The 72,089-nt window shown below is 40.8% G+C and overlaps 1 long non-coding RNA gene across 1 annotated transcript; it reads right to left on the bottom strand.

Moving 5' to 3' along the window:
- Positions 1 to 32,130: 32,130 nt before the first annotated feature.
- LOC143856075 (uncharacterized) lies at positions 32,131 to 57,921 on the bottom strand. The gene is made up of 3 exons (XR_013238095.1): positions 57,518 to 57,921; positions 37,286 to 37,447; positions 32,131 to 32,425 (listed from the first exon to the last, which is right to left on the bottom strand). It is a non-coding gene; the product is annotated as an uncharacterized LOC143856075 (long non-coding RNA).
- Positions 57,922 to 72,089: the final 14,168 nt, after the last annotated feature.

Here is a 72,089-nt window from a genome sequence, read left to right as displayed (position 1 = left end):
TAAACGGAAGAGATGCCTCAGGGGTCTTGAAATGGAAGAGATGCCTCAGGGGTCTTGAAATGGAAAGATTGCCTCAGGGGTCTTGAAATGGAATGGATGCCTCAGGGGTCTTGAAATGGAATAGATGTGATGGGGCACAAATACGGCTACGCTCCCAGATATCGCCACGTGTCATCCATGCACGAGCAGAGCCCAACCATCATGAAGAAGGGTGTTGGAAAACGGCAAAGACCACACATTCATGACACATGTCGCCCTCTCACCACCCAGGCCTCATCATCACAAATTAGGGAAGGAAATGGCCGCCAAAGCCACGCGCGCCGGCGAGGCAGAGGGACGGCCCAATCCTGCAAAGGAAGTTTTTCCCTCCATAATGATGAAAAGGGCCGCACACCTCCCTTTAAAAGGGGAGGGAAAGGAAGAAGAAGGGGACCTTTTTTTCTTTTTGCCCCTGAAAGCAGGGAATTCACCCATCCTCCACCTCGCAATACCGGAAAAAGAGGCGAGGCAACAACAGAGGAGGCCAGGAATCCCATCCTGCCCTCCCTGCTAGTCCCCTCCGACTCACTCATTTATGCACCCAGAAATGTCCCCGCGCACCGGCCCTGGTAACCCTGATCAAAACCCCCTCCCTTTCTAGCTGTTCTTTATATTGACTGGTCGAAGGATCTGACTTGGGTGTCGAAGTGGTCGTCCGGGACCCACCCCGGACCCCCTGACCCCCTTTTGTTTGTGATTGCAGACCCCGCGGAGGCCCTCTACCGACCGCGCGATCGCAGACCCGGATCCAGACGCCATCATATTGGCGCCATCCGTGGGATTTCGTCGAGTAACTGAACGCCTTATGGCGATGAGAAACCACACCCAACAGCCAGAAACAGGGATAATAACCAGGAGTCAGGCCCAGCGCGCACAAGCCAGCTCCTCAAGCTCCTAAGAGCGAAACTCACCGCCTTCGGACCGACCCCGACCCTCCTCTAGCACGCCGCAGATGGTCCCCACCATGGAGATGTTCAACGAACTTCGCAACGAACTACTCCAGCGTTTGCCTCTTCCGACTTCGGAAAAGCCCCGGACGACACAGGACCGGACAGAAGCCTACGACGAAGGCAACGAGGAACAGTCAGGGGAACGACATCCCCGGGGAAAGCGAGCGCCGACTCGCAGAACGCCGTCCCCATCAACAAATAGCCCCTTGCCCCACGCAGCCGGGGGACACCAGCGAGGCAGCGGGAGACAGGTTACTAACAGCCGCGCCCCCCTGTCCAAGATACCCGTCTCCGAGAACCGCCCTTGGCTCGGGCAGAAGAAGTTGCAACCTCGGCACAACCGCCCAGCTTGGATCCAATAGCGGACCTGCAAAGGCAAATTCGAGAGGTAAAACTAGAAATGAAAAAACCCTACGCCCACGGCATCCTCGATGAGTGGGAAAGGGAAACGGCATCCCCGTTCACCTCAGAGGTCTTAAAGACCCCCGCAGAAGCAGGCATAGACCTCTCCCGCTTCGGTCTATACGACGGGAGCACGGACCCCCTCGAGTTCCTCCAGACTTTCAAGAGAGTAATGACGCTTCGAGGCGCGTCGGATGGATTCATGTGCAGAGCCTTTGCATCCCTACTAAGAAAAACCGCCAACGACTGGTACATGAGATTGGAGCCCGACTCCATCGCATCCTTCCACGAATTCGGGCGAAAGTTCAGCACAAGGTTCGCCAACAACCGCCTCCGCCATGATCCTGCGGACGTCCTCCTAGCCCTCCGCCAAGGCAGAAACGAGACCCTAAGAGACTTCATGTTGAAGTTCAACGCCGAATTGGCCCAACTCTCCAACATGGACGTCCAGATAGCGGTCGCCACACTAAAGCATGCCACCACCGACCTGAATCTTAAGCTCGCACCCAAATGGGAAGGACCGTACAAAGTCGTTCGAGCACTTCGACCCGGGGCCTACCAACTAGAACGCCTCGATGGGACCCCGGTCCCTCGCAGTTGGAGCATGGACAACCTCCGAAAGTTCTATCAGTAAAACGACAGGGTAAGTTCCGTGTCTTTCTTTTAAAAATATGACAAGTGTTTTGGTTTCCTTTTTTGTGTTCTAGAAGCAAAGATGTATTGTCGTCAACAAATTAATGGAAAAGCACTTCTACAAAAGCAGCGTACATCTCCACTTTCTGGCCCGCGATAAATGAGGGACCCGAAAGAAAACAGGGAGTGAGACAAAGGTAACATCGGGGCCGATCCCCCCGAGAATACCCTAAAACGCTCCCCATAAAAAAAAAAAAGACCTCCCCCTTTAAGGGCAGGCGGGACCCATTAACCCCGAACTGATCATTCGAGGGGAAGATAGTCCTCCCATAAACAGACGCCCTACGGGGTGCACTAAGAATACCCTCACCAACAAAATTCGCAAAAGCCTGATGAACATTCGAAAACCTTGCGGCGCATCGTATATATGCAGAGATGTCAATACGGTTACATACCAAACAAAAAAATAGGTAGTTCAAAAGTTATTACAGACCAAATAACCAGGAACATTAAAAGAAAAGAGCAAGCCCCCCGAGGCATTCACAACATCACTGGGCCCCCTCGGAAGTCTCGGCAACTACGCGATCCACCGGGGCGGCCACCTCCTCTCCTACCGGCTCCACCACTTCCGCCTGTACCGGCAAAGGATCAACCTCAGACTCATGCATCAGTTTATCGAGAGGGAAGGAAGGATCGACCTCTTGAACGCGCCGCCGGCATTCAGCAAACGCATCAATCTCAATATCCACGCTGAACGCAGCCGCAGCCTTAAAAAACTCCGCAGAGTCGCGCCATTCCTCCTGTGCCTTCGCCAATTCCCGGGCATGAGTTCGCCGAGCCAGCGCCAACTTGTCTGACGCATGGCTCCTCCCCTCCACAGTTACCCGGAGATCTTCCCGGAGTTGAGCAACGGTGTCATCAAAGGTCGCTCTCTCCGCCCGGGCTCTGTCCAATTCCTCGCGTAACTGCCGGTTTAGCTCCCCCGCAGCACTTATCTCAGCCTCATCCTTAAGAAGGCACTGCACCATCCTCCTGGCATAACTTTGGGACTGCAAAAGGTAAGTTATCAGAAAACTTCCAACAAACAATCCCGAAAACAGCGAGGAGAGAAAAAATACCATCAGAAAACCGGCCACCCGTTACTTACGCAGGAAGTTGATTGAAAATACTGAGCCCCCAGGGTCCTACGATCGTAGCCTTTCAGCTCAGCCTCGTCACAAGGAAGGGCAGTTGTCATCCCTAGCTCCACCCCAACCCGGGGATTCGCAAGAACGCTGTCCTCAACACCAATCCTCCAGCCAGGCTTAAACAGTTCCCCTCGCACCTGGAAACTCTGCGGGGGAAGCTCCGCCCGCTCCAGAAGAAGCTTGGTCATTACCGTCCCCTCCATCCGACTTGGCATGTCCTCCGCAAAGATTGAAGGACACGCCACGCGGCCGGCGACCCTCTTGGCAGGATGCTCAGACCCCGGGGGTGAGGAACTAACCGGCCCCTTCTCTCCAACCGCTCGACCAGAGGGGCTGGAAGGCATAGATGTTGCGAGCCTCGCTTGCGACCGACCTAGCCTGGCCGCGGCCATAAAGTCAGAAGGAATTTTCTTACGGCTCGACAAGCCCGTTGTCACCGCCGCAACCTCCTTCCCCTTACCAACGTCACCAGAAGAAGACATCTCTCCTGCAAAAAACAAGAAAATAACAATCGCTCAAAGCAAAGAAAAAAAAAAGAGAGAGGAAGAGGGGAGGGGCTCACCACGATAGCTGGCTGAACTCTCCCCCGTTCCCTCGCCCGTGCAACGGACCCTCCTCTCCACAGCTCCCACCAAGCCAAACCTCTTCAGGCTCCTCTCCCACCTAAACTCGGAGACGTCAATAGCCTCCCCAGAGGCGAGCTTCCCGAAGTCAAACTTGCTGTAGTCAGACTCGTCGGGAAGGGACTTCCTCCGCCACTCAACGGAGCGCCTCCAAGAACGAGGAAAATCCCAGCCAGCGCCCGATGGAGGGGTAACAAACACATACTCCTCCTTCCACTTCTTGATGGACGAAGGCAAGTTCGCTGCAATCTTCACCTGAGGACGCTGGGTCAGATAAAGCCAGCTGTCCTCCCCCTTCACCAACGGACTGAGGGCAACGCAGGCCCGGAGCAGCGGAAGGGTGGGCTGAACCTTATGAAGACCCGCCTTGGCCACAAAGGCCAGGAGTGTGCGCCAACTATTAGGCGCCAGTTGGGAAGGAGCCACTTGGTAAAACTCGAGGGCCTCTATTATAATGTCCAAGAGCGGAAACCTAACCCCCGCCCGGAAAGCTTCCACGTATAAAGCTACCTCTTCCTCCGTGGTACCCTCACACACCCCTTCTACAAAGGAGGGGACTCTAATCCCATAATCGTCGGGGATATGGAACTCCCTCCTAATTTTCTCCGCCGCCCCTTTTTCCAAAGTATTCCTGAAACACGCCACCCGGCCGAGACGAATAACGGCGCCAGGCCGAATGTCCCCAATCTCCGCCCCACGAGCATAAGAAACTCGAGCCGGAGATTCCGAAGTAGCGGCCCCCACCGACGACCCGGAGGCCAGGGAACTATCCCTCAACTCTGTGGGCTGCCGCACATCTTCAGCGACGCCGCCCCCACCCCCTGCAGACAACCGCCTCCTCTTTCTCACCGGAGCCCTCTCCACCACCTCTACCGACGCGGAAGAGGGGCTCTGAGGCACAGTCGCAACAGACATCGTAAGCTATGAAACAAAGACACAGAACTCACCGAACGAAGCGTGGACGACAAGCAACACGAAGAAGAATCGCCGCGGAGAAAAACCCATTCTAATCGAGGAAGACGAAGGAATACAGTAAAAAATGAAACCCTTAAAAAGGCTTTAAAAAGGGCTAGGGTTTTGACACCTGTCGTTCGATCTCCCGCCCTTTCTAAGTCGATGGGACGTGCACACGTGGCGCCGATTGAGAAACCCAAGGGAACCGCCGTAAGTCGAAGCACCATACGGAAAGGACGTCTCTACCCCTACCCACGACATAACTTCCCCAGCAAGCCATCCATACACCTCCACCAGATGGAAAAAACTGCGTTCATAAAGAAAGGGCTCGGACCCCGTCACAAGGGCCCGGCATACACCTCCACAAGGTGGAAAAAAACCACGTTCGATGGCAAAGAGCTTGGAACCCGTCATAAAGGTACGACTAGATACCCCATACAAAATACCACCGGGCCAAAAATATCGAACGCAGCGACAAGGGCTCAGAAACGCTCGAGAAAGCAAGCATGCAAAAGAAAAGCAAACACGTAAGGAGAAAACACACATCAGAAACAGGAAAAAGAAAGGCGCCATTCATAAACCACTTCCTCCTGGCCCAAAGGCCTGCAAAAAGGGGGAGTAAGGACAATAGGCACGCAGGCCCGAAGCCCCCAAGACCCCTAAGACAAAAAAAGAAAGCGCAAAGACAAGAGGCTTCCTCCAAAAATTCCGAAATCCCACCGCAATCAGCTCAGAGGGACTGGCCGCTGAAAGAGTTTTCCGCATCAGAAAGCTCCCTATCACTCTGTTCCCCGTCCGAAGAGCTTCCCCAACGCCGATTCCCAGCAAAACGGGCCTGGTCATTCAACCAACGCACCCGGTTCCTCAACAGATCCTTCTCCGCGCGCAAAGCAGCAATCTCCCGATCCATGTCCCTCATCCGGCTAAAAACCTCCATTCCCCTACGATGGACGCAGGAAAAGAAGGAACGGTTGCGGTGAATAAACGCTTCATGAGACTCCCTCTCGTGCGGGGGAGGAGGATGATCCATGTCCCCCTCCGGAACCCCTCGCTGAGGCCCCAGCCCGCTAGAGTTTGCCTCCGGGTTATTCGGACGACTCCCGTCGCGATCAGACCTACGATCGCCGCTCACAAAGAGACCCTAGAAAGGCGACGACATCTCGGTCAAGCCTGAAGAAAGGCCGGAAGAAATCAAAAAGGCAAAGAAGAAACAAAGGGCGATCTTCCTGACTTCAGGAAAGCTCACCCCTTATAGAACCCTTATAGGAAACCCCGGTGTGGAAAAATGAAGCACTTACTACCCGCGTGTTCGTTTCCTACTGAATAACCAAGCGGCGCCTCGGGAAGGAGCCGCCGGACGGAGCAGAATATCCGCTTGCACCCCAATGCTCCCATAAACGCCTCCACCACATTATCCTTTAACTATGCCAACGGGCCCGCTCCCCGAGGCCAATCAATGGACTAAAGGTCATATCACGATAGCATACAAAGACGGCGCTATCACCGAAGCACGCCACGCGTCGCCCCCAGATCTACATAAAGCCTAACCTTCATAAAGGAAGTAGAGGGTAAAGGGCAAGATCATACGAATTCGACACGCTTCGCTATCACCGAAGCACGCCACGCGTCGCCCCCATATCTACATAAAGCCTAACCTTCATAAAGGAAGTAGAGGGTAAAGGGCAAGATCATACGAATTCGACACGCTTCGCTATCCCGACCCCACGCAGGTTCGGGCCCAAAAAAAAAAAAAAAAAAAAGAAGAGAGCGCACGGAAGGGTCGGAGCATCGCAAATCCTTGCAAACACAGAGATTCTCCATCACAAGCCAAGAACAACATTAAGAGATACGGCCCAAATACACATAAACTACCCATTGACATCCTCCTGGCCCATAGGCCTACAAAAATAAAGGGAAACAAAAAAAAACAGCACAGGGCACGCAGGCCTCAGAAATCCCCGCCAGAGAAGGGGATAGACACGCAGGAAAACATAGAAAGCCAAAGCTTAATCGGAGAACGACTCCTCTCCAGAGGAGTTCCCCTCCTCCTCCCAAGAGGTCTCCAGCAGGGGGTCCACCTCGTATTCCAACAGCTGCTCGTTGAGAAGATGAACTTTCTTCTGCAGAACCTCGTTCTCCCGCTTCAAGTCCTCGATCTCCTGACCCATCTTCGAAACACGTCCACCCAGTTTCGTTCCCTGACGATAGGCTCGAGAGAAAAACGACCACTCCCGGGCAACGCGGGACCTGGACAATCTATCCTTCCTAGGCAGGGAAGAAAGGCGAAGGGGGGGAAGCCCGAGGAAGCGCCCGGGCCCCTCTTAGCCTTCTTCCGACGAGCCACGAGATCCTCCCCCGGATCGGAAGACAAGTCAGGGTCGCTCGACGACTCCTGGAGGAAACAGGCCTTGCCCCTAACTCGTGAAGAAGAGCCAGACATGTTGCTGAAGAATCTACGAAAAGAACCCCTACCGCAAAGGAAAGAAGAAGAGCGACGAAGAGCCACAAAAAGGCACCAGGGTAATTCCCCTCCTTTAAACTCGGGAAAGAAATCCTGGTGCCTCGAGACAACGCAGCCTTCCTAACGACGCTGCCGCTTCCCAAGGACAGCCGCCGGATAAAACGGCACGTCTCCTCGCACCCCGGAGCCCTCGTAAATATCCTCATCATGACTTAGCTCGAACAAAACATTACTCCCTTGGCCCATTCAATGGACCAAAGGAGTAAGGGGGAGTTATGATGGGGCAAAAATACGGCTACGCTCCCAGATATCGCCACGTGTCATCCATGCACGAGCAGAGCCCAACCATCATGAAGAAGGGTGTTGGAAAACGGCAAAGACCACACATTCATGACAAATGTCGCCCTCTCACCACCCAGGCCTCATCATCACAAATTAGGGAAGGAAATGGCCGCCAAAGCCACGTGCGCCGGCGAGGCAGAGGGACGGCCCAATCCTACAAAGGAAGTTTTTCCCTCCATAATGATGAAAAGGGCCGCACACCTCCCTTTAAAAGGGGAGGGAAAGGAAGAAGAAGGGGACCTTTTTTTCTTTTTGCCCCTGAAAGCAGGGAATTCACCCATCCTCCACCCCGCAATACCGGAAAAAGAGGCGAGGCAACAACAGAGGAGGCCAGGAATCCCATCCTGTCCTCCCTGCTAGTCCCCTCCGACTCACTCATTTATGCACCCAGAAATGTCCCCGCGCACCGGCCCTGGTAACCCTGATCAAAACCCCCTCCCTTTCTAGCTGTTCTTTATATTGACTGGTCGAAGGATCTGACTTGGGTGTCGAAGTGGTCGTCCGGGACCCACCCCGGACCCCCTGCCCCCTTTTGTTTGTGATTGCAGACCCCGCGGAGGCCCTCTACCGACCGCGCGATCGCAGACCCGGATCCAGACGCCATCAGGATGCCTCAGGGGTCTTGAAATGGAAAGGTTGCCTCAGGGGTCTTGAATGGAAAGAGATGCCTCAGGGGTCTTGAATGGAAAGGTTGCCTCAGGGGTCTTGATTTTTTCTGAGATAATTTGGTTTCTTCACTCAGGGTGTATACTCTCATGGAGAAAATTATCTTTTCACTTGAGGTGGATACTCTCAGGGAGAAAATTGTTTCTTCACTCGGGGTGGAATGCTCTCAGGGAGAAAATTGTTTCTTCACTCGGGGTGAAATGCTCTCAGGGAGAAATTTGTTTCTTCACTCGAGGTGAAATGCTTGATTTGATTACAAACTTCGTTTGCAAGAGGAAAACTCTGCTAGGGATAAAGAGGCAAACCCTCAACGAAATGATTGAGAATGACTCTCATTGGAATGATGATACAAACTATCAAAGGATTGTCGAGACAGGCTTTCAAAGGAATTTGATTGAGGAGTTGAATTCAAAGACTGTGTTCAAGCTCCTCTTATCTTCATTTGTTGAGAATAGCCATCTCAAACAATGCTCATTTGATATCTTTTATGACCTGATTGCTCAGGGCATAAAAGATGCCCCTAGTATTATTATACTTCCATGACAAATTCATAAAACAGCAAAACACAGGGAAAAGGTTAAAATGCTTTCATTTCTCGAATATTTGGGATTACAAAGCTTTCAGGTTTACAACAAACTGTATCTGCCTAACAATCGCTTGTCATTTCTGACGATCTTTGCCATTCCGGATGAACTTGAAAACTTGCCAGATGGACTTGGAAATCTACCATCTTTTGAACTTCGTTCTGCTGTATATCACCCTTGAGGAGACACAAATTCATCATTTTTCACATTCGCCTTCTGGCTTCTTGTTACCCCAGCTTTGGGAGGGTTATTAAACTACACAGGCTTCCCCACATATGACTCTGAAGCTTAACCTCAACATGACAGAGAAAAGACTTGGACTACCCACAAATGAAGACTTTGATGGACACAATGACTTAGACTCGAAGAGAGACTGAATCTGCTTCTTAGTCTGAGAAGTATTTTAAGATGGTATAGTCTACCACTCTTAGAATCTTTTGAAAACCGTATTTAAAGGTGTTTTATTCCTCTTTTTGGTATTTCCATCATGGTTATTATCCCTTTGGATTGCTTAGTCTTAACCCCCTAACTTAGAGAGTGTCAGAAGAATTTCTGCTGGCGCTTAACTCAGACTTTGGAGTTTATGAAGTCACTGCCATGACCAAATCGCCTTTTCAGGTTTTTCGATTTAGCGGACCGCATGCCTTAATTTTTGCCTGGACTGTCTGCCCTTGCAGATTTTCCATCCAGCAGGCTCAGCACCCTAATTTTTGCCTAAGTTGCCCTTTCGGGTTTTCAGCTTAGCGAGTGAATGACCCTAACTTTTGCCTAGACCGCCCTTACGGGTTTTCAGTCTAGCAGGTCTAAGACTCCATCATTTTTTTTTATTTTTTATTTTTGTTTCTCTACAAACCTGGGCTTAAGTACACCAGAAGGACTTTAGGTAGGCTTGGGTTCAAACAGGTTACACATTTGGTAAGTTTTCATGTATTTGACCGAATCTGGCCCTCCAGACTGCCTACGTATCCCCAAAGAAATGGGAATCAGGTCTACGTAGTTTGCCCATTTGGGGTTTCAAGGATGGTTTGTTTTGTTTCTTTCTTTTTTTGAAGATTTGAAGGATTTGACCGAACCCGAATTGATCAGGCTACCTACGTACCCTGTAGAGAGGGATCAGGTCATGACGTAGTTCAGGTTATTATCTTTTATGACGCAAGTCATAAAAGATGCCCCTGGTTTGAGTTTATCAAAGAATGAAGGGTTGTTTTTTTTTATTTAGGCCTAAAGTGTTTACAAATGGTTTTTGACTTTGAGGTTGTTGACGTTTGAGCTCTGATCGATCAAAGACGGCCTCCTGGTGTATCTAAGCATAATACTTTTTTAGTTGGTCCAGGTTTGTAGGTTCTGTTAATTTTTCTCCATTTTCATTGAGGAGTCTTATGGCTTTTCCAGGCAGGACTTCATCAACAATGTAAGGACCAGACCAGTTTGGTCTGAACTTTCCTCTGGGATCAAACACCGGTGCCCGGTAGGACTTCAAGACGAGATCTCCTGGCTTCAATTCTCGAACCTTGACTTTCTTGTTAAATGCCCTTTCGATTCTTCTCTGATACCCTTGGATGTGATACAAGGCTCTCAACCTCTTTTCATCAATCATCTGCAATTCCTGATGTCTGGCTTTGGCCCACTCAGACTCTGGCAAATTCGCTTCCATCATAACTCTTAGGGACAGGATTCTCACTTCAACAGGGAGGACTGCTTCCATTCCATACACTAGAGAGTATGGAGTTACACCTGTAGAGGATCTGATCGATGTTCTGTAAGCCCACAAAGCAAAAGGAAGCTTGTTCGACCAGTCTTTATAAGTCTCTGTCATCTTGTTGATTATGACCTTGATGTTTTTATTAGCTGCCTCTACAGCCCCGTTGGTCTGCGGTCTATAAGGAGATGACTTGTGATGCTTGATTTTGAATTTTTCGCACAGGTGCATGATGAACACATTTATGTGTGAATAGTAGTGATAGGAAACATGCATATTTTATCATTTAAAGCGGTACTACTAAGGTATTTTCTGTGTTTTTGGTGTTTCATGGATATTCTCGAATTTTACGGAATATGGAGCTAAGAAGATGAGAGCGCAACACATTTATCACAATGCCAATATTGGGGCCACAACTAATTTGCCCACAAGACGAATGGTTCGGATCATCCATTTGATGGCTCACCAAACGGACCGTTTAGATCATCTCAAGCCCCCCTATGGACATAATTTAATGTGCGCAACCCGTCTACGCCACGGCCCCAGTGAATGAAGGGCTGATATTAGCTTATGGAAATGATTTAGATGGAGCGGTCACTTGATATTGTGTCCCAACACATAAGCGGTTTAGATCAATCAGTGGATGGTTAGGAATCAGCCCATGTAAATGATTTGAGGGCCGTTATTAATTTACATTGCGACCACCAAATTGACGATTGGATTATCCAATGAATACCAATTTGGGGACTTTTAGATGAACGGTTTGGATGATCCCATAGGGAATTATTGGGGGTGCAATCACTGTATATGGTATATGATCGGTTGGATCATCACAGAAAGTATACGAATTGAATTTTTCTAGTCATGGCTATTCGTGGGACCCACCTTGATATATACAACTGCATGCATGCAAGTTGTTTTGGACGTTTTCAGCCTTGGTTTCCATCTCTATTCACAGCAGCCCTCAACTTTGGCAATTGCCATATGGTGTTATAATAATAGTGGGACCCACATGGAAGTGGACAAGCAAGCAAGTTTTATTTGGTGGGACCTACAATCGAAGAGAAGAAAAGAAGAAAGAATTGCCACAAACAAGAGTTGCCAAAAATTTTACGCACTTGGGGGTTTTGGTTTTATTCAATACAAGGGCTGATTATGGAAACTTGGGGTAAAAGGAAAGCACCAACCATTGATTTTTGCAATTGCCAATTCACACACAAGCAGCCCACGTTTCTGTTTTTATTGGATTAGAAAATGGTAGTTTCTAATACTATATTCCAAACACAGACAACACATGAGGGACCCACATGGGATTATAAAAGCATGCACTTGTTTTGGAAAGACAACAGCTCACGTTTTTCTTTAGAAATTAGCACTTTTTAATTGCTACTAGATGCAAATGTGGGGCCCACTTTAGGTGAACAAGTTTCATCTCTTAGATAAAAGATCAATGGTTAAGTAAAAGGTTTGCTTTTGGATCAATTTCTTTTAGGAAATCTGTGTTGGAGTTGGACAGATAAAAGCAATTAATATAAAGAAGGAAATTCTCAACGAGATATTTTTTTTGATAGTTCCTTACCGAATGACCGTTCATTGTCTCTCAGTGTTTGGGCAATTTTGTGTTGCACCCAATTTGGAATGTCTCTAACTATTTTTAGCATTTAAAAAGAAGAAAGAAAGAAAGGACACTAGCCAACGAAAAGGGATATGTGGCTGCATAAGAAAGGGATCTTAGGACGAGATATTTTTGGTATATTGATATCTCTTGAATTGGAATTTCGGCAACTTTTTCTTTGTGCTTATGAAATGGGAAGTTTCTCTCATCTATTCCTGACTTTTAGAAAGCAACTTTCGTGGGTTATTTTGTGGAAGGTGGGTGACATAATACATAGTCTCTTGCCCTTTATTCTTCCTGGCTCTCTGATCTCTTTTTCTTTTTCTTTTTTTATTCTCTCTTTGTCTCTAGCTCTCTCTCCCATACCCTTGCTTTCTCTCTCTATGCTTTTGCTTTTCTTTCTTTCTTACTCCTCTCTCTCCATCCTATATACAATTCTCTACTCATTCTCTCTACCACTCTCAAGCTCTCTCTCTTAGGATTCTTGTTCTCTTTTTCTTTTTCAAGTTTTTATCTCTTCAACCAAGGATCAACCATCCAAGGCTCCACTCCAAGGTGACATCAAGAGACGGAGAAGGACAAGTTGGCCGTTGCTCGAAGGAGAAAAAGACTAAGTGTTCTTTAATTTCTGTTATTTCTTTCAATCCTAGTTAACTGTATTTTTGTTTAATTTTAATTAAAAGAGAAAATACTTTGTGTTTGATTTTTCTTTTCAAGTTCTTAATGACAATTCTCTTCTCTATTCTCTCTATTTTCTTTGTTTCTTTCCCCTTCTCCATGAATAACTAAATCCATCTACTTGGGGTTTAGATGAAGCCATGGGGAAGGAGAAAGATGATTAATTAAATTCAGTGGCTTAGATAACAACTTATGTAAGGATTTGTATTTGTTGGATCCCAATCACGTATGCCACTGGCTTTCCCCAGTCGTATAAGTGATTGCCGATAAATAAATATAATTTCTTATATAATATCTTTAAATTGAGTAGTATATTTGATAAAACACTCATGGGCAATGACATCAATAGATCTTATTCCCCATAGACTAAATTTATCAAATACACTATCCAATACAGAAATTGGTTTGATTAATAATATAATTCCAAACCCGTGGTGGATTCCAGACCCTAAGTACGTTTTTAATCTATCTTTTATCTCTTAAACAAATCTTAGTTTTAGTGGTTTCTTTTAATTCTAGGTTTCAAGTTTGATTTCAAGTCCCACTATTTCCGTTTTAGTGCTGTTAGTTAATTTTCGAAGCCAATTTTGGACAGATAAACGACTGAATCAGTAAAAATCATAAACATAAAAGTTGTAGATCTTTCAAAATCCTTCGAAATGAGTACTCTTGGGTTAAAATGCGAATTTTGATGAGTGAGATACGACTGTTTTACTAAACGTTATTTTTAATTCCAGATTCTGAAATTCAGGTTTTAGTTTTTTTTACTTTCTAATTAGAATAGTTTTAATGTGTTTGTTAATTAGAACTGATTTCTCTCATTAATTAGAACTGATTATTCTTATTTCATAGATACTTAATAGAATCATTAAATCTTTGGTACACTTTGCCTAAATTAGGATTTTAAATCACAAAGATCTTAGTTGAATTTGATTCTTAGATTGAATAGAATATACGCTTATATATAGTGTTGGCTCCGAGGTCAAGTCCACGGAAATCCTGAGTCCATGCCATGCAACATTATATCATAGCTAGTATTCTAATCAGTACAAGAATAGGATTACAACTAGATTTCTCTTCCCTGAGTTCGACCCGTATCTACACGCGATCCGTGCACTTGCGGTTATTTAATTTCTCAATCAGTGCACTACCTCTTTCTTGAAATGAGATCCATTGTTAGAAATTAGCTCATGAGGTATTCCATATCTGCAAATGATATGTGCACGGATAAACTTTGCAACCGTATTGGAAGTTATGGAAGCATATGAAGCAGCTTCTATCCATTTCGTGAAATAGTCAATGGCCACCAAGATGTACTCGTGTCCACTTGACGATTTGGGATGGACTTTACCAATGATATCGATCCCCCATACTGAGAATAGCCATGGCGAGGTCATAGAGTGCAGCTCTGACGGAGGCACATGAATAAGGTTTGCATAGACTTGGCATTTACGACATTTCTTCACAAATGCGAAGCAGTCTGCTTCCATTGTGGGCCAATAGAAACCAAGTCTAAGGATTTTCCTTGACAGCATTTTACCGTTCATGTGAGGACCACAAATACCTTCATGTGTTTGCTCTATGAGCTCTGCAGCCCGATCTTCATCAACACACAAAAGCTGTATTCCGTCAAATGACCTTCTGTACAATTCTTCACCACAGATGATGAAGTTGGCAGCGAACCTCTGAAGAGTTTTCCTCTCTTTGCTGGAAGCCTCAGGTGGATGTCCCTTGCTTGAAATGAAATTTCTAATGTTTGTATACCACGGCTTTCCGTCCGGACATCTAGCAGATATCTCAATGGCATTCACATGCGTTGGAGCCCATTGCAATCTGACAGCTAAAGGCTGAACCTCCATTGTCGCAGAAATGTCTAACATTGACGCCAAAGTGGCTAAAGCATCAGCAAAATGATTCCTTGTTCTCGACAGATGAGTAAATGTGACATTCCTGAACTTCCCGACCAGAGATGCAAGATAAGTGTGATACGAGATCAACCTTGCCTCTTTTGTTTTCCAATCCCCATTTATTTGACAAATGATCAGGATTGAATCTCCGAACACATCGATGTCTTGAATTCGCAAAGCCAAAGCTGCCTCAAGTCCTGCGATGCATGCTTCATATTCGGCCATGTTATTGGTGCATTCAAACTGCAACTTGATGGATATCGGGATGTACTCCTTCTTTAGAGATACCAAAACTGCCCCTATTCCTTGACCATGATTATTGATAGCTCCGTCAAAGTACATAAGCCACTTGGAACTCGGAGTCTCTTCTTCAATGTCCATAATTTCTTCATCAGGAAAGTCAGCCTTCAGAAAAACATTCTCCTCAACAGGAACATCAGCCAACTGCTCAGCGATGACCCGTCCCTTAATTGATTTCTGAGTGACATAAGTGATGTCAAACTTAGACAACAATAGCAAGCATCTAGCTGTCCTTCCAGTAAGAGCGGGATTCTCTAACAAATACTTCAATGGATCCATCCGTGAGAGCAGAAATATTTTATTCGATAACAGGTAATGTCTAAGCCTTTGAGTCGCCCAAACCAATGCTAAACACGTCTTTTCCAAAACGGTGTATTTGATTTCATACTCTAGCATTTTCTTGCTAATGTAGTAAATGGGCTTCTCTTTCTTAGATCCTGCATCCTGCTGAGCAAGCATACAACCCATTGTTGTATCCGTGATGGACAAATACATCAATAATGGTTGACCAGGAATGACTGGGGACAGGACAGGAGGCGAGGACAAGCACTGCTTGACCTTTTCAAATGCTTCCTGACAATCTTCATTCCATTTTTTGGAGGAATTCTTTTTCAATAACTTGAAGATGGGTTCACACGTCATAGTTAAATGAGATATGAATCTTCTCAAGTATTGCACTTTGCCAAGGAATCCACGAATCTGCTTTTCTGTCTTTGGTGGTTGCATTTCTTGGATAGCCTTGATCTTCTGAGGGTCCACTTCGATTCCTCTCTCGCTGACCATAAATCCAAGCAACTTTCCTGATGTGACCCCAAATACACATTTATTAGGGTTCAAGCGAAGTTGAAACTTTCGGATTCGCTCGAAGAACTTTCTCAAAGCGATTGTATGCTCTGGCCGAGTCTTGCCCTTGACAATCATGTCATCTACATAGACCTCGACCTCCTTATGAATCATGTCATGAAGAAGAGTAGTCGCAGCTCTCTGATAAGTGGCTCCAGCATTCTTGAGACCAAACGGCATCACTCTGTACCAGTATGTCCCCCACTGAGTGATAAATGCCGTCTTCATCATATCCTCAGGCACCATTTTGATTTGGTTATACCCTGAGAAACCATCCATAAAGGATAAGAGTGCATGACCAGCTGTATTATCAACCAGGAGATTAATGTTCGGAAGCGGAAAATCATCTTTTGGACTTGCCTTGTTCATATCTCTGAAATCGACACACATCCTGACTTTCCCGTCCTTCTTAGGCACCGGTACAATATTTGCAAGCCATTCAGGGTACTCAACTACCTCGATGAATTTCACTTCAAGCAGTTTCTTAACCTCATCATGAACTTTCAACTCCCATTCTGTTTTAAGTTTTCGGAGTTTTTGCTTCTTCGGCTTGATGCCAGGGATTAGAGTTAATTTGTGTTGGACAATGTCCTCACTCAATCCTGGCATGTCGTCGTAAGACCAAGCAAAAACCTCCTTAAACTCTTTTAGTAAGGCGATTAATTCTTCGCACTCCTCAGGATATAAAATTTTGCCAATCCGTATCTCCCGAATTAAGGTTTCATCACCTATATTTACGGTTTCAATTTCCTCTTCGAGTGGTTTAGCTCGGCGACTCTCCTCTTGTTGAATCATATGTTTGATTTCAAGGGGAGTTTCGTCGGCTTCCTCATTAGAGGGGGAGTCTTGATTGTTATTATTAGTTACTTGATCAGGTTTAGAAGCAGAATCAGTAGAAGAGACAAGTACAGGAATATAAGCAAATGAGCCTTTTATTTCATTAGAATCAATGATTACATCAGTAAAATAGCCCACAGCAGGCTTTACAGACCCTGAAACAGAATGAAAAAATAAGTCGACATCAGTATCGACACAATAGGGAATATGTACAGACGAAACATCAATGGAGACATCCTCAGACTTGAACTTGACGCCACCAGGGACAGACTCGTCACCCACTCCAAGAGTAGAACCGACCTCTACAGTACCTGCATCAAAAGAAAAGTTAGAAACGACAGACTCTGGGACGGACTCAGAAACTGACACCAATTTTGAAATGACTGACTCTTTTGAAGGGACTGGACTATACTGAAAGAATACTTGGGGTATAACCTGTGAGGTCTAGTTATCCAGAGGTCCCTCAGCTGGGGTGATGGAGTTTCCGGGGTTAATGAAGGGCGTGTCTCTTCCAATCATCGCAATGACTGGTGCATCCACTTGGAACAAAGAGTCTAGGGGTTCTGATTCAAAACTCTCAATCCAGTCTGAGTCTTGCTTCTCTGATTCAGCTGCCTCTGCAATCTGTTCAAAAAAAAAGTTCTTCGGCAATTCATCTGCAAAGAAAATCTCTAGACCCGGCAGTTTCTTCCCAGTCTCATCATACCAAGGCTCAGAAAAACCGTAAAATGGACAATCAGCCCTTCCTTTCTGAATTTGCCATTCATGATCATGCTGAACGGACCCATAGGAAATTCTAAACCCCAGCGGCGGCAATCAGCCCATTTCAACATGTATGCTTTCATCTCTTGGACTTCTTTTCGAGTAGGCTGATACCCTAATCCGAATAATCCATTTATTGCCTTCATTAATGGCCACTCAGTCAGGCCTTGCAGGTTTCTTCCCAGGCCAGCTCCCGGAATATAACCAAACTGTCGCATCATCCTTGCGACACTAACATTGGTACTTGTTAAGAACATGATCTCCTCATTCATGGCCTCCCCCATAGTAATAGTAGAGACCTCTAGTGAGAATCCTGTCAAGCTGACATCTTTGGCACTTTCACCAACTGATTCGGCAGTCATCTGCCCAATTTCAGGCTCTGGATCTCCTCGTACTGTAATCACTCTGCTATTCCGGACAAACTTCAGTTTCTGATGCAACGTTGAAGGAATAACTCCGACCTTATGCAACCAAGGTCGGCCCAGGAGAAGAAAGAAAGAGGTCTTGATATCGAGCACTTGGAATTCGACTTCAAAAGTCTCTCCTCCAATTTCGATCTCAGTGGCCAATATCCCGAACACATCCCTTCTAGTGCCGTCGTACGCTAAGATACCCTGCTCAGATGGTATGAAATATGTTGGTTCAAACCCTAGGGTAGTGGCAGTATTTAATGGGCAAACGTTCAAAGCTGACCCATTATCTATCAAGACTTCCGGCACTCTCTTTTTGTTGCAAATTATGGTGATTCGGAGAGGGCGAACATGGTCTCTTCCTTCTGGAGGAAGGTCTTCGTCAGTAAAAGACATATCCTGGGAAGCTCTTGTCGCCGCCACTAAACTGACCAATTCGTCAGGAGTAATCTCAACTGATACTTGGGACGAATTCAGCTCACGAAGCACAACCTGTCTGTGTTTCGGCGATGCCATCAGTAAACCCCATATGGACACATTGGCTTGCGTCTTCTTCAACTGTTTCAACAAATTGTCCTCCTCAACATCTAAACTCTGTTTCTGCTTTTGGTTCTGATGGTCAACCCCTCTTGCAACCTCAGCGGGATTCTCGACCCTGAGCTCAGCTGGGTTGAAGACTCATCCACCACGTGTGACGTGACGGAGCTCATCACACTGGTCATTCAAGAGTGACAAATCCTCGTCCTCTAATCTTAGAACATAAGGGACTTCTTCTTTGCTCTCTTCCTCATATTTGAGGACATATGAACATTCGGCCGAGTTTGCAGATCCCCCATCTCGAGCAGATAGTACATAAGGCTTCTCATCTTCTGTATCACTGTCCCCTTCTTCCCACCTCAAAACATACGGCTCTTCAGAGATGACAGTACAAATACGAGAATGGTCCAAAATGATTTTCTCTGTAAGGATCGCATAAACATTTGGTGGAGGGGTTGCATGTGTCGGCAATGGATTGCGAGTAACATTAGGAGCTTCAACAGAAATTTTCTTTGCCTCGATCATGTCTTGTATCTTATGTTTCAAGGCCATACATCTATCAGTCAGATGTCCAACACTCTGATGATATTCACAAAAATAATCCTTCCTCCAATACCTCGGGAGAGGATTCAAAGCCTCCCTAGGCTCTAGCAGCTCGATCTTCTTGTCCCTCAACAGTTTCTTTACTGCCACTGACAAGGAATATGGCAAAGGGTCAAATCGTCTCGGCTCTTTTCTCTCCGGGCGATCTTCACCAAAATTTACTCTCCGTGCTGGCGGAGCAGTATTCATATTATGAACCTCCTTAGGTGTAACCATAGGTCTTTTTCCTTCTCTTGAATCAGAAGGAACTCTCGATCTCAAACCCTTAGACAATGCATCTTCTATTTGGTTTCCCGTCTTAATGAGATGATTGAAATCAAGAAAGTACTGGATGGCCATGTGATGATAGTATTGTGGAGACAAATTCTTCACAACAATTTTGATTTGCTCCTTATCTGGCAGACGATGAGTCATCTGCACGGCTTTCCTTCTCCATCTGCGGATGAAGGAAGTGAAGGTTTCATTGTGGCCCTGCTTCAATGCTTTCAAATCTCTTTTGGTTACGTCGATCCCCTCCTCCATGGAGAACTGCTCGACGAACCTATTGGCGATGTCTTCTAGGGTTCGGATCTCTTCAGATTTCAGGCTCAAGAACCATTTCTTAGCCACTCCGATCAAAGATCGGGGAAACAAGAGAGCGACCTACTCCGGAGATAGACTGTGCTGCTGTAAAAGCGGAAGCACTGACATCAGATGACTTCTAGGACACCCTGTCCCATCATACTTATCCATGTCCGGTACTTTAAATCTAGGAGGCAATGTGACTCCTGGATATATCAGGAAATCTGCCATGTTCAGCTTTTTCGGACCTTGGAATTTGATATTCTCCATCTCCTGGGCCAGCTTGTCCAGTCTGTCTGCAAACACCCTGCCTTTATCGGCTCTCTCCAGATGAGGGAGACAATTCTCTTCCTCATACTGCTCATCCTCAAGGTCATCCTCAACAGCGAACACTGCTGGTCGGCTCATCATAGGAGGCGGAGGAGGTATAACTGAAGGATGCTGGGGGGCATTCTCTCTAGAAGTAGAACTTCTATCAGCTTTCATGCGAGCAATCTCTTCATTGATGGTGCCCAATTGCGCCAGGATAACTTTCATCATTTCATTGGTGTCAAGGGCATTATTTCCATTTTCCACCACGGGTTTAGGTGCAAATTGGACGGGTGAAGGAATTTCCTGGAAATTAGAGAAAGGTAATGCAGAGGAGGTAAAAGAAATTGGTGAGGAAGAAAATCGACTCAGCCTGGAATCAGCGGACTGACGGGACCAGGTTGATTTTGAAACGAGGATTTTCTTAGGAGCAATGGCTACTCAATCAAGAATCCTGATATGAAAATATAAACACTAGATTAAATTTTTGATAATCGAGATAAACTATTCTGATCAAACAGTAACAAGAGAAATAGAAACACACTTTCATTATTAAAATTCAAATTGTGATTACAACTGATGAAAAATATTAATCTCTAATCACAACTGGATAAACAAACTGACAAAAACGGGAAATGCAGAAAGCAGAATAACAAAACATGATATGGATCTTCAAGGCTCCTCAATTCGAGCTCTTCTGCTTGCGGGCTCTTCCGATATTTCTCCACGTCGGACTTTGCGAGATAAACCGAACCTCTTTTCTATATTTTTGTTTCCCCAAGCAACCACAATGGATCGGACGAGATCAGGAGTGAGATCTTCACAAAGAGGAGGGACTATAATTCCGGGAGGACATGGAATTCCCGTAATCTGATGGAGAAATCGCATGGGTGCATAAAAAGAAGATTTCTCGGTACCCATAAGGTAAACAAACGGATGCGGGTAAGTGCTGGTAAAAATTTGAAAACACGAATGACTTACCCAACGAAACTGGCTCTCCTCTACATGTTGTAACCAATTGCGCCATTCATCAATGGACTGGGGTCGATCGGCTATTGGTTTCCATGTATGAAAATTCTTCAGGGTATACGGATTTTGGTTTTGTCGCTGAAGAATTTGAAGTTTTTCACCAAGCCAGACGTACAACAACTTGACACACCCACATAAATTGTCTTTGATCTCTTGGGAAGCAATGAGATCTAGTACCAAGAAGGTCTCTGCTAACATGGTAGGGATTGGGTTCCTCCCTTCGCTAATTTGGTCTACCACGGTTAACAAGGTTAACGGAGCAACACGAGGGTTTTTCCGAATGACATATCCCGCAAAGACACTAAAAATCAAAGCATTGCGTCGACAATTCTGAAAACGGGAGTTAGTAGGATCGACGTTTTCGAAAAAAAGGGTAATGAGGTTTTGGACTTGCACACATGTATCCGTTAAGCATGGAAGAGCATCAACGGTTTGATTTTTGAATAGCTTGCAAAAAAGAGAATGAGGGGAATCTATATTCGAAGATCGTATCCAAAATCCCTCTGTTGGGAGTTCTAATAGAGCACACCAATCCTCGAATATAGGACAAAGCTCGAAAGATCCAAACCGAAAAACATGAAGATTAGGATCCCAGAATCCAGCGGCTGCTTGGAGAAACTTTCAATTTATATCAGATACACTCAAATGATTGAAGGTACAGATGAACTTATCAGCCATATTCCTTTCCGAAGATTCTCGTGGAAGAGTCCTAATAGTCTCGCTTATCCAGCCTTTCAACATATTATTCGCCATGATTTGACCTAAATACAAAGAATAGAATGGGATAATTAGGGAATAGAGAATAACTTGGAATAGACAATGAATAAGGATGAACTTAACCATTAATCACAAGAATGATATAATTGGCGACATCAAATGTTCCATTAACGATCAAAGATGATCAGAAACTCAGGGAAGAGACCACGGTCATAAAATGACAAAAGTAGATCATAGACCGGATCTGAATCTGGAGGATGGACGACAAGAATGTACGATCAAGAAGATCAATAATGATAGACTATGGTCATAGAGACAGCAGAAGAGCTATCGACCATATCTAAGACAAAGCAAACAACCATTTGAGTAATACAAACGCAAAATGAGTCTACAACGAAAGAATGGATAAATGAGGTTTGAATCTGAAGGATAAAACAGGTAAGATTTATCATCACCGAGTCAGGGAATAAGCCATAGCTCTGAGTGTGACAAGTAGAAGCCACTAGCCAGGTTTAGATCTGAGAGATTAATATACACAATGGATTGATACAAGCCAGGAATCGTTACTAGAAAGTAGGTCCTGATCTTATAATCAAGAGATATATGGATAAAATCTTAATGAATAGATCAAAGGATAGGCCACGACCATGAGAGGGGCAAGTAAAAGCCACTGGTCGGGTCTAGATCCGAAGAACGGACTGATATGACTGATTTAATTAGATAAGGAAGCCTCACTAATGAGTAGGCTCTAATCTAATAATCAAAATATAGATATATACATATATATCCTAACCAAGGGCACCAGCCCTAAATATAATCCCGCAGAATCAAGACACTTGACTTAAGATAGACATGTGAGTGTACTAGGACTGCGTTGTAGCCACATACGGTGAGCTACAATAATCTATGGATAGGACATGGTTCCTAAATCTAGGCTCCAACATGTATAAGCAACACATGTTCGTCCTTATATGAATGTAATATATATATATATATAAGCACATGCAGATCCTAATTGGGTTTTACTAAATCAACAAATATATCCATGTACATAATATATGTAAAGTGAAAGTAGAGCTCCGGACTCAATATATCGGGTACTATGCATATGATCCATACTTTAAGTATACAACACAAGTACACCGAGTGTTATATACAGTATGCTTCATTGCTCACCGGCTGCTGTAAACACAAGTACACCGAGTGTTTACGACTGCAGCACTGGCGCATAGCTTGGAAATAAATACAACAGCACCAACAGGGTAATGACATCCCATGTGCCACCCATTGTATCTATCCCGTGGAGCCAATAATAATAAAAGAAAATAAAAGAAAATAAAAAACAAAATGATGTATGTTGTGCAGTGTGTGAATCCCTTGTTTTAAACACCTATTTGGTGCCCCTGGATTCTAAGCGATTAAATTCCCATTTATAATGATTTTAACCCAAAGTTCTTCAAAGTTAGTAACAAATGGCATTTTAACAGAGTTAGGCAATGTTCCAAGAAATCCCCAGCAGAGTCGCCAGCCTGTGGACCCCGATCCGAGAGAGGCGGCGGGGGACGTGCCCCACGCGCTAACAGTCTCAGGAATCATCCACATGAATGGAGAGCTCTACCAAGGAACTCTCGAAAGAAAATGCCTCTCACAGCATGAGTGGCGATACAAAGGGAGATACCTTTCGATTCGGGGACTAACCCAGATTCGAGGCGTACCTTAAACGAAGAAGAGTCGCCATCCAAGGAAGTGGGCCAAGGATCCCATACTATGCTCTGTTGCAACGGATAACCAGAGATAAAAAGGAGGGTTCGTGCCTGGTTACGAATTTGGAAGGTCCGAAGAGCACCTCGTCTGCCCAAGTGCTAGCACCTGGTCTCTTATGCCATTTGTTTATTAATTTTGAAGAGTCTTGGGCGAAAGTCATCTGAAATGGGAACGAATATCTGCGAGAAGACGTCTATCTAATCATGCATGTCTCCGAGATGAATAATAAGCACACATAAAAGAAATGAAAGAAGTGTCGCCTAAGAATAACTAGGTTATGAGTGTCATACCTAATTGGTGTCTGAATTCTGGTGTGCAAACACATGCATACTACAGGTGAAGGTATAGGATCTGTACATGAAAGTAAGAAAACACAGCAAAACACACAACACAATTCAATTCTATACATGACCGGACAAAAATGAGTCCTAACTCTAATGCGACCTGACTCGGACCAAGATGGACGTCCATCCCAGCTGCTCTACGTATCCCGGCCTCGGGAAGAATCGGAGTCAACGTAGTTCGATGCACTATTCTAAACTACGATGCCTAACCATCTAGAACCGCTATTCTAGAGTCGATTCCACTAGACTCGACTGATTTTTAAAGCTTTTTGTATGATTGCCTAACCATCTCAACGACTCAAGATTTTTGAGATTTTTAGTTTTTTCAGATGTTTTTGAATTTTTAAGGGTTTTTGAAATGTTTTGAGTTTTTGACACAAGAGGACTAAATCCTATCATCAAAAGGGGAGGACAAACTCCTGATATCCCACAAAGGTTGGACAGCATCCTATGCTTTGCGGGGGAAAAAAAAGAATAACAACTCTGCAAGGGTTGGACAGCATCCTATACCTTGCAGGAGCGGATAGAAAAACACATGATCTGATAAGAGGTTGGAAAGAATCCTAACCCCTATGATGATAAGACTGACTCCTGAAAGAAAGACTGACTCTCTAACTAAGGACAGACTCCTATGCTAATGACTCTGAGAAGGGCTCTAATGAGACATGACATGTTTCCTAAAACAAAATGATAAGCAGGGCCAATGAGACAAAGCCTGTCTCCAAAGGATTTGATTATGAGTTGTGAGACTTGTTAATGAGACAAAGCTTGTCTCCAAAAAGGTGTAACTCTTTCCTACACGAGAAATAGCTTTTCTCTTACAGGGGTGGGTTCTCTAATGAGACACAGCCTGTCTCTAAAGGATTTGAAATTCATGCTGAGACATAGCTTGTCTCCCTAAAAGGGCTCTAGATGACTCTTTCACTGCCCTGGCAATGAAAATGACTTTATGTTTTAAGGGATACAAGAGACTGGGCAAGTCTTAAAAAAAAATGAGAGGAGTGCTACTTAGACTAAGCGAGTCCCCTATGGATGGGCTTAGGCTAGCGCCTTCATCGCCCAAGAAGAAGATTTTCGAAAGTGTAATAACCATAAAAAGCTCTAAGATCTAGACACAAAACCCATACCTTGATCTAAAATCCAACAAGAATAGATGCTTCACTCTTGGTTCTCAATATAACAAAACAGATATAAAGCGAAAGCTTGGTCAGTAAATCAATCAATTAGATTATTTTCTCTCTTGTTACTCAAAGAACCCAAAGAAGGGAACCAAAACCTACAAGTAATGAAACAGACACCAACACTCTAATCATTACACATAGAAACTAAGCATGAAGGTATGCTCGGATCAAATATAAGACATCAAAGTGCTCGAACCAATGAATGATGCTTCGGTCATTACAAATTATAGAAATAAAATGCAGGAAATAATCGACAACAGCTATGCTGAAATTAGCATATTAAAATGAAAGAAAAAAATGAAACCCATATGATCATTTATGAGTGCCATCAAGTGCGTGAAATAATAGACAGCAACTAAGCTCTAAGTACTCAAAACCATACAACAGGCAGCAGTTATACACAATAATAGATAGCAATTAGTTAATCAACGATGAATATCAGCTATGTGTTTATGAACCATTCCAATGAGTAGCATTTTATACAAAATAATGACCATCAGTTATGTTTGTGAATCAACTAATGGGACAACAATTATACTTGAAAATGGACAGCAAAGAATGAGCAACAATGAATCAACTAATGGGACAACAATTATACTTGAAAATGGACAGCAAAGAATGAACAACAATTAATCAACTAATGGGACAACAATTATACTTGAAAATGGACAGCAAAGAATGAATCATCAGTGAACAACAACTATGTGCTTGTGAAATAAACCATTAGGCAGCAGCTTATATAAAATAGTGGGCAACAAACAGTGAATCATCAGTGGACAGCAGTTATATGTTTGTGAAAAGGACCAATAAGCAGCAGTTATGTGCAAGATTAGACATTAAGCAATGATCCACAATGGACAATAACAATGTGCTAAATCAGTGTCAGTACAAGGGGTAAACGTGCAGAAAATGAACCAAACTAATGCTAACACAGGGCAGCAATGTGAAGAAACATGCAGAAAATGAGCTGAGCTAGTGCCAACACAGACATGCAGAAAAGGAGCTGAGCTAGTGCCAACACGGCCATGCAGAAAAGGAGCTGAGCTAATGCTAACACGGTGCAGAAATGTGTATAAAAATAAATTGAACCAGTGCCAACACCAGGGAGAAATGTGCAGAAAATGAGCTGAGCTAATGCTAACACGGTGCAGAAATGTGTATAAAAATGAATTGAACCAGTGACAGCAACAGAGCAGAAATATGCATTGAAATGAGCCCTAACCATTGTTCAAACAGGGCAGATATATGTGCATTGAAATGAACTAAACCAATGTTCCAACATAGGGCAGATATGTAAATAAAGCCAATTTAATGAGCATTAATCACACTTAGAATGAAAGAAACTATGAATAAGGTTCAATTTAACCAATGAAACAAGATTACACTAACCAAAGTAACGAATATATTCATGTTGCAACTGTCATTATATTATGCCAAGTAAACTAAGTATCATGTCCATATTGCATGTCTGTGCTCATAATTAGACTCTATAACTATGATTAACACCATTATGAAAAGATAGTTTTAACTACTACAAGACTGACTTTGTTAAAATATATACTACAACCTCAGTGCATAATTCAAGGAAGATTAGCTACTGTACAATGAAGCCATGTGTTTGCCAAGATGTTGTCAAACAATCTGAATAAAAAAAATACCCCACAATGCGCCAAGAAAGATGTTTTGGAAGGTGGTCATATTTTTCTTGTCGGCATAAAGCCATATAAACCAAAATGACTCCAATGAGAGAAATACAAGGTACCTCTGTTATATTGATAACATGATGTCTAATAAAAGATCCCTACAAAACTTTATACGAAGCTATCAGCATTACAGAACCAATATCATTTAAGAATCCTAATCTAACTTCAAACTATGACCCACGTTACAGTAAAAAATGATAACATTATTACACTAAATTCAATAATAATAATAATAAATTGACTGAGCCTCTTACAAGTCCACAACAGAAATTTATTTCCTAACAATTAATTTTAAAATCATTTAGGTGAAGAAATTTGATTTTCAAACATCAAAATATTAAAAAAAAAATATAGTTTAAAATCTGATCCAGAAACCACTCTCATAAAATAATTTAACACTCTATATGTACTATTCTAAAACATTCAAGATAAATTGAATGAAATAATACTAAATATATGCCATCTCAACATTTTTATAATATGAGCTTCCTTTTCTAAAGAAAAATGAAAAGCAGAGAATAAGAAAGACATGAAATAATGTATCTATCCATTTGTAAATAGAATTGAATGAATCATGATCAGGAAATGAGGTATTCTTGGTAAAGGACTCAAGAATAGAGTGGGCTGTTACATGATAAGAATGACCTTGGACTATCTTTAGAAGAAAAACAGGTTAAACTGGCGAAGTGATCTATTAGAACAATGAAGTGTAAATATCAAGGTGCCTAAAAACAAATGTAACAATTTCATAGAATCAAAATAAAATAAAATAAAATAAAATAAAAAATACTGAATTAAAGATCAATGTAATTACATCATCAAAGAAATTGTATTTAACAATCAAACTTAATATTCCTATAATTTTCCAGAGAAAATCTCGACATAAAAAATAAAACAGAGACACAAATCAAAAAAAATAAAATTTTAACAGGATCTATAGATCTTAGTCATTGCCAGATCTATGAGTTTAAGAAGAAAAGGAACCAAACTCATTCTATTTTAAATCTAATTGACAATTTTCAGATAGATAATATGAATCAACTAATAAAAAAAAAAAAGTATCCTGAGGATCAAATTAACCATAAGAACTAGAGAAATACCACTTTCAATGAAATTTATAAAAGGAAAATGAATCGCCTCCTCCTTAACTTGTCTCGTCTCATCAAAAGTGAAAGAAAAGACTAGATCTGCGGCAGATAAGTATAGATCTGAACCTTTCACACCTTTATTCTGCTTCTTCCTTTTTAAAAAAAAATTTAGCTATGATTCTTCAATCAAAACTAACAGAGATCCAATTTATTCTCCTTTCTTTTCACATATTAGGTCAGATCTAAGGCAAAACACAACCAATTCGATGTGACTTGATCGGAATAAATGAAGAAGAAAGATCTGCAACAAAATGACCGGATCTAGATAGATTTAAGGCACGAGATGAGGAGATGAGTTTTTTTTTTAGCAAAAGATTAAGGATTCTAAGGCTGAATGGAAGATCAAGACAACAAGATTATTACGCAGAAGAAGTTGATCGAAGGCTTGCCGGAAGAATCACCGGAGAAATCAAAGATCGTCGGAGAAGAAAAGGTTTCAAAAGTAGATCTAAGATTTCTAGAAGTAGAGGATGAAGTTAAGGTTTGAACGGAGATATAGCTAAAGAAGAAGAAGAAGAAGACGAAGAAGAAGAAGAAATAGAAAAGAAAAAATAAATCGGCCGGAGCTCACCGTAGCTTGCCGGAGAAGATGAGATTGATCGGAGGAAAAAAAATCGAATTTAAGAAAACGAGAGCTGTTTTCTCTCTCTTCCTCTACCCATTTTTTCTTTTTTTTTTAAATAAGAAAAACCCGATATTTATAAGAGAAAATGAGTGCGGATATTGGCACCCCCAGATTTGATGAGCGCGCGGTTGCGCGGAAATTGATAGGTGCACGATTGAATCGTGTCCTATTCGGAAGCCGCTTGGTACCGTTCGAGGATAATTCACCCCCCTTCTGCGAACTTGTACTACGACTTTGCTCGATCCGTTCGCTAGGCAAACGCGCTCGGATTTTGACGAAATTTTGCGGGGAGCTAGATGGGACTCTAACCTAGCTTAAGATGAAGATTGGGATCCTAATTGATTGATTTGGTGAGGTTTTGCTCAAACTTGGAGGGATCAGGGCATGGTCAAAATGGGGTGTCTACAGCAGTTAACAATAATATCCATTAGTCTAAAATTAAAATATTCCTCTCATTTATAGGGAAATAGTTCAATGTTCACCTGTGATAAAATTGTTAATTGTTCATTCGCATCCGGTTCCAACTTCTGGATAACAGTCTGCAAGTTTTTAATAAGATCGGCCCGAGTTCCAAGATACTCTCTGTATTGGTACTTTGGATTGAGATAGTATGCTAATAAAAAAAAGAAATCTGTGTGATATATTTCTATCATAAATCATGACATAAGAAGAGATAATAAGTCTAGGTTGGTGATCATGTTCGTACCAACCGAATGAAGTGGGTGAGGTAGCATGTTCTTCCATCTAGTGTCGATGATTTTATGGTAGCCTTGAAAGGATCATGTAACCGTCGTTTGTACTGCACCCTTCATCAACTCGATGGCATGATACATAGAACCCATGGTAGGCTTTTTATCCCCATCTACCATCCTCAAAACTCTTACTATGAGCTCTAATATATCAACTGTTGTCTTACAATTCTGCAAGAAAGTTGGACTACCGACGAGACCCTCAGCCTTCTATCCAGCTACACTCTTGCTCTCTCTGTAATCATTCCACTCACTCGATGAGAATAATTGCTTTAATCCAACCTTCTTGTCCAGCATACTTTGAAGTGCCACGTAGTTAGTGGCAAACCTAGTAAGCTTAGGGCGTACCAAGTCTCTCCCACACTTCTCCCTCATGAGTGACAATATATATCCATGGTTGTATATGAAGTTAGTCACTGATCTGGCCTCAGCGACTACGTTCTTCACCCTCTCTGGTTTCCCAATGTCCTTTAGCATTAGGTCGATGCAATGTGCCACACACGGGGTCCAAAATATATAATACTTCTCCATAATTTTCTGCCCCGCCTTCTTGTTGTTGCTCCCATTGTCAATGACAATTTGAACAACATTTTTCTCCCCAACCTCCTTAATTACCTCTACCAATAGTTTGCAGATGTACTTGTAGTCTTTGATGACAGTGGAAGCCTCAATACTTCTAAGGAAGACGGTCTTGCCATCACAGTACACCATAAAGTTGATGATGGACTGTCTCATGGGACCAGTCCAACCATCGGTCATGATTGTGACTCCGTACTCAGGCCATTGTTGGTTTAACCCATTTATATATTTCTTCAGGTCCTCAACCTCCAAGGGTAAGTACTTATTCATGATTTCGTATGAAGTGGGAGCCTTCACTCCTCTTCCATATTCACCAGCTACATCAACAAAATGCTGCAAGTATGGGCTGGTTGCGGCATTTGCCGGGATGGCATTGTAGAAGGCAAATTTTGCATATACTCTCCCAACAGCTTCCCTCGCACTTCCCCACATACTTTTTAAACTCCTCTGCTTTCCCTTTCTGCACAATGCGGGGTCCTTGCTTCCTACCACCCTGACGCTTCCCCCACGTGTCAACCCCGGCTGAGTTGGCCTTTGTTCCCTTGTACTACCGCCGCCCACCTCATGTGTAGATCGGGCCCAATTCGGCCTGGTGGATGCAAATTCGGCCCTCTGCCTTCTGCGTGCTCATCCGCTATGTTGCGATCTGGTGTATCATGTATCGATATCGGATGGGAATGTACTATCATCATCGTCTTCTTCGTTGTCATCTACATCGTACCTTCCCAATATAGCATCGATGAACTCTTCTCTCATCTTCGTTTTATCCGCCTTACCTTTTTTGTTCTCCTCTAGGGAGTTTCTAATTTCATCCTGAACCTCCTTCGGGCAATCTCCGCATCTTCTTACATCTCCTCCTCTACCTATTCGGTGGTGTTTCAATCTTGTAATACCACCGCCGTCTATTTTCTTACCACAATAGTTGCAAATAACCCTCTGTGTGTTGTTGCCATCAGGTCGGCAATGTTGCCAACCAATGTCTTCATTTACATTCTCCTCATAATTTCCATATAATGATCCTAGCCCTACGATCTATAGGGGAAGTGGGGAACTGCATATTATGAAACCTACATTGAACGGAGGGTTAGGATCATCTGGAAATGTTTATTAGGCACAAGCTATTTTCGAGCACCATATACCCATTAGTGAGGATTGTTGGTTCAAAGAAGTGTCTGTCTATTACGTTCCCAAATGTGCTACATCCAAGATGCTATAAGTGACATGTATGGAGCACTAGTGGTGCAACAAGCATCGTTAATTACTAAAATCTCACTTTTCCTTATTATTGACCCATGGGTAATACATGATTAGAGATAAAAGGATATTTTTTTTATAATTTCAAGTTTCTTCACTATTGCAGCTCCTAGCATGTCGCAATTACCATACATTGTTTACTAATGTCCTTTTATTTGTTGAAGTGTACCTACGAATTTGTAAGCCCATATAGTCCAGTGTATTTAAAAAAATATAGTGGCTGAGACCATGAGATTTTATATCTTGTAACTTGTAAGCCCCCATTTTAAAAAAAAACAAATACTGTCGCTTAGACCATAGGATGATCCAAAAACAAATAGTCCATTTGATTAGTTATTTCACAATCTCTTCTTTTTAATTCTGTAAATTCAACTTTTTAATATGGTGTAAGCCCTTATAGTCCCTCATTTTTTAAAAAGTACTACGGAGTACGGACCACATCATAGGATGATCAAAACCGTCCATCTAATGGAACACAACTTAAACAGGTTGTTCCCCAAAAATCATTTCCGTAGGATCAACCCAACCCTCTGATCTATAGAGGTTTCCATCATATGCATTTACTTTATAGATCGGAAGGTTGGAATCATCCAATGGAAAATTGTAGGGGATCAACCTATTTAACTTGTGTTGCATAACTTGAATCACATGAACGGTTGGATCATCCTATAGTGCGGTCCGGGCAATAATTTTTGGAAAATAAGGGACTATAAGGGCTTGCACCATATAATAATAAAATTACACTGTAATGAAAAAAGATTATCATAAACTAAAATAAAACACTTAGCCCTCTAAAAGATTTCTATGTGGAGCTTCGAAGAGATCCACGCTTTGCCAAAATTTCGAAAAACAAATTGGTTTTCAACAACTCACAGTAGGTTGCAAGAGACCAAGAGTAAAGAATAAATACATAAAATATATAATGCCTTCCGCCCTTCCCATCCTACTTCATTTATAGGGAAAAGAACTAAAGACTACATATGATATGGCTGCCTCATTTAAAAAATTTGATTCCCTCATGCCTCTGCAAAAGTGATGGACTGATGGTACATTAGTGGGCATAAGGAGACAAAAGACTTTCACATGCAATTAAATCATGACATTGAATCATTGATTCCCTGCCATGTGGCATGTGCCATACTGCCATCACATATTTACAAATCACAATTTCACATGCTTTGCAGTCTTGCACACAAGGGGACAAAATATTTCACAACCAAGGCATCTTATGTGTAATCATGGACTTGAGTGGGCATCATTTTTACCTCAACCATGCATGTGTACATGCTTAGACAGTATTGTGATCATCCATCGCTCAAGCCACATGGAAATTTTGTATTGATGAGAGAATGATCGCTGTAAGATCGAAATGTACAAGGCCGCAAGATGGATTGGGACTGTATCCATGTGGCACTCGCTACTTCAACTGGCTGTAAAACGTGATTGTAAGACTCTTTCTATATACCGGAATGATTACTGCATTTAAAAGTGTATTAGCTTGAAAATTAAGAATGCCACCTCAAAACTAGAATCTCGGTCACATATAGGCATGGCAAGTGCCAATCTAGGGGCGGCACATGGATCGGTAATCATCTCATTACCAAACTAACATGCACGTCATCATAAAAACCCTTCAAGGCATTTTCCCAACTTGCACAAGCAACGCATTTTCCCAACTTGCACAAAAGTTGGGAAAATAAAATCTGGAAATTTCATGGCAATTCGGAAATTTCGTCCAAATTTTGGAATTTTCGTACAAATTTCAGAAATTTCGGTCCGAAATTCACGAAATTTCGATGAAATTTTGTAAGCACCCTAGGTCCACATGGGGTACCAAAATTTCGGTCCTAAATTTCTGAAATTTTGGATTTCGGTCGAAATTTTAAACCATGGTTGTAGGGCATGACAGAGAAAATGGTTAAACCGATGAGTGATTTGAATACTTGGGCTTCATTTGTAACTTTTGGAGCAGATAAGTATCTACCTGAGCAAAGATATGCTCAGATCTATGACCTAACCTTTCAAGTTCACAAGTTGTATCATGTAGGAGATCTCTTGACAATAAGCAAACAAGTCTCTTCCAGAGCATGAATATGCTTTGAACTATAATATAACTTTTAGAGTTCATTTGTTGCTTGCCCTTAGAGATTCTCATATGAAAGTGAAAGCTCCCTCTGATTATGTGCATCTAATATAAATGTTAGAGTTCAAGCACATAGGCCTTTGATTCAATTATTCACCTTTAACCATTTTGAGTTGCTCCATTCAAATGAAGATTTCATTTTGAATAAGAATGGATGATTATTAGACTTTAGGATACCAAATGAAATGAATACAGTCTAATAAACACATGGATAAGAGAATGTAACCAATGAAGTACTGGAACACATCAATGGCAACCAAAAGAACATGTATATATAAATATGAACCATAAAGCTCAATATACATGAACAAAATGGAAGATTAATACTACATTTCTTTTATCACTTCAAAAAATGATAAAAGTGGTATTTGGAAATCTCTCGAAAGAAGTAAAACTAAACTTCTTTTCTTCTATCAGGAACTCTTCTACTGATGAATGTTTAGAAGAGCTTAGATCAATGCTTGACCTTTTCTTCCATGTAAGGGTGGCATCTTCAAAAGTTCTTCCCAGATTTGAGAGATTGGGTACTTGTTTTAACTCTTCTCCTTCAACAAAAGGTCATCCTTGAGAGGATGAGCATGAAGAACATATGCCAGCTTCTAAACATGAATCTTCAATTTCCTTAGTCTCTGTTCATTCATCACTGTGGAAGAATGTAGAGATAGACATAAGAAAATTGAGTACATCTACCACAATGGAAGGAGACAAGTATCATAGACAAGCTGCAAAAGACATATGATTTGAGTGGAGTTCTCGAACCTAGAATCTTGGAAGAGATGATGGGACATGATAAACTCAAGAATATTTTTAAATCATCCCTCTTCCAAAAAATTGTCATTGACCTTTGATAATTCTTATAATGTAAGGCCTGACAATATACAATGGCTTAGATATAAATGTAAAAAGCACAGCCATTGGAACTTATCATGATAAATTATTTTCATTCAAAAATACATGAAAAGAGATTACTTCATAGACAATGAGATGATCATCTCAAGCACTGTCCAATGAAGAAGAGTTTTAGAGATTTTTTAAACTCTAGAACAAGGTACTTATCATTGATAAAGATAGATTCATTTAAGTCTATCTGTAAGCCCAAGGGTTCCCCATGGGTTCACTCAATCTCCTTGTTTTGATGATTAACAAATGCAAATTGATTAGTCGTTTATGGACTGATCATTTGCCTTGAGTGTTGTGCTTTACACAGGTCCTACACAAGTCAAATCATTACTAGCACACACCTTGTTGGCCTATGCTTGAAGATGAACCAACTAAGGGACAAATGAGCTAGAGCATACTTGGACAAATCACACCTTGGAGGATCTACTAATGAGAAGCTCAACAATCATCTCAAAGCATTGAACATATAGAGAAGATCATAAAGGCCAAAGCTGGAAGATCAAGAACCAATGCAAAGGATAAAGGAGCTTGTACTACAACTTGAAGATGTCAAGCATGGAAGCTCAATCATAGAAGATCCCAACTCAAGAGAAGAGTTCAAGAGAGTGATAGAAAGGGTAGAATGTATTCCTATCTCTCTTCCATTTTCTCTTGTTAAGGCACATTGTTTAAACCCTTAAACTAGTAAAAAATAATATTTTCCAAAGAGACTACAACACACCCTTAGAGCCTAATTGGATTAGTGAATGACCATGTGGTGTTCCATCATTATGGGACCCTCATGACATTCTAATCTTCATTGAAAATGAGTTCCAAAAGCCCAAAAGTAATTAGCAACAAAAATAAGAAAAATCTATTGATTCATAGGCTTCTCGGAGCTCCGAGCTCGGAACTCCGAGAGTTCCCTCGAACTACCAGAAATGTTCCAAGGAGTATAAATTATACTCTTGACATTTTCTCGGAACTCCAAGAAATGGTCCAGTAGTAAATTTTTATACTCTGGCCGTTTTCTCGGAACTCCGATAAATGTTCTCGGAACTCCGATAAATGTTCTCGGAACTCCGAGAGCACTACGAACTCAAAAAAATATAGTCGTTGGAGGCCCAATAGCTAGTTGATTGTTTGACCCGAAAATAACCGTTTTACCTCTAAAACGGTCATATTGAGTTGGGACACCATATATACCCATCTAATGGGTCTAAAACACTTGATGAATATTGTCCAACTTCAACAAACCCTAGAAAATCATTTGTGAACCATTTTTCGGTATATTTCTCTTACCAACCAAACTCATTGTACCTTGATTTGAGAAAATCATTTGAGATTGGCTTAGGCTTAAACTTTTTTATCTTTGAGAGTATTTTAGGAGCTTCATTGTGCATTGTAGCCTACTTAGAGGCAAAGCTTTTATCTTCTTCTTACTTTGTATCGGTGGTGAGGGCATCTGTTTTTAGTTCCCTTGGAGAAGCGCTTAGAACTCGGCGTAGTAGGAGAGTCTTTATAAAGGTGGAAGGGCATCCTCATTTAATTCCCTTGGAGTGTAAAAGCCTCGGAGCTGGGCGTCGTGGAGGTCTCAATAGTGAAAATCCTCAAGTACGACCTTGAGTAGAGTGGAGTAGGCCGTTGGCCGAACCACTATAAATCTTTGTGTCACTTGTGTTGGTATTTCTCTATCTCTCTCTCCCTCTCACTCTCTTATTTATTTGTGCTTGCATTTGGAATTGAGTGAGTAGTTAGCATTTTGGTTTTGATTGAATATTTGTACCTTGCTAACTAGGCTATAAATCACCTAATTAAGTTTGCTAATCAACAAGGGTTTTTGAACTAAATTAATTTGTAATATTGTTTAAAGTTCAAATATTTCAAACTTAATTAAACAAAGGATAAGTCTTGGGTGAAATTTTAGGAAAAGTTTTTAAAAAGTAAAAGTTTTATAAACATCCTATTCACCCCCCTCTAGGTTGCAAAACTAAGTTACTACTTGGATTTCAGTTGGTATCGAAGCTTGGGCTCTTGATTAAGACCCTAGCCGGTTAAGAGTTAAAAGATCAATTTTTTTTTTGCAACTCAAAGATGGGATCTAAACTACCAATTTTAGATCGTTCGGATTATGGATCATGGTTGATCCATATGAATACATATTTAAAAGGTCTAGATAAAGATATGGTAAAGATAATTGAAAATTGATTTGTTTTAAACGCTAAATCTAAAGGATTAAATGAATATAATAAAAAATTATCTTTGCTAAATATTAAAGCCCTAATTGCAATATGTTGTGCATTACCACCTAACATTTATGAAAAAATATCCTCTTGGAAAAATACTAAAAATATTTTGGACTCTATTGAAAGTCTTCAAAATCAAAACATGTGCTTATTGAAATTCCATTTTTAATTGATTTTACACTTTTGGGTCAGATTGATGACATCACACTAACAAAAATAGCAAATTAATTCCAAATCCAACCAAACTTTTACTAGACCATTCTCGGACACATAGAAAATTATGAGAAAACATTTAGACATTATTTCAATAATTATCTATTTTTAACAGATATATTCATGTTCTGGTCAGAGCAATTATAAATCAATACAAAATATTAAAATATGCCCAAAATTTCCGAGAAATTCACAGTATGATTCTGACGGGTCATTTCATTTTGTTACAAAATTTCAGCTTTTAAGGAGGTCATTTAATGATATGTCCTTCATATATATGAAAATCAATGATTTTATCAAAACAATTCCAGTAAAAATAATAAATAAAGTCCAAATCTTTTGAAACTTTTTGTATGATATTTAAACATTAAAAATCTATTGCAGACCAAGTTTCAATCAGTTTCGAATTGTTTTGTTATACGAACAATTTTTAGAACCACGAAAATTCTATTTCCGGTATTTTTTGAACGAATTTTTGAGCCGCCAAGACAAATGAAATCTACTGGAAATTTTAGATTTTTGGTGCTATTTTAACCACATTAAATCTCAGAAAACATAGCTTCACCAAAAATCCTTGGTTTTAAAACACTCACTTTGTAAAAGCAATTCAAAAGCCAATAGATATTCCAATCGGTCAGACGCTCAATTTTCTCATATAACGATTTTCTTTTTTTTACCAAAATAGATAATCAAATAAACTGACCCATCAAAATCATGCATGGTAACTTTTACGAAAATCATGAAGAAAACAAAGAAGAAATGGCCCTAAGCATGCTTTTCTACTTTTGATCTTACAAAGATTAACCTACCGTTGATCGCGCTCCTTGTCTCTAGGATGCGTAAATCCGAGGTATACGCTTTGTCGCACCCTTTTATATGCTCTAAAAAAACCTTTGGTGAAGTTGCGAACCGAAGCTATGTATGAAGACCCGCAGAAAGATGGCTGACTTGGCACAATGAAGAGATAACACCTGCAAGAGAGAATGAGTGAATCTCTTTTTCCTTTATCCACCAAATAATAGAGAAGGTTGCACTTATGAGAGGATTCAAGATGAGAGAATGAGAGAGAGAGAGAGAGAGAGTTGGAGGATTCGAAAGAGAGAGATGGTAATCTTTTTCTTTTCTTTCTCTTGGTATTTTATGGGGGAAGCAATTTTTTTCTTTTTTTTTATCCCATGGCAAAACGTAGTCATAGAAGATGTATTGTTATTCTTTCCCCCTCCACCACATAGAACATTTCCTATATAATCATCGGAATAGCAACATGGATCTCCCTATTGGGATGTTCTCCCACCGTCAAGTCATAGATGTCCAAAAACAAGGCCATCTTGCATGCCCCATATTTAGCAGCAAAAGATCTGCACTTACCCTGGATTGCCCTAATTGATGAATTTCTTCCTTTTGCAAAATTGCCTATTACTCTTCTTGGTAATGATGGATTCTAACTAATTTTAGCATCCTTCCAATTAGTAGCAGACACCTCTCCATATTAGTCTTTTTTCGCATCCCTGAGTTACCTTACATTCTCACAACTCTTTAGGCAACAACAGACACCTCTCCATATTAACTTGATGGGCCCCATTCAAACATGGCTGAATTATAATCCCCGAAAAATGGTAACCCGCACCGTCTTTGGCTTAATAAAAATCAAATTTTTAATGATAGGCCCCACTTCTCTAATGAACGAATTCTATTTGGAATTAAATTCAAAATTTAATATAATGGGCCCATTCCGAAAAACAAACTTCACTTTTGAAAGAACATGGCAGCCCCTACTTAAAACTTCGCAATTTTAGTGATAGTGGGCCCGAATTTTGCAGAAAATGACTTCCGAATATTAGTGGGTCCTACTTGATACCGAATTCCTTAGAAGTCTTTATTAACAATAGAAACTTGGAAATTAAGAGTAGTAATTTCAGCCAAAAGATGAAAGCAACTTTCTACTTTTGAAACCAAAATATACATAGATGAAATTTAAAGGTGTTTCCATGCATGCATGCACGTGGAACAAAATTTCTTTCCTTTTCACCGACCATGCAAATTTTATTGTATTTTCCCTTATTAGTTCAACTCCAACTTGGTCAATACTTCATGCCCATCGCTTACTATTTAAGGAGAATATGAATAAGATAAATTAAGAACGAGCTAGTGGACCCCACTAAGGACCAAAATTTATCCTTTTTCTATTGATAATAGCACTCCTTACCCCTCTTGATTTCGGCAACTTTATAGAAACAGCATGTGTAGTCGAACATATGGGATCCACATGGTTGATTCCAAAATCACACAACTTAATATTGGCACCACCCTTTATATCTACACCACTTCTTATTGGATAATCTATATCATCCAATTAGTTGCACTCCAAATATCAACATTTTTTTGGGTGATTCTCAAATCCTATTTACCAAACCCCTAATGTGAAGCAAATCCGATTCTTCCAGTCACTAGCGGGCCCAATTTCCTTCTTGGACCAAAGTTCAAAACTCCATGCGATCTGAACCGTTCATTTAATGGGGTAATTTGAACCACTCAAATGATGGGTCACAATGGGAATGGGTGGCTCACTTAAAACGGCCTTAATGTCACTGTACTACCTTCACCATAGACTATCTAAAATTGCACATTTGATTGGGCCACAATGTAAATTGGTGTATCCCATAAATCATATTAGTGGGATGATCCAAACCGTTCATTTGGTGGACCATAATATAAATTGGGTGCACCCATTCCTAAATCAGTCCAATGAGATAATCCAAACGATCCAATTGATGGGCTTTGATGTAAATTGACGGTGCCCGCCAAACCATTAACATAGGTTGATGCGAAGCACTCTACTAATGAGCCGCCACCTTAATCTTGAATTACAACAATAATGGGCCCAAGCAAGATTGGCCGAAATACACTATTCCCGCCATGAAAATCGATTTTGCTCATTAAATCCAAATAAGTTTAAAAGTTCATGTTTTCATGAAAAACAATGTAGGGCACACTTGCTTGATCCATATCTAATTAAAGTATTCAATGCGGGCCCACCGAATGGGTCCAAATTCTCTCTTCTTTAGATTCTTATGAATAACCCTTCTCCACTCTTGGCATAAAAAATGCAAAAAATGGCGGAAACGACCGAAAAGATTTGAAAAAAATGTAAGAGATGGACCCAAAAATGGAAAACACTGAAAAACCAATAGGAAAATACTAACTTCTTTGTTGATTAAAGCGGAGCAAAATGAGGGTGTCTACAGATGCCCCTCTTTGGTAGAGATGACGTAGTCATTGAATATCAAAGCAAAAGTGACAACACCATTTTGCGCAGCGTTTCACCAACAACGGACTCCCTAGATAAAATGCAACCTAAATACGAATGCATGCAACCTAACATAATGCAACATCCTAAATGAAGTCCTAGAATTGAACATTTATAAAAAATCATTTACTCTAAATACCATGACTTGGTGGTCCAGAATAATGGAGAAATGAATCCAATCTGATTGCAAAAATCGTGCAATCCAGAACAAAAGATAATTATGAAGCGGCGCCATTTTCGAACGGGCAATGAAGGAATGTGATACCATTTTCAAACGGATTTTCAGAGGGAAAGGAATACCGTTTTTGAACGGTTTCAAAGGAAATGAGACGCCATTTTCAAATGGTCTTAGAGAGAATAACAGATGACTTTCGAAAGATTTTTAAAGAAAATGAAGCATCACGGGCTCAGATAAAATGTGATACCATATTTGTGTGGGTTCAAAGGACATGAGATATCATTTCGAATGGATTCAAAAAGAATGAGACCTCGTATTTGTACGGGTTCGAAGGGCTAAGAGACCGTATTTGTACGGACTCAATAAGAATGAGACACCGTAGTTGTACGGGCCTAAAGGGAATGAGATATTATTTTTGAATGGATTCTGAAGAGAAGGGACAAAGATCGTTCTCAAACGGTTTTTAGAAGAAAATGAGACACCGTTCACAAGCGGGCTCAAGGAGGATAAGAGATCATTCACAAATGGACTCGGGAAATGAGACACCGTTCACAAACGGGCTCAAGGAGGACATGAGACCATTCACAAATGAACTCAGAAAATGAGACACCGTTTACAAACGGGCTCAAGGAGGATATGAGACCATTCACAAATGGACTCAGAAAATGAGGCACTGTTCACAGACGGGCTCAAAGAGGATAAAAGACCATTCACAAATGGACTCAGAAAATGAGACACCGTTAACAAACGGGCTCAAAGATGATAAGAGACCATTCACAAATGGACTCGAAGAATGAGACACCGTTCACAAACGGGCTCATAGAGGATAAGAGACCATTCACAAATGGACTCGAGAAATGAGACACCGCTCATAAACGGGCTCAAAGAGGATAAGAGACCATTCACAAATGGACTCGAAAATTGATATACTGTTCACAAACGGGCGGGTAGAAGATAAGAGACCATTTCCAAATGGACTCGAAAAATGAGACACCGTTCCCAAACGGGCTCGAAGATAAGAGACCATTCCCAAATGGATTCAAAAAATGTGATACCGTTCCCAAACGGGCTCAAAGAAGATAAGAAACTATTCCCAAATGGATTCAAAAAATGAGGCACCGTTCCCAAACGGGTTAGAAGAAGATAAGAGACCATTCCCTAATGGACTCGAAAACTGAGACACTGTTCCCAAACGGGCTCAAAGAAACGAGATAGCTTCGATTGATGAATTCAACAACGAAGAATTTAGAGATTTTTCATGAATTTGAATTTGACGTAAGATTGGATTTGATGAATTTTAGATTTTTTGAACTCAATGAAATCGGGGATATTATAGATCGTGCCCGATAAAGATATTGGAAACTAAGACTTTGTCGAATGATGAGACGACAAACCTTATGAACGAAGAACCATTACTAACGAAAATGGATTAGGAACACTTTCATGAAACTTCAACAAGATTTTTCGCAAAGAGACTGTTAGTCTTATCTTCTGGGGATTTTGATAACTGAAACCTTGATCTAAATACTTGAAATTGGTAATCTAGAACAACGGCTCTCTTGGATACTAACTTGGAAAAGTGGGATTTGCCTCTTGACAGGTGTTTAGATATACATTTCTTGACCATGATAGTATTTAACTAACTGGAAGGAAATTCTGAATTTTAATGGTTCACCTTTCTGAGAAATTGGCTCAACCACCATTGCATCTGAGGTTCTTCCAAGCTTAAGGTGCCTTCCTAGGGTATGATCTTCTTACTAGAACTGGGCTTTCTGATGTTTCTACTTCTGAATTCTTCTGAGTTGATCTTCTTTGAAATGAAGCTGTTTGACTAGATTCTCGAGCTCTTTCAGGTACGAAAGGAGCCGACGAGGCCGAGTCTCCTTCACCGAGACAATTGCATCATTTGGACATAAGGACAACGATTGACTCTTTCTAAAGAGAAAACTTAGATAAAAGGCACTACTCAAAGGATTGAGGAGCTCTGAAGGAGTGAACTTAGAATAACAAAGATTGACTGACTATACTGACAAATAGAGTGATGCTTCTGACTTAGTTAATATTTTGTTTGGTAAGTCTATCCTTTCGAAGAATAGTTTCTCAATTGGTAAGCACTTGACTTTTTCCTTAAAACAGTAATGCCTCAAGGATTTAATTACGACTCCTAAGATGCTTAGCTTCAATGCCTCCAGTTTTGAGGATGACACTTGAATTTGCCTAAACGTCTGTTGATCTTCAGTCTTGATACCGGCTGTAGTATTCTTATAATGATTCTATTACCGTGACCAAGTCACCTCTTCGGGGTTTTTAACTTAGTGGACCGTGTTAGCTTTAACTTTTGCCTGAACCACCTTTCTAGGTTTTCGATCCAGCAGGATATCCCCTCAGCTTTTGCCTAAGCCACCCTTTCGGATTTTCCACTTAGCAGGGGAATGATCTTAAATTTTGCCTAGACTGCCCTTTCAGGTTTTCAGTCTAGCAGATCTTCAAACTCCGTTCTTTTTTTTTCTTTTTCACTTTTTGTGTTTCGGGACCTAGATAATTAATTCTGAACACCGAAAGGACTTTATAGGTAGGATAGGGCTTTTCAAAGAATGGCTTAAGATTCAACAAAGATTTCGACCGAACCTGTGAACAGGTTGCCTACGTATCCCAGGGTAGGAATCAGGTCGTGCGTAGGTCAGGGCGAATGCCCCTAGTTTGAAGATAAATTGTTTGAAGGTTAATTGATTTTTCTTTTTTTTTCTTTCTGGAATGATTGACTTCTCTTTTTTTGGAACTTGTCCCTCTTTTTTTTTGAACGATTAAATTTATTTTCTTTTTTTGAATCGACCGAACTCTGTTTAACCGAGCTGCCTACGTACCCCAGTGTAGGGATCAGGTCTCGCGTAGTTCGGGGCGAATGCCCCTAGTTTGATGGGTTTTCAAGAAAATTTCATTTAGGCTCGAAGGGTTTGCAAACCGGTATTCTTTTGACGCTGGGTTATGATTTTGAGATTTATTCGGCCAAAGGAGGCCTTCCAATGTTCAGATTAGGAATCGATCTAGGTTACTAGAGTCCCTCTGGTACTGATTATTTATTTATTATTTATTTTTCTTTTCACGGAGTTTGACTGCATTTCCCGGTAAGAGATAATGATTCTTCTTCCTTCTGGATATTGATAAGTAATTTGACTTTGAGAGTGCATACTGATTTTTGGACATCATTTCATCCTTGAATCGGTGACCCTTGATATTTTGATGATCGCTCTGAGATGATTGCTCTTGCACTTTTCATATTGAATTTGATGGCTTTACATTGTCACTGGTGAAACCTGTGACCGGGGCCATTGACTGGAGATATGGAAGTTGTTTCAAATCCATGCCCCTTGTATAACATGTGATATTCACTTCATTCTTTCTTGAACCTTCTATCTGGGTCTTTCTCCTAGCATTAATAGTAGCGTTTATTGGACCATCTCTTTATCCTCGAAATGGGTTTATCAATTCCTCACATTCTTCAGAGGGTAATGTATTTTCAATCAGCATTCACTGAATCAAAGTTTCAGTGCCAGTGTTTACCACTTCAATTTCATCTTTGAAAGACTGGGATTGGCGCTCCTCCTCTTGTTCAAGTAATTGTTGTGACTCAAGTGGAGTTTTGTCAATTTTGTCCTCATTTGAGGAGGGAGTCTTACTTTAAGATCAGAAGCATACTTAAGAAACAGACACAAATGAACTATTGGGACTGAAATTTTATTTAAAGAAAAAGCTATTACATCTGATGACCTATCCTGAACATGCACAGGATTTACAACTCTAAATAAAAGAAAAGCAAAGGATAACTTGCCTGGACTAGGCATTGACCTTGAACTGTAAGACCGGACTCAACAATTGTATTGACCATGATGACTGACTCAACATAAAATAGTAAATGACTAAAACTTTAACTGCTGCAACTGTCTAGCTTTGGAGGCTCGGCGAAGGCTGGTTCACATTAGGATAGCAGCTATTAGAACATCTTCACTGTCTGTATCTTCTTCAAAAGGATCAAAATTTGGGTCTCCTATGGTTATAGCATTGACAACAGCAGCAGGGTTTGCATGACCAGGTCATAGGTTATTGATAGCATTGGGTCTTGGCTCGAACACAAGGCCTTTATTGTCGAGCAACCTCTGGATTTTGAATTTTAGGGCAATGCAATCATCAATGAGATGGCCGGAATTTCTATGGTATTCGCAGTGTTGATCTGCTCGCCAATTTGCTGGCAAAGGATTGGAAGGAGCCCTAATGTCGGGTAGGGTTATGCGACCTGAGGCTAGACACTCCTTGAGTATCTCAGATGGTGGAAGAGGGAGAGGGATAAATTCTGTCTGGGCCTGTGGTCGAGGTGCGGCAGCAGGTTGGGTGTAGTCCATCACCATGGGGTTCTGAGGTTTTGGAGGCTGAGGCTTGGAGCGGGAAAGGTTATTAATTTCAGCTGATGGAGGCTTCCTGAATTCTCTGGTATTCGGGTTACTTCGGTTGAATACACCTTGAGCCATAGCCTCCTCTATTTGGGTGCCTGCCACGATGAAATGTTTGAAATTCAGATAATACTGGAGTTGGGGGGAAATATTCTTCATAATTATTTGGACCTGCTCTTCCTCAGAAGGGCGCTCCATCATTTGCACTGCTAGTCTCCTCCATCTTTTCACAAAGGTTAGAAAAGATTCATTCGAGTCTTGCTTGGTTCTCTCCAAATCTTTTCTAGTGATTTCTGTCCCATCATCGGATTTGAACTGCTTAATGAATTGTTCACCAATGTCCTTCCATGTCTTATAACGGGTCTTGTCTAGGACCATGAACCATCTCCTAGCAACTTTAGTAAGTGAAACAGGGAACAGTTGAGCCATCTGCTCAGGAGATAAGCCTTGAGGCTGACACATGATGGTAAACATCTGTAAATGGGTGATTGGACAACCCACACCATCATATTTATCAAAATCCGGCATTTGAAAATTGGCAGGGAGACGGATTTCTGGAAACAGTGCAAGATCACTTGGGTTGAAACTACCCTGGTCTTGAAGCTGGATGTCTTGAACTTTCCTGGTAAGACTTTCTAATTTTTCCATAACTGTCTTATCATCCGTGGACTGAGAAGGCTTACTGCGATCCTCGCTGTACTGTTCTTTTTCTAAGCTTTCTTCGGTTTTATCAGGGATAGGGATGAACACTGGCTGGGCAGGTGCTGCTAAAGTTGTTGTATGGTGCATAGGCCTTTTATCTTTGGAAGACGACGGCCCCAACTTCTCAGAAAGTTGTGCCTTGGTAACTCGGTTCTCCTCTTTGAGCTCCTGAAGTTGCTGGAGAATTAAGGTGAGAGTATCAGTAACAGCAACGGGTGGAGGATTATCTTGGTTTTCTGCCCTTGGCGAGGATGAGGGTGAGAAAGAAGCAGCTGACGGGGTCCTCAGAGAAGGTGGTGGAGAGACAGATTTCCTCTCCAACCGTGAAGAAATCCGAACCAAAGGAGTAGTAGGCTTAGCTATGGTGTTACTGCCCTGAAATATTTGAAAGACATATTTTAAAATCACAGAAGGAAGCAGACAATGATACATACATAGACCAGGATAATGAGAGAGAAAGATGAACTTTATTGATCAATCTTTAAAGCTTGAGTATATGATTCACTTTATTAAATCACAGATAAACTGACAGGACTAAAAAGACTAAACATTCTTTCTAGACTTTTTCTTCAGACAATAATCTTCCTCAACTGACTCCTTTAAAGGTTTGATGATTTTGACATCCCAAGCAGATGAAACGGCTCTGACGATCTTGGGCTTAAGATCCTCAGGCGAATAAAAATGATGAAGGGGAGGCACAATAGATTGCTCCCTTCCATACTGACGTAGAATCCTGTCAGGAACATAAAAGGAAGTCTTTTTTAGACCAAGAAGGCGAACGTAGTTAGCTTCTCCAGTGTTGAAGACAGCTTCTTGGATTCCAGGAATTTGCCAACAAATCTAATCTTGTTGGCGAAAACTTAACCAATCAACCCAATCGCTTTTATGATCGAAGGAAACATCATGACGCCACTCGCAAAAGGTATACAATGTATGATCAAAGTGGACAGGAGCTGCAATTTTTAGCTTGTGGCACAACCACACCTGGAGTAATGCAGGACATCCTGAGAAGGACCCATTGAAAGAGCGAACATAACGACCTGGATCTGAGCTAGCACGAAGGCGAGCCATATCATCTAACCCATTGAAGGTTTCTGCAAGTATAGTAGGAATTTGATTGGCACCATAATCCATTTGATCAACGAGATCCAAAAGAATAGCTGACGCAAAGCGAGAAGGCTGGACAGTGATGAACCTAGCAAAGGAGCAGAATCTCAGAGCTCGATGTCGGGCCTTTTGAATATCAACAGCGCCAATGTGTCCAATAGGAGGGTAAGTGTCGATAAGCTGTTGCATGGACACTTTTTGGCCTTTTATGAAAGAGTCCATGGATTCATCTGGATTATTCATTAAGCGAAGGAATAAAGGACGATAATCCGGCACACAAGATGGCTTCACCAGAGGGCCATCCACAGGATATTCCAACAAGGCACACTATTCTTCAAAAGTGGGACACATTTCTTGGTTGCCAAATCGGAAGACAGGATGATCGGGATCCCAACACTCTGATGCGGCATAGAGTAATCCCCAATCAAGCTTAATGGTTGCTATGTAGCCAAAGACATTTTTCTCTTGCTCACTTATGGCATAGATGTGTGATTCCTTTAATGTACCACGGATCCAATTGAGAATTTTACGAGTAGACATGGTGCCTGTAAGCCAAGAGAAGGGATACAGGAAGGATCAAGATTACATACACATGAGATTTGGACAAGTTCCTGCCAGTTTAAAGAAAGTATGAAGACATGATCGATCGTGTGAATGAAGAATGAAAGGCATACGATCAAAAGATTAGATGAGATCGCATAGGATTGCTTTCAATGGATAGATCAAGAATGACTAATCCTATGAGATCTTAGGAAAGATGGGATTTATATCCTAACCCCAAAGGAAAAGTTTGTTAATCTTTTTACATTTTGACAAGGGTTACCTGAAGGCATCAATCCTAATCCTAATCTAAAGGAGTGGAGAGAGGATCTCGACTCATGACTTTGTTTGTCTACCTAAGAACCGATCGTAGCCATTGGAAGATGGACTACGGCCTAATCTAGACACAAATGGGTAGGATATCCTAAACTAGGCTCATACACGTGATGCACGTGTGTTCGTATACTGCATGCATGTGTGGGGTAATCTAGGGGTAAGGCGAAGAGTTCCCTTAGCGCGAATCCGTGCTCAATATACTGTACCAGTGTCCGGCGTATCAGTACGTGAACAAGAGATCTGTTTACGCACCATAAAGGTACTAAGCTAAGAGTGGAATGCTTCTCTAGCACAGAGGCACCAAGTGATGAAATCCCAGTCAACCATGCTAGAAAACACTCCGGGTTCCTAAAATAGGACGTATGTGCATGTGAGATGCTAGGGTTTAGATGCAAGTGATGTAAGTGTGTGCAATAAGTTTGCGCAATCTATGATGCCTTCAGGTTTTGTTAGATTAAATTTGAGTAAAATGTGATGAGAAAATAAAACATACAAACTAATCTAACAAGTATAAGATATAAGATAGAGTGTTTTATGAGCCAGTTAAATTAAATTCAAATGAGTTATCCTTTGAAGTTTTAATGAAGTTAGGTGATCCCCAGCAGAGTCGCCAAACTGTGGGACCTGATCCCGCGAGAGGGGTGAGGCGCGAGCCGCCACGCTCTCTCTTGGTCTCTCGTACCCACGCGAATGGCATGTGATTTTTATTATTTATTTTAATTACCCAACCAAGCAGACAGCAACCAAGCAATAGGGTGCAAACAAACATGCAATCCAGTACCTATAAGGGCAGGGGTAAGCCGCCGAGCCTAGCAAGGTGTGATTTAATTCATCTTTTCCATGAACTTGGGATCACTAAGGCAATCCGAATTCCACACAAAAGATAGTAACAGAGTCGCCACCTAGATGAGGAATCTAGGACCCATAATTGACCAGAAATTTAGACTCGTTACCTGGTTACGAGAATGGAAGGTATGGGGAGTTATCACCATATGCACCATTCCTGCCCGATAATCGGTCTTCAATTCCAAAAGTTAACTCTTTTGAATTTCTTTTAAATAGCTCATCTAACTCTACATTAATGTGCGAACTATGTGACATGCATCCTAAGATCTAATTTCAATGTAATTCCTAAATGTGTATCTTGATTTCTTAATTTGTTTGAATTCAATCTAAGTGAAAGTTCTTCTAAAATACTAATTTGAGGAAAATCCTACATATTTTAATTAAGAATATATAAGAAAAATAATATACAAAACCCCACCATTTGTGTGTGGGGCCGACTCGTGATTGATATGCCATCAAGCATCCAAGCTGCCTACGTACCCAATCCTCACTGGGATCAGAGTCGACGTAGTTCGGTGCACCTAAGCTAGGCTACTTATGCCTAACTCATCTAGGACACCTCTCTAGACTGGATTGACTGTTTCAACAGTTTTAAAAGAAGTTATTTAATTCAAGTTGAAGATTTTATTATCCTAGGACTTCATCTAAGATGCTATATGATCCTATTTAAGTGCAAGTTGTCCCTTAGACTAATGCAGGTTAACCTACATCTTAGGTAACTAGGCTTGTCCTAGGAAAAAATTAGGTGAGTAGTGTAACTAGATCTATGACTCAATTGCTAATAATAGCAATCGGTCGTGATGAGGCTGAACTCCCTAACTCTAGGACTCCCTAAAACCTAGGACACGACATGACGCAAGTGTTCCTAAATGGGGTTCTAATGGTTGTTACGATGGAAACCGCAATCCAACGGTTCCGAAGACTTGAGATAAATTGATTTAATTTCTTGAAATTAATGATTTTAAGATTTCAAGGATCTTCGATTCCTAAACATCTAAGGAATACCAAAGGCTCTATGGTTCGCAAGCTTCGGCCTTGAATCGCTACCACGGAAGGGAATCGTGCTCTCAACCCTTGTATAATTTTAGCAAGTAAGTTATAGTATCTTATTGCCTGGCATATTTCTTAGGATTTTCGTGGACAGTGGACCTCGGAGCCAATAACATACTATAATTTACACACTCTAATAATGCTGGATTGATCGTAATTAGTATACGATTATAGTTACGATCTCGGCATCTAAATTATCCTAGCATGGCCATTTTACAAAGGAAATCTAAGACTCCTAAGATTTCTGTTTCAGATAAGTTAGTGATTGAATACAATATGAAAAGTTAGAATTCTCTGAAAATTTTTAAGGTGCTTTGAATTAGTTTGGATTTTTAAATGAATTTATCACAATTGGATCAGATTAATGATTTTTCAAAGAAGCCTATAGCTAATTAAGTTATCTGTTCCAGAAACTTTAGAATATGATGTTTTCTTGAAAAATATATTCCGTTTTAATTCTTCATGATTTTAAAGATTGAAATTCCATTTTTAATTGATTTTACACTTTTGGGTAGATTGATGACATCACACTAACAAATATAGCAAATTAATTCCAAATCCAACCAAACTTTTACTAGACCATTCTCGGACAAATAGAAAATTATGAGAAAACATTCAGACATTGTTTCAATAATTATCTATTTTTAACAGATATATTCATGTTCTGGTCAGAGCAATTATAAATCAATAAAAAATATTAAAATATGCCCAAAATTTTCGAGAAATTCACAGTATGATTCTGAGGGTCAGTTCATTTTGTTACCAAATTTCAGCTTTTAAGGAGTTCATTTAATGATATGTCCTTCATATATATGACAATCAATGATTTTATCAAAACAATTCCAGTAAAAATAATAAATAAACTCCAAATCTTTTGAAACTTTTTTTTATGATATTTAAACATTAAAAATCTACTGCAGACCAAATTTCAATCAGTTTCGAATTGTTTTGTTATACGAACGATTTTTAGAACCACGAAAATCCTATTTCCAGTATTTTTTGAACGAATTTTTGAGCCGCCAAGACAAATGAAATCTACCGAAATTTTTAGATTTTTGGTGCTATTTTAACCACATTAAATCTCAGAAAACATAGCTTCACGAAAAATCCTTGGTTTTAAAACACTCACTTTGTAAAAACAATTCAAAAGCCACTAGATATTTCAATCGGTCAGACGCCCAATTTTCTCATATAACGATTCTCTTTTTTTTACCAAAATAGATAATCAAATAAACTGACCCATCAAAATCATGCATGGTAACTTTTACGAAAATCATGAAGAAAACAAAGAAGAAATGGCCCTAAGTATGCTTTTATACTTTTGATCTTACAAAGATGAAGGAACCTACCGTTGATCGCGCTCCTTGTCTCTAGGGTGCGTAAATCTGAGGTATACGCTTTGTCGCACCCTTTTATATGCTCTAAAAAAAACCTTTGATGAAGTTGCGACCCGAAGCTATGTACGAAGACCCGCAGAAAGATGGCTGACTTGGCACAATGAAGAGATAACACCTCCAAGAGAGAATGAGTGAATCTCTTTTTCCTTTATCCACCAAATAATAGAGAAGGTTGCACTTATGAGAGGATTCAAGATGAGAGAATGAGAGAGAGAGAGAGTTGGAGGATTCGAAAGAGAGAGATGCTAATCTTTTTATTTTCTTTCTCTGCATTGTTAAGAATAAGATAGATGAAAAAGTGCAATTCATAGGTTCTAGAGACAATAACATTTACACTATTAGGCTAGATGATCTTAGACTCCAAAATGTAACTTGTCTTAATGCTATTAGTGAAGATTCTTGATTATGGCATAGGAGGTTGGGTCATGCCGGAATGGATCTCATTTCAACCCTCTCCTCTAAAGACATTGTTAGAGGGTTGCTTAAGTTCAAGTACACCAAAGATCACATTTGTAGAACTTGTCAATTAGGCAAACAATTGAAGAGCTCATTTGCCCCTAAAAATATGATCTCAACCACTTACCCCTTGCAACTACTTCATATGGATCTTTTTGGATCAATGAAGACAAGTAGCCTAGGTGGAAAGAGGTACGTGTTTGTTGTGGTGGATGACTACTCACGATTTACATCGGTCATATTTTTAGCACATAAAGATGAAACCTATGAAAATTTTCTTAAGTTGTGTAATCAAGTCCAAAATGAGAAAGGTATTACCATATCTTACATTAGGAGTGACCATGGAACATAATTTGAAAATATACACTTTGACACTTATTATAATGAACATGACATCAAACACAACTTTTCGGCACCTAGGACACCTCAACAAAATGGGGTTGTAGAAAGAAAGAACCGAACCCTCTAAGAAATGGCTAAAACCATGTTACATGAGAATGATCTTCCTAGATACTTTTATGTGGAGGCGGTTAGCACCGCTTGCTATATCATAAATAGGGTATATATGAGGCCAATTTCTAAGAAAACACTTTATGAGCTTTGGAAAAACTTGAAACCAAATATAAGCTACTTTAGAGTGTTTGGTTGTAGATGCTACATCTTGAACATCAAAGATAACTTACACAAATTTGATAAGAAGTCGGATGATGGCATATTCTTAGGGTATTCTACACATAGCAAGGCATATAGCGTATTTAATAGAAGAACCCTAGTTGTAGAGGAATCCATGCATGTTACATTTGATGAGAGAGAGCCAACACCTCAAGAAATGCCACATGATGAGGATGAACCTATTGAACACCTCTTACCTAAGACAAATGCTCCTCCCCATGCATCTACAAATAATACATTACCTAGTGAGAAAGTTGAGAGTGTAGATGATGACTCATTACCTATGGGATAGGAGAATATTGGTAGATCACCCTGAATCCCAAATCTTAGGTGATGCCACATCGCCGGTAAGAACTAGATCATATTATCGAAGTGTGAGTAACAACTTGACGTTCCTATCCGAATTAAATCCTAAGTCCATCAAGGAAGCTGAAAAAGATGAATATTGGGTGATGACTATGCAAGAAGAGTTGAGTCAATTCGAAAGGATCAAGGTATGGAGGCTAGTGCCTAGGCCTAGTGATCATCCAGTCATTGGCACAAGATGGGTGTATAGAAACAAAATGGATGAAAATGGAATTATCACTAGAAATAAAGCTAGGCTTGTAGCCCAAGGGTACAATCAGTAGGAAGGAATAGACTATGATGAGACATTTGCTCATATTGCCCGTATGAAAGCTATTAGGATACTCTTGGCATATGCATCTCATAAATGATTTAAATTATATCAAATGGATGCCAAAAGTGCCTTCCTAAATGGCTATATCCAAGAGGAAGTGTATGTTGCGCAACCTCCAGGTTTTGAAGACTACAAACATCCAAATCATGTCTTCAAGCTTGATAAGGCTTTATATGGGTTGAAGCAAGCTCCTAGAGCTTGGTATGTGAGGCTTTGCACCTTCCTAGTAGAAAAAGGTTTTGAGATGGGAAAGGTGGATAAAATATTATTTATCAAAAGAAAAAATCAAGATATCCTCCTTGTCCAGATTTATATGGATGATACCATCTGTGGCTCGACTAATCAAAAAATGTGTGATGAATTTGCAACTCTAATGAAAAATGAATTTGAAATGAGCATGATGGCTGAGTTAACCTACTTCTTAGGACTCCAAATCAAACAATACCAAAATGTGATATTTATAAATCAAGAAAAATATACAAATGAGTTATTAAAGAAGTATGGTATGGATAGCAACAAGACATCAAGAATTCCCATGAGTACAACTGCTAAGTTAGAAAAGGATGAATTTCGCAAATCTGTGGACCAAAAGATGTATAGGGGTATGATAGGTAGCCTACTCTATTTGACAGCCAGCAGACCAGACATTATGTTTACTGTCTGTCTCTGTGCTCGATTTCAATCGAATCAAAAGGAGTCTCACCTATCTGCAGTCAAGAAGATCTTCAAGTACTTAAGAGGAACCCAAAGTCTAGGACTATGGTATGAAAGATCTACTGCCTTCACTCTCATTGGATATTCAGATGCAGACTTTGCTGGATGTAGAGTGAATAGGAAAAGCACTAGTGGAACTTGTCAATTCTTGGGCAAATCACTTGTTTCATGGTTTAGCAAGAAACAAAATTCAGTAATTCTATCCACAACAGAAGCAGAATATGTGGCAGCTGGAGCTTGCTGTGCACAAGTCCTATGGATGAAAAGTACATTGATGGACTATGGAATTAAATTGGAAAATATTCCCATCCAATGTGACAATACTAGTGCTATAAACTTGACAAAGAACCTCATACAACACTCTAGAACCAAACATATTGAGATTAGGCACCACTTCATTAGAGATCACTCACAAAAAGGGGACATTTGCTTAAAATATATCATAACTGAGGAACAATTGGCTGATATCTTTACGAAACCCCTTAGTGATGATAGAATATGTTATATCCGAAGTGCCTTGAACATTTGGAGTGCGGATCAAGTCAAAGAAATTGCCAAATAAATACTTTGTGCCTTTCACCAGCTTATCTATATAGTATATATATATCATCCCTGTTTGGTAGTATCTGCATGAATGAGATGTCAAATATTAATCTTAAAAATCACTCAATTGGTACTCTTAGCCTTCTTAGTTCTCTAAGATGGAGAGGTACCTTCACCTTAATTAAAATACCTAACAATTTGACAGTATGTCAACATCTCGATCATGAACAGGTATATGTGCATTACTTGGCTACATATTTTATACCATAAGCATTGATTTAGGGGGAGTACTTAACTCAATCATCTTAGTTTGCCTCATTTGAAAGTTTAAGGGGGAGTTTTATAACTAATCAACATGAAGTACTTCTCGAATATCACTTTGTTCATGTATGCGCTTAAAACTTGATTAAGTTAGCCCTTTTTGTCGATGACAAAAGGGGGAGAAGTTTGCAAATTGATTATCTATTCACTTGCCTATATGCACTATATGCTTTTACTTGTTATCGTTTATCATTGTGCATACATTGAGGGGGAGTTCCTGCATTCACTTGCCTATTATGTCACTCCACACTCACCTCATATTCAATTTTGTTTGTCATCATAAAAAAGGGGGAGATTGTTAGCCCAACGGTCTACTCTCCTATCTTGTTTTGATGATTCTAAACATAATTGATTATGTTCTTGAATACTAATCAATTTGCCTTGAAGTATTCTGATAAGGTAGGATGATCATAGAAGGAACCATCACATCACTTGGTCATGCTTGAAGATGTACCACACAAGAGTCAAAGGAGCTAGAGACCACATGAGACAACTCACCTTGAAAGAACAATCAATGTGGAGCTCACCTCAACACACTCAAGCAATGTAAGCACACCATAGAAGATCTATGAAGACCAAGACCAAAGAGGAGCGTAACCACATTTAGACTTGTTGTACATCCTCTCTCTTTGATTTCTAAGTCAAGGCAAAATCTTTCAAATGTATTTTTCAAAACTAACCACACTCCCCGTATTAAAATTAATTGGTTAAGTGAATGGTTATGTGGTGGACCAACATGTTGAGACCCTCATAACATTCCAAATTATCATAAGATTTGAGTTCCAAAAGCCCAAAGTCAAATAGCAACAAAAACAGAAAAAGTCTGCTGATTTTAGGCTTCTCGGAACTCCGAGATTTTTCTCGGAGCTCCGAGCTCGGAACTCTGAGAAATGGTCCAGTAGTATTTTCCTAACTTCTGGCTATTCTCTCAGAACTCCGAGAATGTTTCTCGGAACTCCGAGAATGTTTCTCAGAACTCCGAGAAATGGTCCAGTAGTATTTTCCTAACTTCTGGCCATTCTCTCGGAACTCTGAGAATTTCTCGGAGCTCTGAGAATGGTTCTCGGAACTCCGAGAACGTCGCGACAGCACAGAAAAGAGCCGTTGGGTTTAAAATTAAAAATTGATTTTTGGTCTCTTTTAATACTCACACCCCGAAATGGTCATATCTTTTCAAAGGGCTATAAATACTCATTCAAGAGGATTATCTACCACTCTTGAACAATTGGAAAAACATCCTTAAGCATTCAAAGAACTTGCAAATCCCTTTTAGCTTGAGATATTATTTTTCTTCTCCACAAAACTTGCCTTGCACTTGCAAATCATTTGAGCTTGGATTTCGGGCTTTCATTTGCAACCTATTGTGAAGAGCACTCATAGGGACTTCATTGTGCATCAAGCTTTCAAGAGAAGCCAAGCAATCTTTATCTTCTATTCATTGTAAAGGAGGCTAGGGCATCCTATTTTTAATACCCTAAGGAGTAACGCTTAAAACTCGGCGTAGAAGGAGAGTCGGTGTAAAGGTGTAAAGGGCATCCTCATTTAATACCCCTTGGGAGTGTAATCGCCTCGGAGCCGGGCATCGTGTAGGTCTCACATAGTGAAAATCCTTGAGGACGATCTCAAGAAGAGTGGAGTAGGGCTTTGCTCGAACCACTATACATCGGTGTGTTCCTTCCTTGTCTTGCACTTTCATTTTTGTTTGGTTTGTCATTTCCTTTTTACTTGATATTATTTGAACTAACCAAAATCTAATAAAGAGAAGAAAAAAACAAATTAGGTTTAATACTTGAATTTAAAATGGTATAAATTTTTTATAAAACCAATTCACCTCCATCTTGGTTCTATAGACCCTTTATTTCAAAATCTAATTTAAATTTGAAACCCAACATTTTATTTAATTTATTTATAAAGAAAGCAAGAGGTAAATAATCATGCAAACCATAAAAACGATGTATGCAAAGAAGAAGATAAAAGAATTGGATCAGATGAGCCACAAAATAATATATTTGAGAGAGTAAGCAATGAAATAGTATATAAAAAAGGGACAAAAAAGGAAAGAAAAAGGATGGGGCTGACCTTGGAGGCTACCCAAGCTGCCTACGTACCCCAACCGCTAGGGATCAAGCCGCTCGTAGTTTGACGTCATAAGGCGCCTAAACTATATGCTTAAATGCCTAACTTATAGGTCTGGGGCTGGGACTGGTGATTGCTGACTATGTGTGCTTAAGGGTTCCATTTAGGATCTCTATATGGAACTAATGAAATGACCTAACCTTCTAGGTGCAACTAGGCTTGACCTAGAGGATTTAAGGATTCGAAAGCGACCTAAAGCTAAGGCTGAACTAGCCTAATGACTAAGGGTTCCTAAGAGATTTAGAATCCAAAGCTCTCAAGAATTTTGAGTTCTTTCAGGGTTTATTGAATTTTTTAGAGTTTCTTTAAGCTTTTAGTTATCTTGAGGCCTTTAGTGTGTGCGGTGTCTTTTATGTTGCTTGATTAGAAGTTTTTAGTTTCACTTGTGAGTTTTAGTGGTCTTTTGGTTAATAACTTTTAACGGATTTAGATCAATGGTTTTAAAGCGGGTGAATTTTGGATTTGTGACTTTTAAATTTTGGATTGGAAAATGACATTAACATAACCATGTTTTGACAATTGGAGAAATTCGACAAAACCTTAACCGTTTAAAGATCTAACGAATACAACCCACTAAACGGTCATAACTTTTAACCGCTTAGCTAAATTTGACGTACAAATATGCATTGGAAAGATCTTTCAAAAAGCTATAACTTTCTAGTTTACCATTTTCAGTGAATCTATTGTTTAGATGCTCGAAATCTAGTCACAAGACAGGCAGCCAGCACTATGGCGGGAATGATATTGGCACTACCCCATTTTGCCTTATTACTTTTTGTCCATTAATGATTATTGAGCTGTGATTATTACTCTCTAATTGGCTGTTTGGGAGGGGATTTTGGATTCCAAGTGGGCTGTTGTTATCAAAATGGAATGGGGCTATGATTATCAAGATGGAATGGGGGCTAGAAAAATGGGTTCGTGAGATTGAGTGGGGTTGCAAAATTGAAATTGATTTTGCTTAAAAAAACTTCGAAAAACCCTTAGAGCTTAGAAGATCCAAAATCTCATCTAAAGGGTTCTACTTAGATTTCCTAACTTGGGTTTTCCTAGAAATTAGATCCAGAACATAAAAAAAATTATTAAAACAGAAAGAAAGCATGCCATCAAAAGAAGAGAATTTATATGATGGGTGGCCATGAAAACACGTGAAGTCTGAAAAAAGTAGGTACGGCCCACTTTTCTCGATGATCCAAACCGTTCATCTGTTTGGGCACAACTCAAATAGGTTGTGCCCCAAAAATCATTTCCATAGGATGATCCTAATCCTCCGATCTGTAGAAGATTCCATAAATGATATTTGGAAATCTACATTTTCAGATCAGTTCAGATCCGAGGGTTAGGATCATCCTATGTAAATGATTTTTGGGACACACCATATTTACGTTGTGCCCAAACAGATGAACGGTTTGGATCATCGAAAAAGTGGGCCGTACCTACTTTTTTCAGACTTCACGTGTTTTCACGGCCACCCATCATATAAATTCTCTCAAAAGAAAACTACAACATGAAAATTAAAAGAAATTATCACATGCAATTAGAAAAATCGAATAGACATACGTTGTTGACAAAAATAAATTAATCAAGCCTGATAGATGAAAATCAAACTAACCAAGTAAAGAAGTCGTAGAATATTTGGCCACCAAGAGATTTCTCCACCAATCTTTCCCCACAAAAAGAATTTCAGCAACAAAGATTCTTCTAACGGAGTTTCGCACAGAAAATCCCTCCTCCTAAGCTTCGATCACCAGGGGTTAGATGTCAAAACCTAATACTAAAAGTTTCGGCAATCAAAGATAAAAGAGAGACGAGATATGGGGTGAGTGAGAATGATGGCTGTTATGAAAAAAAAGGGGTGAGAGAGCTGCCATTATCAAACGTGAGAGAGAGGGCTGCAAATTTTAAAGGGAAGAAAGGGTAGTGATAAGAGGGCTGCTATCATCAAATTGACGTGAGAGTAATCATGAGAAGGCTGCCAGTTAAGATTTTAGACTGAGTAAGAGGTAGGGTGTTGACCTGTTGAATATCTGGATATGGGTACTATAGCTACGGTGAAAAGAGAGAGGCTTCGTTCTTAAAAAACAAAAAAAAAAGAAAAGAAAGAATCCTGAGGCTTGCTTTTAAAGGCGAGAATGTGGTTACCAAATCGGAAGGATTCTAAAAGTCACGACCGACTTGCTTTGTTAGCTTTTCATAGATTTTTTCCCCTTAGAATCCTTCTACAGCTGGGACTAAAACAAAGCACTTCAATGACCCTTGATCCTCTATCCCATGGTTGGATGAGAACCTTCTTCCAAAACAACACACTTTAAAGTGGCTGCAAATATTCCCTCTTTTAAAGTAACTTCTAATTTTGAGAATTAGAATTTGAACAAAAGGGAAATAAACCCGAAAGTTCTATTCCCGTTTACACCTCAAGTGGGTCTCACTAATGATATCACAAAAGTAACCGACCATGGATCTCCTACTCTTTTCGTATTAAGAATCCCATTAAAAGTAGACCTGGCAAATGGGTGGGCCGGGCCGGGTCAACCCGCGGGTGATGCGGGTGCGGGTCATACGGGTCGGGTTATCAAATGACCCGCATTTTTGCGGGTCAAAATTCTCGTGACCCGCGCGGTCCGCGGGTCACCCCCGGGCACCCGCAAATATGCCGCAAATATGGGATTGTAATCACTATTTTGATTTGACAGCATATAATTTTCCTGTAATTGTCATAACATTCTACAATTTATTTGTATTTTTTTGGTAATTTTACAATCTATCACCATTTCTACGTAATTTTTCATTCAACACTTTATAGTTTCGCTATTTTACTTTTTTCTGGTGTAATGATTACTTTTTTTTACCTTTTTACATTTGCTGCCAACATTTTCGATGAGCGTATATGTGCACCCACAATGCCCACTTGCCGAGAAATTACCAAAAGAGAAGCTTGATAGCAAATTATAATAAAATAAAAATCACAATGAAATGTTAACAACACTACTGGGCACTCTCACTTTATTAAAAGTATGGTATGGCCCACACCATAGGATGATCCAAACCGTCCATTAGATGGACCATAGCCTAAATAGGTTATGCTCCAAAAATCATTTCCATAGGATGATCCTATCCCTCCAATCTTGATGTTAGAGGGTTGATCCTAACCCTCTATAGATCGGAGGGTTAGAATCAACCGATGGAAATAATTTTGGAGCATAACCTATTTAGGGTACGGCCCATCTAATGGACGGTTTGGATAATCCTAGGTTGCCGGACATACCGTACTTTTAATAAAGTGAGGAGTTCCCTCATAAAAAGACAAACAGCGTGAGTGACGATAACATTCTCACAAAAATTTAAACATACTGTAAAAATGCGGGTGCCCGCGGGTTGACCCGACCCGACCCGTGTTTTTGCGGGTTGGGTCACCAGCGGGTTGATTTTTCACGGGTCACGAAAACTTAGACCCATGCCCGCAAATTTGCGGGTGGGCCGGGTCAACCCGCGGGCACGGGTCACTTTTGCCAGGTCTAATTAAAAGACAACGTTGTTGGAGTTGGCTCTAGACATGGATACACATCAAAATTCACAAGTGGGTCCCACCCTATGGACAAATTCCAATGGGAATGTAAAATCCGATCAATTAATAGTGATCCCCACCACTTGGCCGAATCACTATTTATTCAATAATTTGATTTTTTTAAGCCTCGGTAGGCCCCACCAAGTTGACCGAACAACAATTCCTACAACTCCCAAAATTTGTTGACCAAATATTGGGCCCCACTTTATAGGATGATCTAAACCGTACACTTAGAATGGGCCATTTTACACGTGGATTGTGTCCCACGAGCCATTTTTTGTGGGTTGATCCAAGCCGCTCATTTAATAGGCCATTTACGTAAATGGGTTGCACCCACAACAAATAATGTTCGTAGGGCGATCTAATCGTCCATTGGATAAGCTGCGGCACAAACGGGTTGCGCCCTCCTAAATCACTCCCTAGAACGATCCAAACCCTTCAATTAATGGGCTGCACTATAAATTGGTCGCACCCCGCAACCCACCGCCATATGATAATCCAAAATGTCTAATTAGCAGCCATCGGTACGATTTGGTTGTGCTCTAAAATGACCTCCATGGGCTGATCCACACCATCTAATTGACTATCCATAATGTAAATTATTCGTGCCCCTAAATCATATCCATAGGCTGATCCAAACCGTTCAACTTATAGACTATCGAGTGAGTGACTTAGATCATCATAATGTGGGCCCCATTCCATGTTGGGCAAACTTATTCTTCCTGTAAAATTTGATCTTTAAAAAGCAAAGTAAACTCCACCGATAACTTGAATGTTTCTTACATGGGCCAACTTGCTTGATCCAAATTTAATCAAAATACTCAATGCGGGTCTACCAAATGGGTCCAAATTCTCTCTTGTTTGGATTATTATTTATAACCCTCCTCGACATTTGATGAGAAAATGCAAAACATAGCGGGAATGACCGAAAAGATTGAGAAAATATAAGAGACGGACACGAAGATGGAAAACACTGGAAAATCAATAGAAAAAACACTAACTTCTTTGTTAACTTAAGCAGAGCAAAATGGGGGTGTCTACAGAAGGGCGCTGTTAAACCTGATTTTTGCAAGGATGCCCTTCACTCTATCATTCCTCAGGATATTAACACCCTCACCTTTCTTTAATGTTGGATTCTAAACTCACAGGCGCTGAAAGGGTGCTCCCATTGGGAGGCGCCTGTGAGTTTAGAATCCCTCCTCTCTAATATCCCTGTTAGGCCTAAAATCGGTAACAGATACGGCAGTGACGTAAGAGCTGGGCTTGAGGACTCGAGGAGCGGAAGTGAAGGAGATTGAGTCCTGTACAAGAGCAAACGAGGTCAGAAGACCAACCCGGAGTCGTTGCTCCGGACGGGCCCTTCGACACTCAAGTCAGTACGAGCAGTAGTGCAGAGCCAAATTTTAAGGAGTGGTAGCTTAGAAGTTATTACCCTTGCTTTGAGCCTTGAGAGGCCTTTTATAGAGGGAGACCTGGGGTGGTTGGATTACCTACCCCAGGACAGGTGTCGGCCCTTTTGTGGGTTTAGGTTTAGGTTCACCTACTCTTAGTTAATTACCGGATTGCCCCTGGGCCGATGCTGGATTTGTGGTGGGCCCTTCTGGGGCCACGTGTCGACAGGTAATTAGTTGTTGTTTTTCATACCCCATCAGTTGCCCCCCAGTTCTCCAAGTCATTGTAGTGATTTGGGGAAGTGCGATGAGTTATATTCTTGAACGATAGAACGAGCCGATGTTCGGGAAGACTCGATGGAAAACCTCTCAAGCCAAGCCATTTGTCCGGCCTGGGGAATCTGTCTGGAAAATCTGTCCGGCTAAGCCGTCTGTCCGGCCTGGGAAATCTGTCCGGCTAAGCCGTCTATCCGGCCTGGGGAATCTGTCCGGAAAATCTGTCCGGCTAAGCTGTCTATCCGGCTTGGGAAATCTGCCCAGAAAATCTGTCCCGCTAAGCTGTCTGTCCGGCCTGGAAAATCTGTCCGGCAAAGCCGTCTGTCCGGCCTGGGGAATCTGTCCAAAAAATCTATCCGGCTAAGCCGTCTATCCGGCCTGGGAAATTTGTCCGAAAAATCTGTCCGGCTAAGCCGTCTATCCGGCCTGGGAAATCTGTCCGGAAAATCTGTCCGGCTAAGCCGTCTGGGCGGCCTGGGGTGGGCAGAAACTTGGAGTGAAATCAGTCCGGCCAAGCCTTCTGTTCGGCCTGGGGAATCTGTTCAGCTTGGGCTGGCCTAATTTTTGTCGTCTAGCGGACGAGTCATATTCTGTCCGGCTTGGGTAGGGCAGATTTTTGTCGTTTAGCAAATGCATCATATTCTGTCTGGCTTGGGCCGGCTAGATTTTTCGGACAGATTCCCCAGGCTGGATAGACGGCTTTGCCGGACAGATTTCCCAAGCCGGACAGACGGCTTAGCCGGACAGATTTTCAGGGCAGATTTCCAAGGCCGGATAGACGGCTTATCCGGAGAGATTCCCCAGGCCGGACATACGACTTAGCTGGACAGATTTTCCTGACAGATTTCCCAGGCCGGACAGACGGCTTGGCCGGACAGGTTTTCCATCGAGCCGTCCTGAACATCGGCTCGTTCTACCGTTAAGGAATATAACTCATCGCACTTCCCCAAATCACTACAATGACTTGGAGAATTGAGGGGCAACTGATGGGGTATGAAAAACAACAACTAATTACCTGTCGACACGTGGCCCCAGAAGGGCCCACCACAAATCCAGCATCGGCCCAGGGGCAATCCGGTAATTACCTAAGATTAGGTAAACCTAAACCCACAAAAGGGACGACACCTGTCCTGGGGTAGGTAATCCAACCACCCTAGGTCTCCCTCTATAAAAGGCCTCTCAAGGCTCAAAGCAAGGGTAATAACTTCTAAGCTACCACTCCTTAAAATTTGTCTCTGCACTCCTCCTCGTACTGACTTGAGTGTCGAAGGGCCCGTCCGGAGCAACGACTCCGAGTTGGTCTTCTGACCTCGTTTGCTCTTGTGTAGGACTCAATCTCCTTCAGTTCGGCTCCTTGGGTCCTCAAGCCCAACTCTTACGTCACTGCCGTATCTGTTACCGATTTTAGGCCTGAAATTCCACTTAGCAACCCAAGAGGGGGTGAATTGGGTTTCTTTTCAAATTTTAAGGATTTTGAAAACTTAAATTGCACTAGTTTTAGATTGAATAGGAAATCAAAAATAGTATTTAAAGCAATAGTAAAAAGCTTACCACAAGGGAAGAGGTGAAGAGACTAAGAAGCTTTGACACAAGGATTTTTATAGTGGTTCGGTCTTAGCTCAAGACCTACTCCACTCTTCTCAAGTTACTCTCCTTGAGGATTCCACTATCTTCTCCAAGGAACTTAAATACGGCATTCCTTCCGCCTTGTACAAATCGAGCTTCAAGTTCCAAGGGTCTTCTACGGCGCCCTTAGTGCCAAATACAAAGAAGATGAAAGGTTTTAGCTTGCTTGCCTCTAGATAGGCTAATTTACAAGTAAAGCTCACTCACTCTCACAAGAACAAGATGAACAAATGAAAGTCCTAAAGTCTCTCAAGAATAATCTAAGGTAAATGGCACAAGAGAGAGATTGAGAGAGAAGATCTTGAGGAGAAGGAGAATGAATGCCTTTTAGTGCTCTTAAAATATTTGTAAACTCCTTAGGTTGTGTTCCAAGAGTCCCAAGGTTCATATATATAATGGGGAGAAAAATACACAATTTTTAAGCTCCCCAACGGTCTTCTCGGACTCCGGGCTCGGAGCTCCGAGTCCTTTTTTTTTTAACCTGGAACCATTCTCGGAGCTCCGAGAATATTCTCGGAGTTCCGAGAAGCCTACGAACAACAAAATTTCTTATATTTTTGTTGTCTTTGTTTGGGCTTTTGGAACTTTAATTTATCAAGATAAATGGAATGTCATGAGGGTCCAACAATGTTGGGACACCACTATGAACATTCACAAACCCATTAAGTTCTACTTAGTTTGATTTTAACTCTCCTTTGTGCCATAGACCTAGATTAAACATGAAGGACCATTTACATTCTAAATTTACTTGGTCTTCAATCTTGTTGGCATCTTGTAGAGGCTTTGACATGTCTTCACTCAGCTCCATTGATACTTGAGCCATGCTTGAACTTTTAAGTTGATTACCATTCTTGTTAGGCTAGAGTTCAACTTTTGAGTTGATATCACTTTGAGCTTGAATGATCTGCTATTTGTCATGCACTCTTGAGGATGCTATGCTATGAACACCATAACTTTGCCAATGGAAATCATTAGTGTATAAAACCTTTATTTTATAACAAATTGAGTTTGTTAATCATCAAAATATTTCAATGGGAGTACTTGTTGAACCCTTGGGCTAACAATCTCCCCCTTTTTGATGATGACAAACATAATTTGTTTTAGGGTAGGAGCTCTCCCTTTAGGGATGAATAAAATAATTTGGGCTCCCCCTAAGAGTTTGATTTAATTGAACATTTAAAGCATTACTTTTAATGATGGAAATTTGATTGCAAAATTATAAGCATAGAGCTTTGCTCCCCCTCAATATATGCATATTATTATGACTTGGGAGCTCAAATATTCTCCCCCTTTTGTCATCACCAAAAAGATGGAACAAAAGGTAAGAGGGTAGGTGTAAGCCAATGCGACAAGTGAATTGCTATGCAATAGAGAAAGCAGGCATAAGACAAGGTATGCGAGCAAAAAATAGAACAGAGAAGCACACCACACACTAAACCAAAGAGATAGATATATATATATAGATGATGTGAAATGGCATACATAAAAGTGCATACAACCAGTCAAAGGACATTGCATCCACGACAAATCACAACAGTGACAGAATTAGATAAACCGAATACATTTCAAAAAGATCCAACTGACTATAGAAGCATCTAGCTAAATAAGATTCATACAACCAACTTATAATCCAAAGACGAGGCAAATAGAAACATACAGATAAGCCTAATATAAAGAGAAATCAAAGCAAAACGGGATCCATCATCAGAGAACGAGAGCCATCTACTGCTCCAGAGGAAGCGGTGGTTGATGAGAAGAACTGCCCGGCGCCTGGCCCCACTGGTCACCGGAGAGGTAGCGATAATAGGCGGCCCACTGGTCATCAACATGGGTAGTCATGGTCTGGAAGCGAGTCAAAATCTCAGAGTCGACATGGGTAGACAGCCGCTCAAACTGTGAGGCCATGGATCGCTCAATAGCCTCCTGCATGTGAGCCAAATCCTGGCGAGTGCAGAACTGAGAGGCATCCTGTGACGGCTGGGGTGCCGGTGCAGCCTGGTCCTCGGCTTCGTAGCCGCCTCCTTCGTCAGAATCAATGTCAATTGCTGCTTGATTAAGAGCCATGTGGTTAAAGGTTTGAACATCAAACAGGGCAGTAGGAGTCATGGTCATCTCTCCATCCAAGATGATGCCAAAGTGGCGGAAGACACGAGTGAGAATCATGCCATATGGCAACGAAGAGCGGTAGCGGCCAGGGGTCTGAAACATGTAGCGAAACATGATATAAGGCAAACAAAGCTGGCGACCCTCTAGGATGCTGTAGATAATATATGCCTCTATGGGTCTTAGGGCTTCACGCATCCCAGCACGAGGTATGAAGATGTGGTACATGAAGTTATGGAGCATGCGCGCAACCGGAATGAGGTCGACAGATTGTACGGGCATATTAGAGTGGTAGCGCTGTGTTATCCGACCATAGACAGTGTCATGATCAAGATCATCAAGTGAATGTGTCTCATCTTCCGGCCAAAAATAGTGTAAGAGGCCCTCATAGCTAATCCCAAATAGTGTGGCAAAAGTGTGATAATTGAGTTTGATGACAGTTTTCTCGATCTTAGATTCGATTTTGAAGAAGGAAGGGGAAATGGTGAGATTGGCATAGAAGAGATGCACCAATCGAGGGTAAACGGGTTCGTTGATGTGAAGGATGGGTGTCCAATGAAGAGCATCAAATTTGACCTTTAAATCAAAATTTTGAAGGACAGGGGGATCAATGTACCTACCGGTGAGGATGCCCCGAGTGCCGACGTCGGCCCAGAGTTTCTTGGCCTTATCCCCAGTGAAATAGGAGTTGGACACAACCTCGGCCGCCACAGCCTTGGCCTTCGCCTTCTTCCGTGAAGGCCCTTCTTCCTCAGGAACGTCTTCAGGAAAGTACTCGGGGTCAGCAACTTGGGAGGAGCCTCCAATATTGAGATTTTTGGTTTTATGAGGCATGGTGAGAGGAAATGTGAGTGGAGAGAAGGATAACGTGTTAAAAAAAGAGAAATAGCCCTAAAATGGCGGAGAAAAGGAGAAATAGAGAAAGGAGGAAGGAAAAAAAACAAAAAAAGGGTGAAATCCTAGGGTTTGAATGGAAAAAAAGGGTTTTAGGAAGAAGAGAGGGATTTGGAAGGGAGAAGAGGGTTTTGGAGGAAGATGTAGGGAGAAAATGAGGAAAAAACAAGAAAAATGGAGTTAGGGTTTGAAGAGAAGTGGAAGGAAGAGGGAAAGAAGAGAAGAAAAGTAAAAAAAAATGAACCAGATCCAGGGTTATAACGCTCCTGGCCCGATTCTCGGAGCTCTGAGAAAAAATCTCGGAGTTCCGAGAACACACGATTTTTTTATATTTTCTACTGGCTCGAATCTCGGAGCTCCGAGGACCACCTGGATGAAATCTCGGAGTTCCGAGAACCTTTCCAGGTGCCCTCTGCCCATATTCTCGGAGTTCCGAGACAAAATCTCGGGGTTCTGAGAATTTTTTTTTTTTTAAAAATGTAATGAGGACATTGTTACACACATACACATAGATAGATATGTATATAGATGATATTGCAAGTATAAACCATGATCCAATGCATGAATTACACATATGACTTACCGAAGGTTTAGATGATGGCACATGGCCAAAGTTTTAGGTATCTTAATTAAGGGTGATGGTACCGACTCCCACTTGAAATAAAGTGGGCTATGGATACCAATTGAGTGAGTTTTAGAGTTAGGGTTGGATCATCTAAAACCATGTAGTCACTATCAAAACAAGAGATATATATAGATATATACGAGGAGAATTGTGTATTCTATTCATGCTTCATGTGCAAACTCTTTGACTTGATCCAAATTCCAAATGTAGAGTCTACTCCTAAGGTCACAAAATCGATCCTCATTAAGGGGTTTTGTGAAGATATCCGCCTATTGTTCATTGGTGTGGATGTACTTAATTTCAATATCCCCGTTTTGAGAATGATCTCTTAAGAAATGATGCCTTACCTCTATGTGCTTAGTTCTAGAATGTTGAATTGGATTTTTTGTCAAGTTGATAGCACTTGTATTATCACAATGGATTGGAACATTACTAAATGCAAGATTATAGTCCATGAGAGTGTTCTTCATCCATAGGATTTGTGTACAATAAGCGCCGGCCGCAATGTATTCTGCTTCAGTAGTAGACAAGGCTACCGAGTTTTGTTTTTTGCTAAACCAAGACAATAGAGACCTTCCTAGAAATTGACAAGTGCCACTTGTGCTTTTTCTATCAATTCTACAACCGGCAAAGTCGGCATCCGAAAATCCTACTAGGTTGAATTCATTCGATCGTTCATACCATAAACCTAAAGAAGGAGTTCCTTTGAGATATTTGAATATCCTCTTAACGGCACTCAAATGAGACTCGTTAAGACCCGATTGAAACCTAGCACAAATACACACACTAAACATTATATCCGGCCGACTAGCGGTCAAATATAATAGACTACCTATCATTCCTCTATACTTTTTCTCATCAACCGGTTTTCCACTTTCATCATTTTCTAATTTGGTGGAAATGCTCATAGGGGTTGGCTTGATTTGTGAGCTATCCATGCTAAATTTCTTAAGGAGTTCCCTAGTATACTTCTCTTGGTTGATGAAAATTCTATTTTTCCATTGTTTGATTTGAAGTCCTAGGAAATAGGTAAGCTCTCCCATCATACTCATCTCAAATTCTTTTTGCATGGATTGTGCGAATTCTTCACACATCTTATCATTGGTAGCACCAAATATTGTATTATCTATATAGACTTGAACAATAAGCATATCTTTTCCTTTTCTTTTAATTAACAAGGTTTTGTCAACCGTGCCCATTCGAAAGCCACTCTCTAATAGGAAGGAGCTAAGCCTCTCATACCAAGCTCTAGGAGCTTGCTTTAGACCATACAAGGCTTTGTCCAACCTATATACGTGATTAGGGTATTTGAAATCCTCAAAATCGGGAGGTTGTTCAACATAAACTTCCTCCATAATATACCCATTTAGGAATGCACTCTTCACATCCATTTGATACAACTTAAAGTTTTTATGGGATGCAAATGCAAGTAGCATCCTTATGGCTTCCAATCTAACAACCGGAGATAAGGTCTCATCATAATCGATACCTTCCTCTTGGTTGTAACCTTGGGCTACCAATCTAGCTTTATTCCTTTGAATATCTCCATGCTCATCGAGTTTGTTTCTAAACACCCATTTAGTCCCAATAACCGGGTGATCACTAGGCCTAGGAACTAACCTCCATACTTGGTTTCTCTCAAATTGGTTTAGTTCCTCATTCATAGCAATCATCCAAAATTCATCATTTTCAGCTTCTTTTATGGACTTGAGTTCTATTTGAGAGATAAAGGCCATGTTGGCACAAACATTCTTATAGTGAGATCTTGTCGTAACTCCTTGTGAGGTTTCACATATGATTTGAGTAGAAGAGTGACTAGACATGATTCTACTATGTTTGGGAAGACCTTCTACTTCAAGTTCTTCTATAGCTTGACCTTCTAAATCAAAATTTTCTAAGGGTTGAACAATGAACTCTACTTGGCTATGAGGCTCTAGAAGATTGACACCGTCATCATCTTCATTAATGACTTTAGGAGGTTCAAATGACTCATCAAATTTGACATGCACGGATTCTTCCACAATTTGAGTTCTTTTGTTATAGACTCTATAAGCTTTACAATGAGTTGAATAGCCTAAGAAGATACCTTCATCGGATTTTAAATCAAACTTGTGCAAGGTGTCTTTCATGTTTAATATAAAATATTTACAACCGAAAACTTTGAAATAGCTAACTTTGGAGGGTGTTCCACTCCATAGTTCATAAGGTGTTTTGTTAAGGTGAGGTCTAATGAGCACTCTATTTAAAAGATAGCAAGCCGTGTGAACGGCTTCCGCCCAAAAGTTTCTTGGAACATTGTGCTCATTTAACATGGTTCTAGCCATTTCAATAAGTGATCTATTTTTCCTTTCAACTACCACATTTTGTTGGGGAGTTCTTGGAGCCGAGAAGTTGTGCTTGATTCCATTTTTATTACAAAAGGTATCAAACTCAATGTTCTCAAACTCAGTTCCATGATCACTTCTAATTTTATTTATGAAAACCCCTCGTTCATTTTGAATTCGCTTGCACAAGTTGACAAATTTTTTGAAGGTTTCATCTTTACTAGTTAAGAATAACACCCAAGTGAACCTAGAGTAGTCATCAACAATCACATATACATATCTACTGCCTCCTCTACTATGAGTCTTCATGGGGCCAAATAGGTCCATGTGAAGGAGTTGTAGTGGACAAGAGGTAGATAATACACTTATGGGTTTAAAAGAGTCTTTAGCATGTTTTCCATGAATGCAAGCAGTACAAACTTTATCTCTAATGTTTTTGAGTTTAGGTAATTCTCTTACAAGATTTTTAGAAGATAATCTTGAAATCAAATCCATATGAGCATGACCAAGTCTCCTATGCCATAACCAAGGGTTATCATCCATGGCGGAGAGACATTGGATGTTTTAATTTTCAAGGTCTTCTAATGCTAATGAATACATATTGACATCTCTATATGCAACAAATTCAACTTTATTATTTTCAACCTTCAAAATTTTACATCTATTTTTTTCAAAAAGAACTTTGTGACCAAGATCACATAGTTGACTAATGATTATCAAATTAAATGAAAGACCGTCAACGAGCAAAACATGTTCAACTTTAATGTCCTTAATTTTAATGGTACCTTCACCGATGATGTTGCTTCTTGTATCATCCCCAAAGGTGACATTGGTGACTCACGGTGACACAAGCGAACTTGGTTACGTCTCCCGTCATGTGCCTTGAGCAACCACTATCCAAGAACCACTTGTCCTTTGAGGGTTTTCCTTTCAAGCACACCTACAAGAATCAAAACTCATGTTGAACTTTTAGGTACCCACTTTTTCTTGGGTCCTTCAAGGTTAACAACATCATAAAGCTCATCTTTTTAACCCATATAAATTTAGATGCTTTTGATTTCTTAACTTTGCATGCAAACCTTAAGTGTCCTATTCTACCGTAATAGTGACAAGTAGGAATAAAAGCACTAGTGTTAGCATGGATGTGGGAGGAATTCATCATAAACTTATTTTTGAATGAGGCTTTTCCTTTAGAAAGGGGTTGGTAACCAAGACCATTTTTTTCTAAAGAGACAAGCTTATTTTCAAGAATTTCATCTAGTTTGTTTTTGCCACATGAGAATTTTCTAAACCTTAAATCAAGTTCTTTGCATTTCAAAACAAGTTTCTCATTTTCCTCTTTCAAGCTTTTATTTTCAAAGATTAATTTGTCTACTTCTTCATTCAAAGCTTTGTTTTCCAAAATCAATTTTTTACTTGTATTGGTTTGTAAATCGAATTCCTTTTTCAAGAACCCAAAATCTCTAGTTATATCTTGTAAGGACTTTTTCATTGTTTTGTTTTTGGCAAGTTGTAAATCCAAATTTTCATGAAGTTTTTCGCAAGAGTTCATGAGATATATCATCAACATCATTTACCTCGGATACGGAGATATCTTGTGTCACATCGGTGAGTCCCATGAAGCAAATGTCATCTTCATCATTTCCGTTGGATTCATTTCCGGATGAAGCACTCCCTTCATCCCAAGTCGCCGCACACAAGGCCTTTTTGCCATTTCTTCTATTCTTCTTATCCTTGTCATTATTCTTGATGAGTGGGCAATTTGGCCTTATATGACAACCTTGTTGCACTTATAACATCTCATTTCCTCTTTGCTTGAAGGCCTATTTCTTCCTTGGCTAAAGTTGTCTCCTCTCTTGAACTTGAGAAATTTCTTGAATCTCTTGGTGAAGAGAGTAAAATCATCTTGTGTGTCTTCTTCACTCTCAACTCTTGCTTTAAAAGCTATTCCTTTCCTTTTTGTATCTTCCTTTTGTTTGTTTAAGGTTTCTCTTCATTTTAAAACCATTTCAAAAGTTATTAAGGATCCTATTAAGTCTTCTAAGCCCATTTTTTATACGTCTTTTGCTTCTTCAATGGCAGTGACCTTAGGATCCCAATATTTAGGTAATGACCTAAGTATTTTGGTAACTAAGTCCTTGCTAGACAATTGTTTACCTAATGATCTCAACCCATTTCTTATGTTTGTGAACCTAGTATGTATTTCGGCAATGGTTTCATTAGGGTCCATCATGAATAGTTCATACTCTCTAAAGAGAAGATTCATCTTGGACTCTTTCACTTGATTTGTCCCTTCATGACCTATCTCTAGCATATCTCAAATCTCCTTAGCGGTTTCAAAAGTAGAAACTCGATTGAACTCCTCGGGAGATAAGGCACAAATCAAGGCGTTCATTGCTTTTGCATTGATAGTGGACTCTTTTCTTTCATTTTCATCCCATAGTTCCATATCAACACTAGGTTCTTTATATCCATTTTGGATACTTCTCCAAACATCAAAATCTAAAGATTTCAAAAACACTTTCATTCTAGCTTTCCAATATGGATAGTTTGAGCCATTGAAGAAGGGAGGTTTAGTAGTGGATTGCCCCTCATTGCTATGAGAAAAGGTTGCTATTTGGATCTTTCCCTTGTAGGTTTTCAAAGAGAAACCCTATGTAAGAGCCTACGCTATGATACCAAGTGAAATTCCACTTAACAACCTAAGAGGGGGTGAATTGGGTTTCTTTTCAAATTTTAAGGATTTTGAAAACTTAGATTGCACTAGTTTTAGATTGAATAGGAAATCAAAAATAGTATTTAAAGCAATAGTAAAAAGCTTACTACAAGAGAAGAGGTGAAGAGACAAAGAAGCTTTGACACAAGGATTTTTATAGTGGTTCGGTCTTAGCTCAAGACCTACTCCACTCTTCTCAAGTTACTCTCCTTGAGGATTCCACTATCTTCTCCAAGGAACTTAAATACGGCGTTCCTTCTGCCTTGTACAAATCGAGCTTCAACCTCCAAGGGTCTTCTACGGCGCCCTTAGTGCTAAATACAAAGAAGATGAAAGGTTTTAGCTTGCTTGCCTCTAGATAGGCTAATTTACAAGTAAAGCTCACTCACTCTCACAAGAACAAGATGAACAAATGAAAGTCCTAAAGTCTCTCAAGAATAATCTAAGGTAAATGGCACAAGAGAGAGATTGAGAGTGAAGATCTTGAGGAGAAGGAGAATGAATGCCTTTTAGTGCTCTTAAAATATTTGGAAACTCCTTAGGTTGTGTTCCAAGAGTCCCAAGGTTCATATATATAGATGGGAGAAAAATACACAATTTTTAAGCTCCCTAACGGTCTTCTCGGACTCCGGGCTCGGAGTTCCGAGTCCTTTTTTTTTTGAAC

Source organism: Tasmannia lanceolata, unplaced genomic scaffold, assembly GCF_043159265.1.
Source record: "Tasmannia lanceolata isolate RefF3 unplaced genomic scaffold, GAP_Taslan_0.1 ptg000023l, whole genome shotgun sequence".
NCBI lineage: Eukaryota > Viridiplantae > Streptophyta > Magnoliopsida > Canellales > Winteraceae > Tasmannia > Tasmannia lanceolata.
The sequence above is the reverse complement of the archived record's forward strand: the minus strand, read 5'-3'. Positions and strand labels throughout refer to the sequence as shown.